Here is a 72,089-nt window from a genome sequence, read left to right on the forward strand (position 1 = left end):
GGTAAAGTATTTGTGCAATGCTTCAAACAGTAATATAGTGAACCACACTACACAAAAAAGAATCTTACGCCAAGTCAATTTTTTTTTTTTTTTATAAATAAACCAAGAACAAAACAACATAAATCTAGTCAATAGTACCAGAGAAATGCAAGTTTAAAGAGTTTAGTGAAAATACCACCAAAACGAAAAAGCGCCTGGTCGAGCTGGACCCGGATAAGAGGCACAGGTATAAAGCTTTGTGATTTGCTGTTAGGAAATTTCAAACAGCTATGTACAACAGTGTGTATTACATTGCCATTTCCCGTTGGTCACAATTGATCTACATCATTAATATTCATGAGATAGGGTGCAATTTGTGATCAATTGGGAATGCTAAAAACATAGGGGTGGTGTCCTGCTCCGCCAGTAGACCACCTTTACTATTTTTGCTTTTAAATAAGCAGCTTTTATAAAATGCAGACCATTTTCCTCAAAGGAAACAGGATATCAAAAAGAAAACAGTGGTCTATGGGACAATTGCCTTCTCTTAAAAAATGTTTTTACAACCATTTACAAAGGGGAAAGGGTCCCTTGGGGAGCCTTTCCCATTTGTGAATTGATTATCACCAAATTGAATATGGTGGTAAAAAGGAAATGTATTTTGACTGGATTCCTGTCAAAATACATTCAGACATACCACTGAGAGTTGATATTAGGAAGAGGCCCTGAACACCCCTTCTTAATACTGAATTGCAAACTCATTTATATCATGGTTCCAGGTGGGTCTGTCAGGATCTGGTAGGGGCACCCCTTGAGTTCACAGAATATCTCCCAAGGAGGTAGTGTACCGAAGCAGAAGAGCATCTAAAGGCATACACGCGGAAAGGACAGCTATGATAAAGCACAGAAAACAGGAAAGTGAAGGCAGAGCAACCTTAGTGTGGACAAACAAGGAACAGATCAGTAATGGACAAACACACTGGGGTTATCACTAAGCGTAGGGCTCAGAACTTCCCACAGCAACAGGAAACGTCAATGCCTCTGTGCAGATTACTCTTATAGATCGTCACTTTGCAAGCCCCATAGAAAGGAGGCAGTAGAAGTGATTCTGTCTCTGGACCCTAAGGGCACAAACAAGGATTGTACTTACATAAACGAGACTAGCCCTTGTGGGTCCACCTGGAAACACAGTGGCAATTCCTGGAAAACAGCAATAGCACACTGTCACTGTTAGGCACTAAAGACTACATACAACACTAGACAAAGGATGGGGGCTGGAATTGCCTCCTGGAAACCAGGAGCCAACCCCAGTACAAAGGAAAACACTTACACACAGGGGAGGACTGATAGTACACGTACCAGGCATGATAACCCAAGAAGAAACAGAAATAAAAGGAACAAACTAGGAAGCAGAAGCAGGAACAGGTAACAGGCTCAGGCTGAAGCAAAGGCAGGAACAGGACTGGAGAAACAGGGAGCAGGTTCTGGCTGGAAAAAGCAGGAACAGGACGGGAAACAGAGAGCAGGGTAAGGCTGGAACAACCAAGAACAGGACTGGAATGCAGGGAGCTGGAACAAGCAGGAACAGGACTAGGAAACAGAGAGCTGGTTCAGGCTGAAACCAGGCAGGAACAGGACTGAAAAACAGGGAGCAGGCTCTGACTGATACAAGCAGGAACAGTACTAGGAATCAGAGAGCAGGTTCACGCTGAAAAAAGGCATGCACAAGACTGGAAAACAGGGAGCAAGCTCTGGCTAAAACAAGCAGGAACAAGGCTGAGAAACAGAGAGCAGACTCTGGTGGAAACAAGCAGTAACACTGCTGAGAAACAGAGATCAGGTTCAGGCTGAAGCAGAACAGGACTGGAACACAATCCAACAAGGGTGTCTGGTACACCAAGGAATTGAACTCCAATGCACGACGAGGAGCTTCAGGTAATGGCAGCTTATAAGCAGTTCCAGGCAGCAGCAAACCCAGGGTGGAGTCACATGACTGGGCTGCACAAGATGGGTCACAGGTGTGTGCAGTTTTAGTCTCTCACAAGTCCTGGAGGAGAGAATCCAGTATAAAGGAATAACCGGACATTTCCTATATGAAGCAATGGACAGAAGATTACAGGTCTTATTACCAGACAGTGCATTATGGGACCTAAAGTCCCGGGGAGCAAATGCAGTTCTTTGATAGTATGCCATATCAAAAAGGGAAGCAAACAGGAGTCAGAAAAGGACTCTGGGTAAGTGTTAACGATGATTCCCAGGCTACAGAGAGTCCATTTACAGCGCCCCCTAGAGATGGGAATGCAGATTTGCAACAATTTAGAGATTCAGTAATAAGTTACTGAATCGCAAAATGTTTTTTTCAGGTCACAAAAGGCCAGATTCTGCAAGTTGAAAAAAGCTACATACATCTGGCCCAAAGTCACAAGTTAAGACCAAGTGTGACAGACCACAGTCAGCTACATGAACCCAGTTTGACCAACTGAATAAACTACCTTAAATCTTGGATCGAAGATGAGTTGTGCTGCCAAATCGAGGTGCTTTTCTAAGATGCTGTGAGGTAGTGATGCATAGGTCTGCGTCATCATCAAGGATCCCATTGACATGGCTTGTGATGCAAAGTCCAGAGTTGAGGATATAGCACCCATTCTGGATGATGTCTTGGTTCTGAGGAGCTGTGAGGCGGTGATGCAGTGGCCTGGAGTCATCATTGAGGCTGACATCAACAAGGGTAGCAAGGGTCCATGCTCAGGATGCATCTTACAGCATTGGATCTGATGGGGCTGTGATAGCACTAGGGGCGATGTGCTGGTTTTAGTCAGGTGAGATTGCACTAGTGGTGATGTGTTGCTTTTGTCAGCTGAGATCACACTAGCAGCACAGCAGCCGCACACTAGTGGTGATGTGTTGGTTTTGGTTGGGTTTGTGCCACACAGCCAAGGGATGCATTGGTTTCCCTGGATCCAGGGAGAATGGCAGAGCTTCTTGAGCCCACTTCCAAGGACCAGGACTAAGAAAGCACCACTTGGCAGGATGGACTCACAGATGGCAGAGTCCAGTTACAGGATTTTGGAAGCCTGTTGTGTCCCTGGGTCTTCAGATAAGGAGAATAGCCAACTAGCCCTTGAAGTCACACTGGGTTTTAGGTTCAACAGATGGAGGTCCAGCCCTTCTCACTCCAGCAAGAGGGCAGCATATCAGCACAGCAGGGTAGCAGTCCTTCAGAGAAGCAGTCCAGCAGAGTGCCAGTTCTTTCAGCAGCACAGCAGTCCTTTATCCTGTCAGAGTACTACAGGACCAGTAGTGTGTTGATGAGGTGGTATCTGAGATCCAGTTTATACAGTATATATACTCATCTGTGATTTGAGGAGAAAAGAAGCTTCTGGAGGCAGGTCTCTGAAGTGAACAGATCCCCTGCCTTCCTGGCTCCAGAATAAATAAAGGAGGTATATATCCCTTTATGTGATGACAAGTCACAGGATGTTCAAGTGTAACTAGGGCTATGCCCACCTCCTCCCTCTCATCGGGCCAGTGATAGCCCATCCAGGCGCACCTAAGCTCTCCACTATACGTGGCTGTCTAGGAGGAATACAAAGCCCAACTGTCAACTACACATAGTCATGTGATCCAGCGACCGGCTAAACATATGAAATGACCATGGCAAGAAGAAAGACCATTTCCAAATATTTCATTTAGAATTTGACTTCACCACAAGTTAGGATTTTTCATTAAAATTCCAAACACATGAACTGGGCACCTGTTCCCAGTTGGACTTTACAGCTTATTAAATGTAATAAGGTCATTCCAATATTATCCTACAGGAAAGGCAGGCATTGCAGTAGTGCAAAAGTAATTTAAGTATTTTTCACTACCAGGACATGTAAAACTTTAAAGTACACATCCAACTTTGATATAATATTCTCCAAATAATGTTTAACGTTGTCTTTTTCCCTGCCCTGAATATTGTAAGAGGCAATACGAAAAAGGACTACGAGAGATTACATTCAGGGAGTGGGCCATGGATGTAATTTTTGCATCATTTTGTCATCATCTTTTCACCTTTCATCTTGTTTCTCTCTATCTCTCCGGGCCAGCAATAAATAATTATACTCATTAGGAAGAACACTGATTAAAAGATATAATATACTTCACGCCCCATGTACCTAATGAGGAGTGGACTCACAGCGTAAGGAAATGAAGGGGAATGTCCGGAAAGATTTTCAAAGGCATTGAAAGTGTACGTTGATTTCTCTCTCAACAGGACAATTTTAATAAATTATAATGGATTTCCAGTGATGGTGAATTGAGAGACCCAATTCAAAAATCAAAGTGAACAGAAGATTATATGCTATATCATAGTGCTAGGTGCACCAAGATTTGAGTTACTAATTTTTCTATTTAGACATACTATTGGACTGCAAACTATGGCTGAGAGAATCTCTAAATGGGAAGAGATCGTGAAAACCCTATTTGAGGAGGGAGGAGAAAGAAACTTGCAAAAACTATCCACCTCAAAAAATTGTGAGTTACCTCCTAATGTATTGATAAAAGAGTTGGAACAAGCAAAAATAATGGAGATCAACAAGTGGTGGGAGAAATCCACATTGCAAAAATATATTGAGTGTGGGACAGTCCCTAGGGCACTAAGGATCTTTGTATTACCAACATTAAATGATATGGACTTGTAGTTACTTAAACAGTGGCAGATAAAACAACAGAATGTTCTTTAAAAATGATACAGACACTTGTAACACAAGCGGAGTGAAAATTAGCGAAGACTTTACACAGAATTAAGGATATTGAAGACCAATTAGTCTGCACACGTTACGGAAGAAATTAAAAATATGACAGGAGAAATGAAGAAGAAATTGGAGAAACGAAAAAAGGGGATACAATTGAAAAAAGCAAAGAAATTCAATGGAGACAAAATAGACTATTCTACAGGGAAGATGTACAGATTTGCAAAACCTTTTGACTCCTTTTATAGCAAACAGCATATGGACAGATCCATTGAAAAGATAAAGTCCACTCAAGTATTGAAAGCTCTGATTTAAGCTCAGCGGAAAAATGACCAAAAGTGTTAGGACCAAAACTTGATTTGTCTGGAGAAATGTGCCTGTATATTGTGGAAACAAGTAGGCGAGGGAGAGTAGTGCAAAACAGAACAGGCACAAGGGCACAAGGAGATCCCAGAGGAAGAGGAAGGGACAAAATATGAGGAGGAGGATAAAAGTTGAAAGCTTAACAGAAGAAAACAATTTGGTGATCAATCTCGCCTCAAAAAAACTTGATAATAAACATTTTAAATCATTGAATAAGTGATTAAGTTTCTGTCCAATGACAAATATAGATCTAGCAACTGCCAGAATTGATTTTTACAAGTTTTCGAGAAAACTTACATTGAAAAAATGTATACACAAAAAATTCAGAGACAAGAAAAGATCAAACCCCAAGAGATCTCTCCCTTGAATACATCTGATCTAGGCCAATTGAGAATTATTTCGGCTCTAGAACAAGATGCAGAAAGAAGCTCAGAGGAACCGAACTATAGAGACTTATCTTAGTTTGAGTTATGTCACACATTAGGATTACCAATGGATGCAACCACTTCCAGTCAATGCAGACTTAAATCACGATTTTGCCCTCAACTCCTGGCTGGTAATAAAATAGATCTATTTCAAGAGGTAATGATAGATGGACTAACAAAGATGGCTCTGCGATCATCAAAAATTTGGACACATGAATATGACACAAGAAGATTGGACACCATTAAAAGAATAAAAAAAAAAAAAAAATTCTTATCAAACCTTCGGACAAAGGGGGGAACATTGTGGTAATGAATTGCATGGATTACATTAAAGAAGCCAGGAAACAACTGGAAGGCAGTGCGAACTATAGTAAATCGGAAAGTAATCCCTTGGAGATAAACATTGCAGATTACCATCAGAAGCTGCAAGTATTGCTGGATAAGGGATTATTAGAAGAGGAAGAATATAGATACCTCTGAACTGAACATCCAATTATCCCTACAATATATGTTTTGCCAAAATTACATAAAAACAAGTCCAACCCACCTGGGCGTTCAATTGTTAGCTCCATTGGATCACTACTTGAAAATACTTCTTTATTTATAGATATCTTCTTGTTTCCATATGTCTCAAGTCTTCCATCATACGTAAGGGATTCCATGGATTTCTTAAATAGGATTAACAACATACCATGGAAAGATAACTACATAATGGCAACAATTAGTGTAGTCTCCCTTTACACTTCGATAAGGAACGAAGATGGTCTGGAAGCATGTTGATTCTTTTTGAGATCTAGATCCATCAGTTTTTTAGAACACACTGAGATTTTATCGGAAATGCAGCAATATTGTTTGACCCACAACATCTTCACATTTGATGGGAAGTATTATTTACAAAAACAAGGAACTGCCATGGGGACTTCCTTTGCGCCAACATATGCAAATCTCACAATGGGATTGTGGGAATCAGAAACAGTACGGCAAGACAAAAAACAAGAAACATTAGGACATGTAATCTTATAGGTACATCATATTAATGCCCTGTAATGGGTTCTGGGTCTACACGTGATGGGTATTGAAATAACTCTATAGCCACCAAGCTTGGTTGATATTTCCTTTATTTGTATTCTTATTCCAGACTCTTTCTTATCTCTTTCTTTGGAAATCTGTTTGTCTTCCTTTTTAGTTCATAAGTGTGATGTGATGTATTTGCTTTCCTTCAGGGCGTTTCCGGTGGATGACTGAACCCCGTCCGTCTGATGGTGGAGTAGGGTCTGGAACTCATCCCAGTAGAGGTGGACCAGTTTCCCCAAAACAAAATAGAAAGAACGGGACAAAAGGTAAGTGTAGATGTTGGCTTTAGGGTTTGTCTATGGTTAGTGCGGTTGTAGGAGGGTAGGGGTGCAGGGTTGTGCGTGGGAACTAGACTTATAGTGGTTTCACTTTCCCGTGTATAGTCTCTCTCTCTATCTCTCTCTTTTAGTAATTTTCTATAGGTGGGTAGTTATTTTCACCACCCTGTCCATGGGTTAAATGTCTTCCTTAAAACACCTCTCCCCCAATCCTCCCTTCACTCCCTCTAGGCTTTTCCCACCCTTCAGCCATTCGGGTAGAAGTTTAAATGTGAGGTACGATCATATCTGAGTGTGCCACGCCCCTCCTGGGACGTGGCAGCTTGCTTCGTTTTTCCTCGGCGTCTCTCTAGGGGATCTTCGGCTCCTCCCAAAGCTTTCCCCCTGTCTCCAGTCTCCGTTGGTCCTTGTTGGCGGTTTTCCTCTCTCCCGTTTCCCTATCTCGCTGTTCTCCTGGGATTCCGGGCGTCTCCTTCTCTCAGGTCTCTGTCCACAAGTCTCCTCCCGGCTTGTCGGACATCCAACAACGTTGTCCTATGTCTCTCTCTATTTCAGTCTCTGCGACTTGGAACTCCTCCTCCGACGTCACTTCTGGTTTAATGGTTTGCTCTCCTGTACCCCTGGGGTATGAGCTTATCGGCTTGGGGTTATGATTCGTAACCGTGGCAATAGACGCCCGGTTACATGCCCTCTTTCTCATATGGAAGGGAGAACAGGAAACTGTCATGCAATTTATAATTTCCCTCAATAACAATCCTCAGCATCTAAAATGTAACTATGAGATCAGCAGTATGGAGATCAATTTGTTAGATATTGGGGTTTATATCAAAGATGAGAAGGTCTGTACAAGAATGCACAGAAAACCAACAAGTGCAAATAGTTTATTACACGCAAACAGTGGATATCCGAAAGCTCTCAAAAAAGGAGTGTTCTATATGGTGAATTTCTAAGAGTGAAACATATTTGGTCAGAAGATGTGGAACTGAAAACCAAAATGGATTAAATTTATGAGAGGTTCTCCCAGAGGGTATCCCATATCAGTTCTAATTGATGCTATGGAAAGGGCAATGAAATGCAAAAGGGATGAATGTTTGATTCCGAAGCAAGGAAACAACCAGGATGGATCAGGAAATAATGAAGTGAGATACATCATGCATTTTGATGCAGCTGGCCAAAAAGATAAAGAAATTGCTGGAAGACAATTGAAAATAGCTATTACTAGATGAGACATTGCATAGGACCGTGTCAGATTAGGTATGGATCACCTATGTTTAGAAAAAACACAACAACATTTAAAGTAATTGATGGTAGAGTTATGCAAATTATGGAAAGAATAAGCTCCATTTTCCCATATGTGATTTATGCATTAGAATGCATCTGTAGCAAAAAAAAAACATCGGCAGTACTGTGAACAAACTGAAACTTTCTGTTATTACAGCATCTCAGAACAATTAACAACAAGTACTTAACATATTAAATGGCCAAGCATATTTGAGAACAACATCAGGGTGATCATAGAGGACTAAAATATTATGGCATCTAACATATAAAGCCTAGTGCCAGAGGAGGAGATCGTGAATTGATGTTACAAAGAATGGAATCCAAATGAATTATCCTAGTTGGTACTTGGGTGCCATGGGGCCTGAATGCAGATGCAGAATTACATAGACACTTACAAAAGCCATATGATGTACTTGCACTTTTTGAAATGCGAACATAGGATTACCTAGACATTTATTAAGGACATCTTATATGTGTGTATTAAATCAGGGAGAGTTCTTAAGAATATATGATGCACCTGCACTTTACAAATGTTAATGTAGAATTACATAGACATTTATAAAGGATATTTAACATGTGTGGATCAAATTAGCTTTTCAGCAAAATACACGTTATGCAGTTGCACTTTATAATATAAGAACAGTACTTCCCTTGAATAACGAATAGTTTTCAAAAATATTTGATGCATTTGAACTTTATATTAATATTAGTTACCCTTTCTCTCCATGGGCACTCTATAAACGTAAGAGGCACTTGCACTTTTGGTAACCACTTGTAGAATTTACAGAAGAATGTGACAAATGTATATTGTTGAGATTGTTTCTCACAATTATTTTTTATGATCAACCAGAATAATGTGCTCCTGATGAATTTTGAAGGGTTAGAAGGTACTGAATATGGGTTGAATTTGAATAGGAGTAGGTACTTTACCAGTTTAAAGATTCTTATTCAGCTATGTTGATGTTAATTGTTGCATACCTTGTTGTTAAAAGTGAGCTTAAAGTACTTTGGGGATCATTATGACCCTGGTGGCCGGAGATAATGTGGCGGTAGCACCGCCAACAGGCTGGCGGTACTTACCGCCACATTATGACATTGGCGGGTTGGCTTCCACCCCGACCGCTATGGCAGTAGCAGCCGGGGGCTGGAGATAAGAATCTCTAGCCCGGCAGCCGCTATTGTATCGCCGGTGGTATCATGACCCTGCCTACCAGCATGGTTTTTGTGATGTTCGTAACGCCATGAAAACCATGGTGGTAGACCCTATCATTGACAGGGAATTCCTTCCCTTTCACTGATAGGAGGCCCCTCCCCCCAACACTCCCCAGACGCCCCCCACATCCCCTTCATCCACGCTCCCCTTCCAACCTCCCCTCATACACACACACACTCATTCACACATACATGCACACATACACGCATGCATCCATTCTTTCACGCACACCTCCATACACACATTCACACTGACACGCAGACATGCATTCACATTTCCATGCATACATGTATTCTCACACAATAACACTACACACACACTCACATTCACCAACACACACACACATACATGCACACACCCTCACACACACACACACACAACCGCCCCCACCCCTGTCAGAAACCCTACTTACCTGAATACAGGGGGTCTTCTAGCAGGGGACGGGACGCTGCTACCGCCAGCAGCGCCCAACAGCAGAACACTGCCAGGCCATATTATTTTTCATAATACGGCTAGCGGCGGTCTACTGGCATAGCGCTGCTGGTGGTAGCAGCACCACCTTACCACCGTCTGCCAGTATGGCCTCAGCCAGATTTCCACCTTTCTTGTGGCGGAAATCTGTCTGGGGTCATATTAAGGTCGGACGGATTGAAGCCATCGCCGTGGTTAGTAGGTGTTTTTTACCACCAAAGACATAGGCGGTCATTCTGACCCTGGCGGTCCAGACCCGGCCGGGGACCGCGGGAGCACCGCCAACAGGCTGGCGGTGCTCCCAAGGGCATTCTGACCGCGGCGGTATGGCCGCGGTCAGAAACGGAAAACCGGCGGTCTCCCGCCGGTTTTCCGCTGCCCTGAGGAATCCTCCATGGCGGCGCAGCTTGCTGCGCCGCCATGGGGATTCCGAACCCCTCACCGCCATCCTGTTCCTGCCGGTTTTGACCGCCAGGAACAGGATGGCAGTGAGGGGTGTCGTGGGGCCCCCGTAAGAGGGCCCCTAAAAGATTTTCAGTGTCTGCCATGCAGACACTGAAAATCGTGACTGGTGCTACTGCACCCGTCGCACCCTTCCCACTCCGCCGGCTCCATTCGGAGGGGTTTCCCGCTGGGCTGGCGGGCGGCCTTCTGGCGGTCGCCCGCCAGCCCAGCGGGAAACACAGAATAACCGCGGCGGTCTTCTGACCGCGTAGCGGTATTTTGTTGGGGGAACTTTGGCGGGCGGCCTCCGCCGCCCGCCAATGTTAGAATCACCCCCATAATGAGGCTCTTTGGGGGTCATTCTGACTCCCACCGCCGCGGTTATTCTGTGTTTCCCGCTGGGCTGGCGGGCGACCGCCAGAAGGCCGCCCGCCAGCCCAGCGGGAAACCCCTTCCCACGAGGAAGCCAGCTCCGAATGGAGCCGGCGGAGTGGGAAGGGTGTGACGGGTGCAGTAGCACCCGTCGTGATTTTCAGTGTCTGCATGGCAGACACTGAAAATCTTTTAGGGGCCCTCTTACGGGGGCCCCTGCAGTGCCCATGCCATTGGCATGGGCACTGCAGGGGCCCCCAAGGGCCCCACGACACCCCTCACCGCCATCCTGTTCCTGGCGGTCGGAACCGCCAGGAACAGGATGGCGGTGAGGGGGTCGGAATCCCCATGGCGGCGCAGCAAGCTGCGCCGCCATGGAGGATTCCTCAGGGCAGCGGAAAACCGGCGGGAGACTGCCGGTTTTCCGTTTCTGACCGCGGCCACACTGCCGCGGTCAGAATGCCCTTGGGAGCACCGCCAGCCTGTTGGCGGTGCTCCCGCGGTCCCCGGCCCTGGCGGTCAGAATGACCGCCTTTATCTTTTTAGTCTAAACTATTGAAACTAGGTGTTAAACATGCACATGAGCAATCACTAATGGCTATGATTGTTTCAAATATTCTCACCACCAGCAGAGAGAAAGAGAGAGGAAAAAAATGAAGGGCACCCACACAGTGGAGCAGTTAACGATCAAATAGTAGCTGGTAGAAGGGGGTGATCACATGGTTTAAATATAGTCTGGTTATGTGTATCTCTATGGCCAGTAGAAGGCTCATGCCGAAAAACGTGTTGCCATTTGTCTTGACTTGCACTCAGCAGTCAGCACTTTATACTTTATGTATTGAAATATTGTTCTGGTTCTGAATTGGTGGTGCCATCATCATTTTTACAAGTGAATCCAGGGAAGACTAGGAGACAGTGGGATGGCTATTTAGCATATATATATATATATATATATATATATATATTTGAAGAACAAAGGGTGTGGGGCAAGCAAAAACGATTTATTGTAGAACGTTGAAACGGTGGTTTAACGGTGGTTTAAACCTGTGCATACACAGGCTCCAATGGCAGGCCTTGCTACTTGAGTGGGTGGCACAACCAGTGCTGTACGTCCAATTGTAGCATCTAATTTGGAGGCCCTGGGCAAAGGTAGTGACTCTTTTCTGGGACTTGCAAGGTAATTAAGTGTGACAATTGAGCATAAGCTAATTCTACCATGTTTTAGGCAGAGAGTACAAGCACTTTATATCTGGTTAGCAGACATAAAGGTTGCTGAGCCATAAAACTAGCAAAAACAAAGTCAGCAAGTAGGAGGCCTGAAGGCAATAATTTACTGGGCAAACAATGCCAAGTGTACCAAGTCTAACATCACCCAAAAAAACAAAATACAGTAAAATAAGAGGGTGAAAGCAGAAAAGGTTGAAGGTGACTCTGCAGAGAGGGCCAGGTCTGACAAGTTACAAATAGGTCTCTTAGAAATAAGGAAGAAGTAGCATTGCACAGTTAGCACTATAAGATGACTATTAGATTGAGTAAAATGTATTAAAGCAGAAAACCGGGAATGAGCCTCTGGCCTTTAGAATTGGTGTCTGGTATATCAAAAAAGGAATATTGGGTGTTCACAATATCATGAACAAAATTTTGAAATACAAAATATTGAGAAGATAAGTGTAGAGAAGAGGTGTATATGTAACTATAAATCTGCTTACCTTTCAAGAGCTATGTGTTGACTAGGAACATCTAGCTATCCGCCATCCCACAGGAATCCCCCCTCTAGTGCAGGTCCTGTCATTACTCCATTTCCTGGCAAGTGGGTCTTTTCAAACAACAGTGGCCATTGCATCAGGGATGTCCCAGCCTATGTTCTCAAACTTGTTGTCTAGAGTGTTGTCTGCCCTGCTGAAACACATGCGCAGCTACATCGTGTTCCCTCAGGTGGAGGATTTCCCTACAGTGAAAGGTGACTTCTATGCCCTGGGACATATCCCCAACATCATAGGTGCCATTGATGGTACACATGTGGCCTTGGTACCCCCCCACAGGAGTGAACTAGTATACAGAAACCGGAAGAGCTACCATTCTATGAATGTGCAGATGGTGTGTTTGGCTGACCAGTACATCTCCCATGTGAACGCCAAGTTTCCTGGCTCAGTGCATGACACTTACATTCTGTGGAATAGCAGCATCCCTTATGTGATGGGGCAACTACAGAGGCACTGTGTGTGGCTATTAGGTAACAACAAGGACCCTATGCTGTGTGAATAGTTTTGTGGGACTGGGGTTGTCATTAAGGGTTAGTGTGTGTCTAACAGTTGTCCCTCAACATTTAAAGGTGACTCTGGGTACCCCAACCTGTCATGGCTACTGACCCCAGTGAGAAATCCCAGGACCAGGGCAGAGGAATGCTACAATGAGGCACATGGGCGAACTAGGAGGATTATTGAAAGAACCTTCAGCATCCTGAAGGCCAGGTTCAAGTGCCTCCATATGACAGGTGGTTCCCTATACTACTCACCAAAGAAGGTGTGCCAGATCATCGTGGCCTGCTGTATGCTGCACAATTTGGATTTGCGACGACAGGTGCCTTTTCTGCAGGAGGATGGTCCAGAAGGAGGTTTTGTGGCAGCTGTGGAACCTGTGGACAGTGAAGAAGAGGAGGCAGAAGAAGAGGACATAGACAACAGAAACACCGTGATCCAGCAATACTTCCAGTGAGACACAGGTAAGAAGACATCACTGCCTCCTACATCTGATAAAATTGTTAGACCTATCATCTGTCTGTCACTTTCACCCAGTGTACGGACCCTGATTTGTCACTTTGCCTTTCAATTTCACAGATGTGGGTCCCACTGTGTGGCCTCTGCTATGTTACCTGATGGACTAGAGCTGTGTGACATAGGTATGTAGACAGCACAGACTGACTCCAGCTTGTTTTGTGATTCAAGGGTGTTTATTTAAGTGCAAAATAGTGGAGGGGATTGCAAAATGGGCAGGGGTGATGGTGGAGGAATGTCTATGGCAGAGTCCAGTTTATTTGTCTCGCAGGTGCATTGTCCAAAGGGGCATAGGAAGTGGAGCTAGGGCAGTTTAAGGATGGACAGGGTGACAAAGTGGGACAGAAGGATGACATTAAGGGTGGTCTCATTTCTTGGTGGGGGTTTTGGCATCGTTCTCTGTCTTTGTCCTGGATCTCAGGGACCGCTTGCGGGGTGGTTCTCCATCTGCAGGGGGTGGGGTGCTGGTGGCGTGGTCCTGTGGCGGTGCCTCCTGTCCACTAGCGCCGGCAGAGGTGGTGGGCAGTTCATCATCCAGGGTAGTGTCAGGGGACCCTTCTTGTGCCACAGTGTCCCTCCTGGTGTTCACAAGGTCATTCAGCACCCCTATAATGGTGCCCAGGGTGGTGTTGATGTACTTGAGTTCCTCCCTGAACACCAAATACTGTTCCTTCTGCAGCCGCTGGGTCTCCTGAAACTTGGCCAGTACCGTTGCCATCGTCTCTTGGGAATGATGGTACGCTCCCATGATGTTGGAGAGGGCCTCGTGGAGAGTGGATTCCCTGGGCCTGTCCTCCCCTTGTCACACAGCAGACCTTCCAGTTCCCCGGTTTTCCTGGGCCTCTGTCCCGTGAACCATGTGCCCACTGCCCCCAGGTCCTTGGTGTTCTTGGGGTGGGGGGTTTGCCTGGGTTCCCTGTAGTGGACACACTGCTGCTTGACATATCCTGGGGACAGAGGAATGGGCCTGCTGGGTGGGTGCTGTGCTGGTGTTTCCTGAGGGGGGAGGCTCTGTGGTGGCCTGTGACTGTGTCAGGGGAACCAACTGTCCCGAGGTCCCAGATGGGCCGGGCTGGTCATCTAGATCCAGTTGGACAGAGCTGCTGTCATCACTGTGGGCCTCTTCTGTGGGTGGAGAGGACATGTCTGGAACCTCCTGTCCTGTGACGTTGGGTAGGGGTCCTACAGGGGTGTAAAAGCATGATTATTGCATCTGTGTGTGCCATGGTGTGCAATCAGTGGGTGACCCTGTACCCCAGTGCTTACATTCTTGTGTAGGACCTTGTGTGATATTTGGTTTGGGGATCTGTGTGGGTATGTGCAATGGACATGCATTGGTGATGGGTGTCCATGCTCTGTTGTTACTTGCAGGACTTGGTGTTAGGATGTGTGGTTTGTGATAGTGGGACATATGTGAGGAGTTGGAGTGATGGGGTAAGGGTGAGGGCGGGGGTATGTGATAGCATGCAGGTAGGGCGGGGTATATGGTAGTTAAAGATTTAACTTACCATAGTCCATTCCTCCAGCTACTCCTTCGAGGCACTCAGGATGCAGTATAGCCAAGACCTGCTCCTCCCATGTTGTTAGTTGTGGGGGAGGAGGTGGGGGTCTGCCGCCAGTCCCCTGAACTGCAATGTGGTGTCTTGAGACCACAGAACGCACCTTCCCCCGTAGGTCGTTGCACCTCTTCCTGATATCATCCCGTGTTCTTGGGTGCTGTCCCACTGTGTTGACCCTGTCCACGATTCTGTGCCATAGCTCCATCTTCCTAGCTATGGAGGTGTGCTGCACCTGTGATCGAAATAGCTGTACCCAGATGATTTCCTCCACCATGACCCTGAGCTCCTCCTCAGAAAACCTGGGGTGTCTTTGCAGTGCCATGGGGTGGTGTGGGTGATGTGTGAGGTGGTGTGTGTTGTGATGTGTGGGGTGATGTTTAGGGGTGTGTGGTGTTTTGTGCGTGGATGTTTACGAGTGATGGTGTTGTGTGCCTCTGTATGCTGGTGTGGTCTTTGCTTTTCTGTCTCTCTGCTTCTTCCAAATTTTTTGTTGTATGGGTTTGTGGGTAATGTGGGTGTGTGTTTTATATTGTATTGGGTGTGTGGGAGTGGTGTGTGTATGTGTATCAGGTGTGTGCATTTCGATTTGTTCAATGTGGTAGTGTTTTGTAAATGTGTGTGTATTTTGAGCGCGGATTCGTGGTCGTGATAGTGTGGGCATATTCCTGTTGGTGTGGCGCTGGAGGTTTTGTTATCGCCAGTTTATCACTGACCTTTGGTGTGGTGGACTTGTGTGGGTGTCTAGATTTTGGCAGATTCCGAGCGGTGGTCGTAATAGCTGTGGCGGAATTCCGCAGCCGCGGCGGTGTCTTCTGGACGGCGGTAAGCGGGATTTACCGCCAACATTGTAATGAGGGCCTTAGTGTCAAAGCTGCAAAAAAGTGTGAAACATCTAAGAAGAACATACATGTAAGTATCAATAATAAAAGTTGTTGCATAATTTTATATGTAAATAACAAACATAAACTTATAACAATTTTACTTATTTATACTATTACATGTATTTCAGATACAATGACAGAAAGAGCAATACATATAAAAGCAATTACCAAAGGTCTCATTATGAGTTTCGTGGTCCCATCCCAGGAATGCCAAACTTGTGTGGAGGGTGCCACTTTCATGGTAGTGAGCACCCCAAGGGTATTAAAATGTTCCAACAAGGGGCGTGGCCAAGATGGCGGCGTCAGCGGATGCATTGGTCCGAGCTCCTTAATTTGCTATGTGGATGCAGGGCTGGCCGGCCGGGGGTGCCCCGCCGTGACGCCTGGGACCCGAGGGGCATCGGGTGCTCTGTGCGAGCCCTTGGAGAGAGAGACCGCTGCGGCCAAGTGCGCAGACTCGGGAGAGCCGGGCCGGCGCCTAAGGCAGAGGGGCGCAGAGGGCTGCGGGCTCTTCTGTGTTGCGATCCCAGGCCCAATAGACTGCTGACTGGGCACAGGGGGTGCGGCGACGCCCCTGGAGGGAGATGTTCCCCCGCGGTGAGGCGCGGCCTGCGTTGGAGACTCGGCGGAGGCCTGGAGCCGGGGCTCTGGTGACGACCGGGCCGTCCATATTGGGCCCTCCTGGGGGGACCCCAAAAAAGAAAGTGAGCGGATCGGTGGGCCCAGCGGTTAATTGGCGGTGGAGCTGGGGTCCCAGAGAGGCGAAGAGGACCGGTGCTGCAGTCCAGTGGTGCAGACGGCACGTGAGGGCCATACCCGGAGCGGAGGTGAGCGGTACTGTGAGGAGGCCCATGGTCTAACTTTAGGTGGAATGTTGATGTCCTTGGCGAGGGTTTGAGGCCTGGAAGATGTGCCCTACAGTGCTACTGCAAAGAGGCCAGAATGAGATATTCATTTACCTGCAGTTAGTGGGCAGAGGGGATGGCGACCTCCAAGCCTAAGTGGGACCGGACGGTTCGAGATATGCTGACCGGAGGGCGCCAGGTGCCAGGAGGGGCTTTGGAGGAGCCGCCGACCACGAGGATCCCAGAGACAGTGAGAGAGGTGACAGAGGACGAGGCAGCTCCAGTTACTAAGGGCTTTGTTCGAATCACTCAGGAGTGACCTCCAGGAACTCTGCAAAGACATATCTCATGAGGTGAAGGAGTTGAGAGTCAAGCTTTAATCCCTGGGTGATCGGCTGATGCAGGTCGAAGATGGCGAAATTGCCCGTGGCGAGGAGGTGGCGGACCTGCAGCAGGAGGTTGTACGCCTGTGGGAACAGCAGGATCACCTACAGATGACGGTGGAGGACCTGGAGAACCGGTCGCGCAGACATAACATCCGCATCAGGGGAGTGCCACGCAGAGCTGAGAAGGAGGACATCGGAGGCTTCGTGGTGGTGCTGTTTCGCTCTGTCTTAGAACATGAGGAGACCCAGGAGATCATCCTCGATAGAGACCACCGCGTGGGCCGACCGGGAGGAGTTGGGGATCGCCCGCCAGACATTCTAGCATGTGTCCATAATTTTGGGCTGAAAGACAGCATATTGCAAAAGGCACGCAATCTTCCATGAGTCCTTTTTAGAGGTCATCAGCTTCAATTATACCAGGACCTTTTGGTTCGGACTTTGCAAAGGCGGCGTGAGTTTAAACCCATCACAGAGCACCTGCATGAGCGGGCGGTGTCCTACTCGTGGGGCCACCCGTTCCACCTTGTTTTTCGCTGGGAGGATCAGCTTCGCCAGGTGAAGTCAATATCGGAGGCTACCCCGATCCTGGGCTTGGAGGAAAGTGCCCCTGCTTCGGGTTCGAAGTTGGGTCCAATCGGCGGCGACCGCCCGCACTGGCAGAGGAAGGAAAGAAGAAAAAAACAGCAACGCCCGACTGCGCTGGAGCAGATCTCAGATTGTCAGTCGGCAGTGAGCAGTGTGGCAGCTGGAACAGGTGCCTAAACGAAAAGTGATGGGGGCCCTCTGGTCGGCTGGGGGCCGCTGCCCATGGTCCGGTGGCTGAGTGAAGGGGGTCTGGTCGGCGGAGCCAGCGGACTTGGTGGAGGAATATGTGTGGTTCTACAGCCCAGTTGAGACTTTTACCTCTTAGGATGTGCAAGAGAGGACTTTTTTGGTATAAGCACCTGTTGTGCATTTTGGTTATCTGTTTATATGCTTCCCTGCAAGCTTGGTCATGGATGGTGTCAGAGGTTTGGGTATGTGAGATGGAGCGGCAGGGGTCCTGCTCTGGATCCTGGCCCCTCCGTAGAGCTCCTCCCCACCTGAGCGACTGCTTTCCTGTGCTGTATGACGGTTAGGTGTCTTAGCTTAAATGTCCGTGGGCTGAATTATCCGACTAAGCGATTAGCGATTCTGTCAGGTCTGGAGAAATCTGGATGTCACATATGTTTATTGCAGGAGACACACTTATTGCATAAGGACACATATTGCATGCGCTCAAGGTGGTTTTCTAGGCAGATTTGGTCCTCAGCAACTACAAAGCATGCGGGGTGGCAATGTTGCTTTCCAGGACCTTCCCTGGGGAGATAGTGGGGAGGATTCATGAAGTACAAGGCAGATTTATGGCCATTAGAATAAGACTTGGGGCCTTCTCTTTCACTATCGCTTCTCTTTATGCTCTGAATGCCCAACAGGAGGCATTCCTGAGACAGGTGATCTCCCCAATCCTTAGCTCACCTGATAGTGCTATTTTAGTAGGAGGAGATTTTAACTTGATGATGGACAACGAGCTTGACCACTCAGGCCAACGCTTGGGACAGGCGGGGGCCTTATCGGAAGTGGGGCATCAGTGGCTGGCTGACTGCGGGTTGGAGGATGTCTGGAGAAAGCTGCATCCTACTCTCCGAGATTACTCCTTTTACTTGGCGGCAACCTAGACTTACGCTCGGCTTGATCTTTTCCTGGCCTCGCCGGAATTTGTCTCCCGGGTCCGGGAGGCCACGATTGGACCAAAAGCCTTGGCTGATCATGCCCCAATTACCGTGGAGATTACTGTGGGGGTGGGCCGGGTGGGTACCCCGAGCTGGCGTCTTAGAGATTCCCTGCGCCAGAGTGAGACAACGGTAGAGTCACTTTGACGCGCAATCGCGTACTACCTTAGTTTTAATGATTATGGTAGCACTTCAACGGAGATAGTATGGGAGGCTATGAAGGCAGTGGTGCGGGGCGAGGTGATAGCACTGTCCGCGAGAGATAACAAGGCAAGGAGGGAGATAAGGGAGGAGCTGGAGCAGAGGGTAGCCGTGCTGGAGCACTCCCATAAGTCTACTGGCGCGCCTCGAATCTGGCGGCAATTAGAGAAGGTGAGGCAACAGCTGAAGAGGCTGGACTGGAATAGAGCAGAGTATGCGATAGCTAGACTTAAGCACAAATTCTATGTTGGGAGCAAAAGGTGCAGGAAGCTATTGGCACACCGGTTGCGAGCACAGCGTGCATCGTCTTCGATAAAATTGATCCATTCCCCTTCTGGGATGGTGGCAGGTACGAGCGCTAAGATTGCAGAGGCTTTTGCAGAGTTTTACCGGGGCTTATACGTGGCTGATGAGGGAGATGCCGCGGCATTGGATTAATTCTTAGAAGGCATAGCAATCACGCCTCTTGGTGAGAAGGATGCTTCTCTCTTGGACCAGCCGATAAGGTTGGAAGAGGTTATCTCGGCAATTTCTCGACTAAAAGTTGGGAAGTCCCCTGGCCCTGATGGGTTTACGGCCTTATTCTATAAGACTTTTTGTGTGGAACTCGCTCCGCTCCTGGTGCATCTTTTTAACTCTTTTTGGACAACGGGAGCTCTGACACCTAGTATGTTGGATGCTACTATTGTAGTTATACATAAACCAGGTAAGGATCCAGAGGAGTGTGCCTCATATAGGACGATCTCGCTCCTGAATGTAGATGCCAAGTTGTACACTGGCATGCTTGCTTCCCGCCTTAATTTCTATATGCCGGGTCTTATTGATCCTGATCAATCAGGTTTTATACTAAGCCAACAATGCAGTGACAATACAAAGCGGCTCCTGCACCTGTTGGATAAAACGGATCGCTCCGGCAGGGAGGCACTTTTTCTCTCTATGGGCGCTGAAAAAGCGTTTGATAGGGTTCATTGTCCCTATCTCTTTAAGGTGTTGGAGCGATTTGGTCTGGGCGCCGTTTTCAGGTCTTGGATCAGTTGCGCTTATCAGTCGCCCAGGGTGGCGGTTCAAGTTAATGGGGAGCTTTCCCTGCCCTTCCTGGTGGGACGCGGGACTAGACAGGGATGCCCGCTTTCCCCCCTTTTACTTGTTCTATATATGGAGCCCCTTGCGCAGAGGTTGTGGGACAGTCCATTGGTCTCAGGTGTGAAGTTTGGCGGAGACCACGATCTTATCACCCTCTATGCAGATGATGGGATCCTTACTCTGGCAGAGCCCGCGAATTCACTGCCGGCGCTTATGGAGATTATAGTTGAGTTTGCTCAGGTCTCGGGATTTCGGGTTAATATGCAGAAGCTAGCTACCCCTTTCTCTGGTCGTCCTTGAGTTTCCCCTATTTAGGAGTTGAGCTAGCAGCCTCGGCCGCTAAGACAGTGAGCCTGAATTATACAACGCTTGTTCGTGAAGTTCAGCCGGACTTGGAATCATGGGAGAGGCATAAACTATCTTGGCTGGGTAGAGTGGCGGCGGTGAAGATAACAATCTTGCCGCGCATTCTTTATGTGTTTCAGGTGCTTCTGCTGAATCCGCCCCCGAGAACGATAGCTACTCTTCAATCAGCAATTCTGAAGTTTATATGGGAGGGGCGGCCGGCGCGGCTATCGCGACGAGTGCTGTACCGTCCTAAGAGTGGGGGAGGTTTAGCGATCCCTTTCCTTCAGCGATACTTTCAGGTGACACAGCTGCGCTTTCTTTTAGAGTGAAATCGCCCGCTCACTGAGAAACAGTGGTGCTTCATGGATCAGGCAGTAGAGGGCTCGCATATATGGAAGGAGCCATGGCATAGGGCAGCCGGACTTTACTACTCCCCAGTCACAGGGTTACGCTGCGCACATGGGACACAGTGGCCACTTGATCCGGCTTGACGTCCTTTCCATCCCCGATGAAACCCATAGGCACAAACCCTGACTTCGAGCCTGGGCTTCGGCTGGAGGCTCTGAGACGCTGGTAGGAGGGGGCTGTAAAAGGGTGGGAAGTCTCTTCGACGAACAAGGAGTCCTGTCTTTTGAACAGATGAGGGAAGCGTATGGCTTGACGGAGGCAGATAGACTGGTGTATTATCAGATACGGCACTGGTCTTTGCAGCCAGCAAACAGAGCGTTAATAGATAGACCTCTTACGCCATTCGAGAAATGGCTCCTGTTAAAGAAAGATGATAAAGGAGTCATCTCAGAACTTTATCGGCTTTTGCAGGGGAAACAGCGCCCGCCTAGGACTAGAGGACAGTTGCGATGGGAGGGGGAGTTGGAGAGGGAGTTCTCGGATGAGGAATGGGACAGTATTTTCTACAGAATACATCACACAGCCTATAACGCAGTGGGGACGGAGACGTCATATAAGGTGGCCTCCTACTGGTACTACACTCCAGCACGTATACACGCATGGGACCCTGTTAAATCCGACCTCTGTTGGAGGAGGTGTGGAGGAACGGGCACACTTTTGCATCTGCTGTGGCACTGTCCGAAACTTCATCACTATTGGGAGGGCATTATTGATGAGATAGACATAGCGTTCCACACTAGGATCCCCAGATTTCCATCATACAACTTGCTGGGGTTGCCTAATCCCCTTACCTTTCCATTGAGGTCGTTGAGAGGGAAACAAATGGCTCTGGCACTTAAGACAGCCCTACAACTGATCCTAACCATGTGGGGTACGGATAGGGTCCCGACGCGCAATGCGTGGCTCCAGAAACTCTGGTTTATCCTTACCATGGAGAAATGCACACTGGCCTCGCAGCAGCAGATGGGGTAATTGAGTGAATTATGGAAGCCATTTCTGCAGATTCTATCTGCAGAATTTACAGAGTTGACATGCCCAGCTTATTTGAGAGTCCTGAGGCTGACTTGAACCCTGACTGGATTGCTTGATTGAGAGATTTCAGAGGGCTGTGATTTGGTGGCAGGAAGGATGGAGTGGTGGAGAGATAGGAGGATGACACGAACGCTGTGGGGGAGCATTGTTAATGTGTTTTACTTTATTTGTATGTTTGTTTGGTTTTTATATACGGGACTCGCAGTCTGGAAGATTTTTAGATGCGCTCCGCATGCTAATTCTATTACCAAGAAGAGACTAGTAGCGAGGATTCTCTGAGCCAGATCTAGAGTTAGCCTAGAAGGTTTTTGTCAGTGGATTTAGAGCCGCTGCAGCGGAGATGTATACCATTTATTGCATTGCGATGTACTGTATTTACATTCCACATTCTGTACTTATATGTTTCAATGCTTTTAAAAATAATAAACAGATTTGATCCATAAAATGTTCCAACAGGCAGTGCTACAATATTGTATTTTTCTCCCATAAGCTTCAGTTCAGCGCCGCCCTGGCTGAGTACAACTTAGGCCACCGTCACCACTATGGAACCATGTTCCTGGCGGGGATGGTGAGTTCACCCGCCAAGGTTGTAATGTGGCGGTTTGACCACCTGTCGACCGGACCATCACCGCACATGTTGTGATCTGCAGATCGCCACACTCATAATGAGGGCCCAAGTCACATGGGCAGCATCTGCAACCAAGAAAGTACATCATTGGAAAGTGTGAATTGAAAATGTACCAGATATTATTCTAATGCCAGTACAAAAGATGATGTTGTAATTAATGTAAGGGAACAGAACTACCCCTCAAAAGTGACAGAAATAGAAGTATTGAAAGTATTGCAGGATGTAAGAGAGGCAAGCACTTGCTCCCAGGAACCCACAACCAAGATGCTTAAAGGTACAGTCCCTAAAGTCCCAAACACAATGCAGGCCAACTACCACCTGTACCCGCTTTAAAACATAAAGGGGCATATTTATACTCCGTTTGCGCCGAATGTGCGTCAAAAATTTTGACGCACAATCAGCGCAAACGTTGCCCCATATTTAAACCCTGACGCCCGAGGCCGCGCAAGCGAAAAATCCGCAGTGTGTGCCATTTTCTGGAAGCGGCAACCCGCCCTGCGTTAATGATATGCAGGGTAGGCGTTCCCGTCCAAAAAACGACGCACACGGCCGCGCGTCGTATTTATGCTTCCGGGCAAAAAGGACCCCCGGCCGGCAGGCGGAGCAAAAAAATGACGCAAAGCCCGATGTGTGTCAAATTTTAACGCCTGGGTCAGGGCAGGCGTTAAAATGGGGCAAACACACCTGCATTTAATCAGAACACACAGAACAAACAACAGAGCAGCAGAGCAGCAGAGCAGCAGAGCAGCAGAGCAGCAAAACAGCAACAGGGAGACATGGAGGTGATTGTTCTTCAGCGTGCACGTAGACGCAGAGCCCTGCAGCAACAACAGCAGCCACAACAACAACAGCAGGGACCCCAAAGACAGCGCAGAAGGCAGGAGAGGATATTCCGCCCAAGAACAACCCTGCATGGCCTCAGGGAACACGACATCATCCAGAGGTACCGGTTGAACTGGCAGGCCATTCAGCAGCTGCTGCGCAACATTGAACCGCAGTTGGCCCCCACTTTGGTGACACCCCGCACCATCCCAACAGAAACAAAGCTGCTTGCCGTACTTCACCTGCTGTCAAGTGGCTCCTTTCAGACAACTGGTGCCCTGGTTGGTGGAATATCACAACCATCATTCTCTGCATTCCTGCCAAAAGTACTGGATGCCATCATTCGCCTGACACCCCGCCACATCTGCTTCCCTAACACACTGCAGAAGCAGCAGGAAACTAAACAGGGGTGCTACGCCATCAGTGGCTTCCCACACGTCCTTGGTGCAATCGACTGCACACATGTACGCCTTGTGCCACCTGCTGCAACAGAACACCTCTACCGCAACAGGAAGCACACACATTCAATCAACGTGCAGGCCATAGTCGATCACCAAGGACTGATCAGCAACATTGTGGCTAAATATCCTGGGAGTGTACATGACGCATTCATCTTCCGTCACAGCACCATCAACCAACACTTCCAGGATGGACGGTATGGCAATGGACTACTTGTTGGTAAGGACAAAAATCTAACTCATATACACACTGCACAGCAACCCTCTAGGACAAACAACACATACACCACATTAGCAACACCTAGCCAGGAACACACTCAGGTGCTCACATCACTAGCCATGTGTCATAAGTCACCATTGAACCTGTCGCACATTGGAATGTACTCCACAGCTTAATGTGAAGACATTAATGAGTGTGGTTGCCTAAATGTCACCTTGCAAATTGGAAGTGTCACAATAACCTGTACCTTAACACATTGCATAAGTCTTAAGGTATGGGATGTCCAGGGTACTTTCATATGAACGTGTTAACTACACTTTCATGTTTAAACTCTGCATGGAACTCTCATCTCACCCCCAGTGAAGACACACGGACACGTGTATCACAAGTCACAATGCAAGGGAGGGCACACTGTTATGAAAATCAAAATACAGACTGCTGACAAACGGTTAGCTAACAAACACTTGCTCAGCCAAGGAAAAAACTCAATGCAAAACTTTTACCCTACAAGTATAGGTTGTCACATTAGTACACAAAAGAGTCACAGACAACACAAGACAACTACTGCCATCAAAGGTCTGTACAAGAGTGCTTTCTACATCTAATTGATCCCATTCTGTGTTTCTATTTCAGCTGATCAGGGGTATGGCATCCAGCCTTGGCTAATGACACCATTTGGGAACCCCACTACTGCTGCAGAGCGGGCATACAACAACGCCCATAAGAGGACACGCAGCATTGTTGAGCGGACCTTTGGGATCCTAAAGTCAAGGTTCCGCTGCCTTGACATCACAGGCGGTAGCCTACTCTATTCCCCAGAGATGGTTTGTAAGATCCTACTCACTTGTGCCATATTGCACAACATTTGTGTAAAAAGGAACATTCCCCTCCTTGAACCAGACCCAGACATGCCTGAAGATGACGAAGAGGAGGATGCTGGCCTGCAACAGGAGGGGGAACAACCAAACACGGCAGCAGGAGTGCGTAGGCGCCAACAGCTTGTAAATATTTTTTTTTCATAATTTCTCATATCAACACTTATTGCACAATTGTAAATAAACACAGATAAAAAACACCACATCATGCTTTGGCCTATTCATTTCTGCGCACCTTTAGTTCGAAATTGCTGAAGAAGAATGTCGTCTCATTGAGCAATAATGAGATAACACTCATCACACAAAAAAAAAAACATCACAAATGTCTGCACAGAGGGTAGGATGTTACATGATACATTACCATCCACAGAGGCCAACAGGAGTACAAATGTGGCAATGACACATGCCTGATCCAGACACCTGAGACAGTCTCTCACTCAGCCCAAAAATGTTGATCATTTGAAAGTCTCATTACACGTGTTCAGTGACAGGGTGGGACCATCCATGTGTACGTGACCATGTCCTCAACGGCTTCTCTCAATTTTTGATATAAACAATACCCAATTGGAACAACATTAGCTGCCACTAACTCATGAGGAGACCTTGAAGTTACAGTGACAACATACACCCAGACAGGTGATAGTGGATCCACATTCGCACACACATATAAACATATGTCATCCAATCAACCAAATATTTTCAAGCAGCCCATCACAGTAGTGTCCCAGTTCAAACCTAGCAGGAAGAATGTAACATGCCACTAAACCAGGTAATGCATAAAGGGCCACATACATCAACAACATATTTGTCATCAGCACATGAGGAACGCTGAGATTTAGCAAACATAGTCAGTGCAAAATGGTATGTCAGATTGCTCATAATAATCAATAGGGCAAACCTCAAATGGGCTAATGAGATGAATGAATGGCTAACAGTGATTCATACCCTATGGCCTTACATTAGCCTGCTGCTGCAGGTTTTGCATAACAGAATAAATGAAAGCCAAGGATAAATTAGCAAATCTGGAAGGGCAAACCCTAGGGTGCTGGGGGCCTAAGTCCACCTCTACCGCCCCCCAAATATACAAGAACCATGTACTTGTGAACTAAACACATGCATAAGGCGCATGTGTGGTCGACATGTCAAAAGTCAAACACAAATCAGATACACAAAATCATAATAGGACATGGTTAGCCCCATAAAAACTGTAAGTGACTATTGCACTCCCTGTTTGGACTATAGATAAATGCATTACCATGATAAATGTGGACACACGTTTGAGAAGGAATACATCATGGTATCCCATTCATCATTTCAAAATAGCCATCAGCAATTACTAAAAATATGTGTACAAATATGGTTAATACATTTTTTGAGGTATCATAAATATTACAGTGTGAATGCCTTCTATACATCCAATAAGGAACATGTGTCATAGCTAACCACAAATGTGTATCACATAGCACCGTTTGGTCATGACAAATTTCCTTCCTCAACTTTAAAAAATGAAGACATAATTTAAAAATGCGTCAAATTTCCACGCATACAGCATGGGCGTCATAATTTTTTCACGTACAGGAGTGCACAGAATGCAGAGTCAAAAAATATGATATGAAAAATAATAAATTAATAAGCTACATGACATGTCCACCATATTGTCCATGTAGCGTCAAATTTCCATGCATACAGCATGGGCGTCATCATTTTTTCACGTACAGGAGTGCACAGAATGCAGAGTCAAAAAATATGATATGAAAAATAATAAATTAATAAGGTACATGACATGTCCACCATATTGTCCATGTAGCGTCAAATTTCCACGCATACAGCATGGGCGTCATAATTGTTTCACGTACAGGAGTGCACAGAATGCAGAGTCAAATATACATTTTCATAAATGTTTCTCATATTTGCCAGGAAATTATAATTCCACACTAGAACTGTAAACTCAGCCTCACAATAATGTAAGGGAACAATGAAGAAATTACTTTTGACTCTGCATTATGTGCAATGTGATGCGTCAAAAAATATGACGCACAATGTGTATGCGTGAAAATATGACGCGTAATGGGAAAATAAAAACGGCGGCCATTTTATGCAGGAAGTGATGTAATAGGATATCCTGTTTACAAAATCTGTACTGGGAGTTAACTTTCACTTTCACTTTGCAGTCTCAGATTTATCTGGACTGTTTGGTTGTGTGAAAAGTGTAGTCCTATGTTTAACTGCTTTCGTGTCCTGTGTACCTTGTATTTTGTGTTTTTGTGATCATAGTCTTGTTGTCTAATATTGTCTTAGTCTGTTTAGTATACTTTTGTCCAATCCTGTTTTTGTTTGTATTGTCTGTGGGAGTCTGTTCTGGGTAGTTTAACTTTGGGGTTAGTTGGGCTATTTTTCTTAAGTTTTATTTTTCCTTCACTACTCTACCTTTCCCCATTTCCCACTTTTACTTGTTTGTCTCATTTTTCACCTTTCAATTTGTTAATATGTCAGGTAGGCCTCGGCTTGGCAGGATGGGTGAGGAGGAATTGGGGGGATTCATTTGGCTTGTTTGCCATTTCCTCCCACTCATGCTGGAGGCTGGGGGCCGTGTGATACAGGGGTATCACACGGAGGCACGTAAAGTCCGGTGGGGGAAAGTGCGCCATCACCTGGTCCGGGTGTACGGGAGCATTAGGAATGAGCATCAACTAAAGCACAGAGGGGCTGATCTCATATCCAGGGAGCAGGACCTGCTGGACCACCTGGGAATCAGGATTGGTGGCCATGTTGGTGAGTACAAATCAATTACATGTGAAGAATTGAAATCTGTGTGGGGACATGTGATGATTGTTACCCAATCTGCTAGATAAGTAGCTGACTGTGTGTAATGCTAGGGAAACCTAATGTGTATTTGTTGCACAATGTGTAGGAAGACCAATGCTAGCAGTCAGATGGCTCATGTTTTCAACACATACCGGATGCCTGTAGCTGTATGTAATGTAGTGTTGCCTTTGTGTCAGACAAGCAACACGTTAATGCCTCTATTTGAACTCTACAGGTCATATTGGCCAGTGAGAAAGTTATGTTGAAACAACATACCTACATATGTCGACGCCATAGCTAGACAGAAAATTGTAAACCCATGATGATGCTATAAATGTGTGGTGCCTTCACGTCACATGAAGTTAGCTATGTTGTCCACACATATGTCACATGTGTGTCTGGTTGCTGTGTGTTGAAAATGTCCACCTAGCCTGTTTGAGTTTGAGGGGTCATGCAGTCCTCAAGTAACCAGCTTTTGGATGTCTCTCTGGGATGCACATGATGAGATGAATGCAAGCCATTACTGTTGGGGCATACTAATGGAGGTGTATCTTTGACAACACATGACTGTCCTGGCCACTGTATGTGTGTAGTAGGGTGTGTAACTGTAGCAGGAGACTCATCCAATGTTAATGTTGATTAAAAATTCATCCATGCAGTATGAGCATGTGGGAAAGTGTATCATTACCATGTCATATTCACACAGTGTCATAGTAACTGCAATTATTTGTCAGTGCACGGAGTCTGAGTATATTCTTCCTTTCATGCTTTACAGGTGGACCAGCACCGTACACCGTGGGAGAGGTGGCACATTTTGAGGACCCCGATACCTACAATGAGTGTGGTCTGAGTGCTATTTTTATTTAGATTTAGGGGCTGTAGGTCATTCCAGTCGGCCCGCTATGGGGAATGGGATGAGTCATGTGGAATACACTGTTAATGTAAGAGTTGCTCTGGGACTTGGCTTGAACTGAGTCTGCATATCAGACTGACATTCTCCCAGATAGCTTTGGCAAATGGCTTGTATGAAATATGCAGCTTCCTAGTTGAGGATGCACTGTGTACACTGTAGGTCGGATCTTCTGGGGGCATGTACTTCCACAAGTTGAACTAGAAGTGTGTGTGACTAGAGTGCAATGGCCTAGGTGTTCAGTCGACTCATGATCATGGGCGTTCTTGCTCCTCTGTGTGTGTTGTAAAACATGCCTCACTGATAGTATGTGATGTTGGCCTGAGTCAGAGCATTTTGACATGTGTGGACCTTGGATATGACAATGTTTGGCTAACTCCAACGTGTTGCTAGCCCTTCATTGGTGTTGTGTGTGGAGGCACATACTTGTTGACCTTTCTATACACTCCTGAGTGTGCATTGAACCTGGGATTGTTGGTTGTTCTTCCCCCCCACCCTCAAAGACTGCCATGTGATTGGGAATAGGGTACCTAGGACTGTAGCAACCAGTATGTTACACGTACTTGTGACCTTTTGCAACTTTGTTTAGAACCTAGGGCCAGATGTAGAAAACAGTTTTCAAGTCGCAAACGGCGAAAATCGCCGTTTGCAAGTCGCAAACGTGTGTTTGCTATGCAGAAATGCATTTTGTGAGTCGGAACTGACTCGCAAAATGCATTTCCGACTCGCAAATAGGAACGGGTGTTCCCTTCCTATTTGCGACTCGCAGTGGTATGCAATTCCATTTGCGACCGAGTACGCGGTCGCAAATGGAGTCGCAGTTACCATCCACTTGAAGTGGATGGTAACCCACTCGCAAACTGGAAGGGGTCCCCATAGGACCCCTTCCCCTTTATGAGTGGACCCAAAAATATTTTTTCAGAGCAGGCAGTGGTCAAAGGGACCACTACCTGCCCTGAAAAATTCCGAAACTAAAGGTTTTGGTTTTTTTTTCTAAGTGCAGCTCGTTTTCCTTTAAGGAAAACGGGCTACACTTGGAAAAAAAAAACCTGTTTTATTTAAAAGCAGTCACGGACATGGAGGTCTGCTGTTCCCAGCAGGCCTCCATCCCCGTGAGTGCCCACCCATAGTCGCTATGGGGGCGCAAATTGGGACCCACCTCATTAATATTAAAGAGGTGGGTCTTTGCAACCCCATAGCGACTCGCAGACGGTGTCTGAGACACCGTTCTGCATAGCAAATTGCAAGTCGCAATTTGCCGTCTTCCTACATCTGGTCCCTAGTGTACACATTCGGTTATGGCCCATGGGTTCAATATTTGCAAACAACAAATTACAAATGGCATTGAGTGAGGGTTGTGATAGTTAGCACATAGAGTGACATATGTAGTGAAGTCAGTATGCGGAAGAGGTTCAGCCATAATGTCAGCTGCATTAGGCATTATTTGGATGAGTAGTCTAGGCTGATGTCATCCATCATGTAGAGACATGGATATGCTAGCTGTGAGATGCCCTTATGTATGCAGGCTTCACATGTACTTCCTCTGAGACTTTAAGTGAACTATGTTGTGACAATTGTTGTAACAAATACAGTACAAGTAATGTACAAATAACCCATTGTGCTATTCCACCCAATGCAATTCCCATGGTAAATATTTGCCATTTCTCTTCACAGCTGCAAATATGAGTGCCGCAGATAGACACCAATTTGAGAGGCGTGCCATGCGATACTGGCACATCCTGCAGGTGCAGTCGGGGTACAGAAGGATGGCCCGAAAATATCAATCAGATCGGGCCTCCGGGGCATGGTGGGCCTCACCACAGGGTGGGCCTACATTGCCCACAACAGCCACCACCACCACATCCACCAGGTCTCCCCAAGTGGCCCCAGCAACGTCGGGCACAGTTGACCCTGGCTCCTCATCAAGACCTGGACCCTGCCATGTTCAACAACCAGGACAGTCCAGTGGGCATTCAACTGCTGGCACAAGGTCCACCTCGGCCGGCACATAGACAGCATCAGCCCCTCCTGTGGACCCAGCCGCATTCCTGGCATTGAGCCGTAAATTGGACAAGGTGTTTAATAAGGTGGACAAGCTAAATCAGGATGTGGCGTATATAAAAAAAAGGGTTTGCTCCATCAGCGGACCCTACGGAGGGCCAACCTCTAGGACATTTGCCTTGTTTAACTTTTACCCCTCCCCTCTCTCCTCTTTCCTATTTTGTACTGATAGTTGGGTTTTGGGGATTAGTAGTAGGTTAGTATAGGTAGTTAGCTTAGTTAGTGTTAGAGAAGAGGGGGGGGGTCCTTATTCTTTCTATCTTTATTTTTTGTGTGGGTGGGTGGGTGTCAATGTTGGGATTCCTGTTTTAAAAAAAAATAAATATATATATATATATATGATTGTTTAGGATAGTATAGTATGTGTGTAGGTTAGTAAGTGTTGTCCTGCATGTGTCCTGTCTCATAATGGTGGGTGGGGGGTTGATGTTTAGATCGTTTCGTTATATGTGTAGAGTAAGTTTAGCTTAGGTTAGTTAGGGACAGTTGTGGGTTAGTAGTAGTCAGGCTAGATTAGTGTAGGTATTACTTTTCCCTTAGTTGCCTCTTGTTTGAATAAATAGTAATAAATATATAGTTAACCCTTTACATGATGCGTTAGGTGCTACTTTATCATGGCCTTGACATCAGTGTAGGTGAATGTTTTGGTATGACATTAGTGTCCTATGCTAGCCATCCCCAGAAAATGGAGGTTTAACAGTCCAGCTACCCGTGTGATAACTTGGGAAGTATCCACCATTTGGGAGACACACCATTGGTAGTTTGCATCGATCACCAAGGTTTTGTGTTGGTGAGTATGTATTCTAATTCACAAAGTGTGCTTCCAGACTTGTTATCGTGGGTAATTTCATAGGTCGGACTGCAGTGTGATGTTCAGGGAAATCTTTGTAGATGAGGTGGTGTTAACACTCTTGTCTTGTTGCCTTCATTGCTGACCTACATCATGTGTGTACTAATTCTGCATGACTTTCCTTCATGGAAGTATACTCAGAAAGGGTGATTGATGCAGTGTTATTTGTTTATGTTTGCTTACATTTTGCAGCATAATTTCATGTTTTAGTATTGCATGGTGCCTACATATCTCAGCCACCATTAGTTGACTAGAATTGCTATATATGGTGCATCATTCTGTCCAACACAGCATGATTGTGTGTGGTTAGTCCCTTCATCAGTTATTCTCGTCAGTATGGTAAGGCTATGATGCAATCCTGGCCACTGCACAGACGTATCATACTACATGATGTCAGGACAGTTGTATTGACAAGCTACATGGTTGCCACACAGGCACTTTGGAGTTATGTACTGCACAGTTGAAGTGTGAAATAACACAGAGACATAATAGGTGTGCAAGTGCTATTTATTTATAGGTGCTGTAGTGCAAAATGTCCATTGTCCATGATTGCTGGGTCCGTTCTGGTGCATTCTTACATGGTGATCCTACAGAAGGGGTGTGGATGATGCTCCTGACATGCTGGGGTGATGTCACAGACAGTGCAGAGGGACAGGAATTGGCAAATAGTAGGAGAGAGACATTCACTGGCAATGCTGACAAGTCATGCAGTGGATTGCAGAACAGTCATTGAGTGTAGTTGTAGTGAGGCTGGCATTTGTCAAAACGTTGGACCTTGGTCAAAGTAGGCCATGGTGCAGGGACTAGTGCTTCCGGGTACTCTTCCGTGAGAATGTGATCTGTTCCATGTCTTATTCTTCTGATGTGTGTGTTGCCTGGTTTGTCCTTGTTGTTGTTGGTTGTGAAGGGGCAACACACACCTCAGTGTTAGAAGAAGTGGAGGCAGACATCCCGGGGGCTGCTCCCTGTGGAGTTATTAAGGGCAGTACTGCAGCAAGGAGGGCCTGCTGGTTTTTGAGAATGGCAGCCACATCACGATGGTAGGCAGCCAGGTCGGCCCTGAGGGGTTCAATGTTGCATTTGTACACACGTTGACTGGATTGCAGTTGTAGGTGCTGTGTTGATTTCCTTCACAGTTTTGGCAAGTTCCTGCAAGACAGATGTTCGGGCTTTCGTAGCAGCTGCCTGATCTGCAAATGACGTCATGCACGAATGCACCCCCTCAAGGCTGGCTGCCATGTTTTGCATCCCCACCCGCACCTCCTTGGCCAGCTCCTGCTGTACCCCAACTACAGTTCTTTCAAAGCTGGTGCCAGTGTCGTCGGAGTCCTCAGCTGTGTTGGAGCTGGCAGGTCTTAGAATTGGGGTGGTGGGTGGTTCTTCTGTGATGGCTGCTTCTTCTGTGCTCCTCCTTGTGACTGAAGGTGGGGTCTGGAGGCTTTCAAGGACCTTTTGAATGGTCCCCTGGGAAATATTAATGGGCTCGTCATCCATGTCATCAGGGAAATCAGGGACAGGCATATCGGCAGGAGATCCATGTTCCTCTGCAATGAAACAGGGTACAATTAGTGTGTCTGTGTTGTGACAATTTTGCCATAAGATGCAAGCCTTTGGATGACTTAACTTTGTGCTCTGGTTTGGTATTGGTATCTGCTGTCCTTCATATGGGCATTGTTATAGGCCTATGGCCAACTGTGTGTCACATGTATCATATAGAGTTATCAGACGTGTCTGCCTAATTGCCTCTAGGTGTTGCTTTGTACCAATTTGGGAATAGCCATCTTTTTGTCCTACTCGTCCCTCCGTGTATATCTATTCTTATGGAGAGACATTTTGTCGCGGGGGCTCTCATTATCCTACATGAGATTACTGGATTTCTAGGCAGCAGGATAGCTAATGGTGTGGGGGACTGAGTCTGACCCACTTGTAAATAACTTTGTCACCCTAATTCTTTCTTTTTGCTCTGGCTAACTAGCAGTGCCTCATGTCTCCCACGGCAAAGAAATGATTAGACAGCCGAGCGCATGACATCTTTGGAACTTCTCAGGAAAGTCGTGGTCACTCAGATCCAAACCAATTCTCTCTTTTCCAGTATGATCTCATATACAAATGACAAAGACAGTATTTGTTTTATAGGATGATTTCATAAAACAACTGACTTTTAGATAATTAGGTGTGAGCCACAATAACCAAAACAATACAACATGGTAGAATTGAATAGTCACCAGGAGTGTAAAACATTTGAACAAAGCTATCATGGTGCCTAACTGTTTCTACTCTCCCTCTGCTTGTTCTATTTAGAGCACAGCATGTTAAGCTTCGAGCTTGCCAGTCTGAATCACTGGGGAGACATCAGCCCTCATATCTGATCAATGGCCTGTGATCTGGTTCAGCATCTGCAGCAAGGCAGGCAGCGTCTAGTTTTGGTTCTCTGTTCGGAAACTCCCTCTTGCGTCTATTGGGACAAGGAAGTGATTTTATAACTAACATGTCATTGTGATGACAAAGTGTCCCTACACAGGATTGCCAAATCTGAACTCATACCACGTCTATCGGCAATGTACCAGACTGTATCCTTGACTGGAGCACAGAGTGAATATGTTCTGGAGAACTGCAGTGCTGAAGTAGGCAAAACAGTGTGATATGACTAAAAAACAACACCGTAGAACTGGCTATTTACAAAATAACTGATACGAAGCCTAATAAAAAGCATTTAGTGCAAAGTGCACAGAGGCTCTAAGCTGTTAGCAAATGAGTAAAAGTACATTCAGGGCAAGGTGCACAAAGGCATAAAGCCTGGAGCTAATGCGCAAAGTATACGTAAAACTTACCACACTACACTTTGACTGGCTGTGGGTGTTGTGAATGCCCTGGCAGCACACTTGCCTCTCAGGACCTGCCCCAAACACTTTTTATTCACATTGACCTAAATGTACATGTTATGTGGCATATCCTATGCATGGCAATGTTAGGATGTGGTATGGATGTAAACATTGTTGATGTTTCGAGATGATGTTGGGTAATGTGTGTTTAATTGCATTGCCCTGTTTATCGTATCAAAGTCCTATTTGGTTCTCAGACTGTGCAGGTGTGTTTCAGTGACCAGTTGCATGTGTCCCCTCCTCAATGTTGTTGTCTGAGCAGTATGACATTAGTAATGTTGCCTTGTTAGCCAGGCACGTGAGGGACCCTGACGTATGCAGCATGTGTGTGTCCTTAGTGCTGTGTGGCTCCTATTGCTGTTTACTTTGGCTGATGTATGTGTCAAGTATGGGCATTGGCATTTGAGTGTACTGGTGCCTTTGTCTTATTTCTATAAATAGTTGCAGATGTCATCCTCACCCCCTAATTTAGGTATGTATGTTCCATGGGGAGGTTCCTGCCATTTGCTACTATAGCTGCACAGAGATCAGAGGTGTTATTGTCAACTGTTGTCGCAGTTACATTGCAGTTGTTGTTTTGGCTACTGGATTACAGATGGGGACCTAGTTTATGTAGGATACATTTTGACTGACGAGTGCCTGGATCTAAGTTTGACGTAGTGGCCTTCCCACCTGTCGCTGCCTTCCCTTGGCTCCATTGTTGTAATTACAGGATGGCCCCATGGGACTGTTGTTGGTGCTGTATTTTGTCATGCCCCAGCTTCAGTCTGTGCTGGCCATGCCCCCCTGCCGTGCCCCTTTACCCATGCCACTTCATATATATGCTGAGTTACATGCATTGTGTAGTAGGTATTCCCCCCCCCCGGTTGCAGTTATCATTATTGTATTATGATTCCCCATGCGACTTACCCTGCATGTGCGTTGTGTCGTGGTAGTCTGCGCTGTCCTGTCCTTGAATCCCTGTGACAATCTCCTCAGGGATGACGGCTGCGACCATCTCCTCCATGTGGTCCAGGGCCTCCTGGTGTGCTGGACTCCCCCCTCCAGTCTGCAGTGCTGCCTTCCTGTTCCTGGCCATTTTTTCTTTTGTCCTACGTTTGCAGTCATGCCAGCTTTTCTTACACTCGGTGACTGTTCGTGCTTCCCATGCCACTGGATTCAAGCTAGCCTGGCTGATGAGGGGTGAAACCCCGAAACCGGTCCTAGGATGCTTGTTTCCGGTCCAGTGAGGACCTGGCTTGGCAGTTCGGTCTGGACTGTTCCCATGAGGAACAGGGTCAAGACTGATTTGCATATGGCTGGGTCCAAACTGGGGTGGCATGGTGAGCAAAAGAATGATGGATTAAACCCAGATCTATGACTGGGGGTGAGTGTTTGACAATGTTCAGCATTCCGTCCATCACTTGTTGTTTTTGCTTTGTCGCCCTAAGTGGGAAGGGTATGCCCAGACGTGGGTCCCGTGCTTCCCATGCCACTGGATTCAAGCTAGCCTGGCTGATGAGGGGTGAAACCCCGAAACCGGTCCTAGGATGCTTGTTTCCGGTCCAGTGAGGACCTGGCTTGGCAGTTCGGTCTGGACTGTTCCCATGAGGAACAGGGTCAAGACTGATTTGCATATGGCTGGGTCCAAACTGGGGTGGCATGGTGAGCAAAAGAATGATGGATTAAACCCAGATCTATGACTGGGGGTGAGTGTTTGACAATGTTCAGCATTCCGTCGTCCATCACTTGTTGTTTTTGCCCTGCGTTCTTCAGCCACACTGTTGATCTTGTCCACGATTTTTTGCCATATGGCCTCTCTCCTACTGATAGGCAATTTAGAGGTGATGAACAATTGGTGCTGGTGTTCCGTCACCTTTTTAACCAGGATTTCCTGCTCCTCTGCACTGACACTTTCTTTTTTTTCTGAAAATGTCCTGGTTCCTGTATGGATCATCCTGGCTGGTTCCTGGTCTGCTGTCATCTTCCTGGGGTCTGTTGTGGCATCTGGGATCCATTTTGGCTCTCCTCTGCTGAAAGGGCAGTTTTCGCGGGTAAATTTGACGCTATTGCGTCAAAATAAACATCGCTTTCCGGGTTGCGCTGTCGTAAATCGACCCACAGTCATTTGTGTCGCGTTAACGTTGGTTTCCTTTACGACTTGACGCCGCTGTGAACGTCACAAAATAATGACTCTCACCTGTTGGTTGCGCCGCTGTGCGTCAAAGTATAAATTTGACGCCCGCACGGTGCATCGAAATGGCGTTAGCCGGCGTTAAAAATGTTGGCGCAAAGCTGCGCCGGCGCAGCTTTGCGTCAAAAAGTATAAATATGGCCCTTAATTGCACAAACTAAAAAAAGTCTCCAGTGATATTCCTCCAGGCCCTAGAAGTTAACTCTAAATGGAATTACCTGGACATTTGAAAATAATATGTAATGAGAAACCTTAACTTTTATGTGGCAACTTCCGCAATAATAAATTACTCCTTTGTTTTTATCAACAGGTAACCTACTAAAAACTAGGCCAATGTCACACCTGGATGATACCTGGGACCTTCAAAATGTGTCCCAAAATATTTACTAAGACATACACCATTCATGTTAAATGTCAAAACACAAATATCCCTTTTATATAAGTCCTACTATGAAATTAAAAAAGCAGTAATTTGTAAGAACTTGTACACCACATTAAACATAAAACAAATGGCTAAGAGCCACAAAATATAATCACAGACTTTGAACATGCCAAGTTTCAAACCATTTCAAAGTTTATCCCCACACAGCTATAAAAAGGATGTTACTACCATTTTAATCAAAGCATATAGAGGCACTGCCAACAACATATATAATATGTTACAGACCGTCATTTTGCCTTTGAAATACAAATGGTAGAATTAATCGATATCCCTGTCACAAGGGTAGCTAGTCACTAGAATTTACACCGAGAAAACCCTTTCTATCAACAAAATAAAAACAAAATAGCGACGTCTGCCAAAAGACCGTCACCGTGGCTAACATCCGTCTGCCAAATTATGATCACAGCCAGATATCTGCCACGAGAAATATTGAAATCCGGCTGTGGCTATACTGGCGGATGGTGTTAAGGTGGTGCTGCTACCACCAGCAGCGCCACACCAGTAGACCGCCGCCAGCCGTATTATGAAAAATAATACAGCCTGGTGGTGTTCTGCTGGTGGGCGCTGCTGGCGGTAGCAGCACCCCAACCCATCCCCAGCCAGAAGACCCCCTAGATGCAGGAAAGTTGGGTTTTCGACAGGGAGTGGGTGGGGGGTGTTGTGTGTGTGGGGGTGTGTGTGCATGAATGTGTAAGTGTGTTCGTGAATGCAAATGTGTGTGTAGTGTTGTTTGCGTGCATGTATGCATGTGTGAGAATGTGTGCATGAATGGAAATGTGAATGTGTGTTTGCGTGTCAGTGTGAATGTGGTACAGATGTTTGCATGAATGAATGGATGCATGCGTGTATGAATGCACGTATGCCTGTGTGAGTAAGTGTGTGTGTATGCATGGTGCATGTCTGTGAGTGTGCATGTATGGGGGGGCGCCTGGGGAGAGTTGGGGGCTGGGCCTTCTATCAGTGACAGAGAAGGAATCCCCTGTCACTGGTAGGGTGTACTGCCATTGCTTAAAACCATAGTGGTAGGCAGGGTCAAAATGCCACCGCTGGCTCATTAGCGGCTACCGGGCTAGAGATTCTTATCACCAGCCCGGTGGCTGCTACCACCACGGCAGTCAGTGTAGTATATTGGCGGGTTGGCTTCAGCCAACCTGCCAATGTCATAATGTGGTAGTATGTACCACCAGCCTGTTGGTACTACTGTCACATGAACGCCAACTGCTGGGGTCATAATGACCCCTATAATGGATTATTTTTAAGACACCTGAATTATCAGACTGCATTGCTCCAGACACAGACGTCATCCCAAATTCCAAATGCCATGGTGAAATGTCTATGACAGGACCTTGGCACAGGAAGCCAAAACAAACTATGCAGTAGACAAATTGCACAATACCTTCCATTCCACAGTAGGCAGACCCCAACTTACACGCTATGAATTTATAGAAATATTACAAAAAGAACAAAACTACCAGCAACTACGAATGGTGCAATCTGTAACCCAAATTGCACCTAAATTTACCAAACAAACCAAAAGAATGTACAAAATGATACAATTTAAAGTAAAATGCTTCATAAGCAACAAAGGAGCAGATTGCTTGGAAATAATATTGAAAAGAATATTATAAAATAAAGTATAACCTAAAAGATTCCCAAAAAACGCTAACAAAATCTCAACCAACATGACAAATAATTTTTCAAAAAGCTAATAAATATAATATTTTTTATATCAATCAAAACAATAAATGAAACACCAACCTTAAGGTAAAACTGATATAATAAAAAAATATATAGAAATTATTCACATGAGAAATCTAAACCGCACCAACCAAAATCTCAAAATCTCAAAAAACAAACTAAAGGTATGATTACAAGTTCGACAGTCACTGGACCGCCATGGTGACAGCAGCTGTCTGGCCGCCGGAGGCTGGAAGTCAGACCACTGCATTACAATGCATACAGTTCCATAAATTAAAGACCCCTGTGGTCCTTCCGGCACTGCCAGGCAGCGTAGACTGCTGCAAGATAGACAAATGAGTGTTTCCACCAGACATATTATGATTTTGTTTTCCGCCGACGTCACTGTGTCAGTTCAACCACCAGATCTCAGCTGGTGGAAACTGAGGCATTTAAGGCATGAACCCACCTGTAGGCAGCTTCACACATCCTGTGCTGCCAAGGAGCTGATCCTCCACATCCTGCAGCTGCTTCTGACAGAAGGATCTCAAAATCAATGCCACTGTGGATGCAATTGATGGTAAGACAAAACACTTACCCGTGTCACCAAACTCAACAGCTAACCAACATGTTGTTATAGAGCAGGTATGGGGGCTGTGCACCATGGACCAAGTATACATTTGTGTGCCCCAGGTCGGAGTAGTACACAATGCATGACTCATTCACAACCCCATGCTGCCCCCTGTAGGAAGGTCACTGACACTGCACCACAACACTCCACAAAAACACACGTCTCCACATCCCAGTTTCGGTGACGTGTACATAACATTATGTCATACAACAGCAAAATGCCACATCATTATCATACCTACTAATTGAACTAACATCCTCACATTGATCCCATGCCATGGCCTACCATGATATTGAAGGAACATATGTATGGATGTGTCATTTAACCCAAACACTCCTTCCATGCAACATCCTAGTAATGGACCCACACATATCAGAATGGAAGGTAAATGGGATGCACAATATTTTGTGGGAAAAAATACCCAAAGCTCACAATGTAAACAATATCTGCAGAATAGGGATGGCAGAATCAAGGTGTCCAGGAAGGATGCTGCCCTGGAACACATTTCACTTTGCACATGCTCCTAAAACACTATTTGCACAGGAACTGGGGCTCGCTCCATTTATCTCAGGGACAACCAATAGTATAGCCAAGTGCCATGCCTATGTGCCAAATGTATAAGTGCAAATCTAGAAAGCCAATGCAATAGCAACACATTGGTCACACATTTAGATGAATCAGCTGGTAGGTATACACATGAAAATGTACACATGGTCAGTCAAATGTATAGGAAGGTAGCACAATTCATTACCCTCAGTGTGTGGACAAACAAAGCTCTAGCTTGCACACATGATATGAATGTCCAGTGGTGTTATCTATGCATCATTTCTGTGAGAATCAAACATTCAAAAGGGTCTTGCCAAATCTAATTCTGGCACCCACTTTGTCGAAATGGGACGTGACATGCAGGTTGCAGAAGGATGGAGTAAGAGTGCTGGATTTAGAGAGGAGGCCAGGCTAGGATAGGCCAGGCCAGTGCTGTGTGCAGCAGGGCAGTGATCAGGGTGCACAGAGCAACTCGAGGAGCAGAGCGGGAAGACCGCAGAAGACCACAGAAGAGGCAGCAGCGAGTGAAGCATGGAGGGGCATGGAGTAGAGTTGAGCAGTTGGCGGTGAAAGATACTGGGAAGCCCCAAGCAAGCAAGCGGGAAGCAAGCGGGAAGCAAGCAGGAAGCTAGGGTAGAGTCAGGGGGGAGCAACCCGAGAACGCAACTGCAGGGACGTGGCCATAGTTGTCCAGTGCTCATAGCTCTGTGCTTGCCTATTTGTAACTAAGCAAACCGAGCAAACTGAGTGAACTAAGCATATTATACTCTGCATCTGCCCTTCACCTGCTTTCAAATGTAAAAGCCCTTTACCTCATACCTTGATCCCTGATCCCTAATCCCTAATCCATGTATCTCACCTTACCGGTTACAACGCTTGAAGCCAACTGAAGCTTGCTCAAGCCAGGAAGCCATCTAAAGAAAAAACATCACAAGATCACTGTAATACACTGCTAAAACACTGCAAACATTGAAAAACATCTGCAGAAGCTGCAGAAACTGGAAAAACCTCTAGGAAAGATTCTGCATTGCAAGCACTGCAATCCACCCGTTTGACTTGTTCTTTCTCTAGTGATCTGAGGATAGGCTCTTCTGAGTACAGGCCTAGAAGAGTCCAAGCAGGCCAACCAGGCCTAAGAGCTGGGAGGAGAGTGCAGTGGTTGTAGTCAATCACTGATGAGTGTGTGCCCCAGTGATACTACTGAGGCGGCCCAGCTGGGTGTGGTTGTGGTTTGTGGTTCCCTGGTGAGCCTGACTCCCCCTCTCATTTGTCCTATTTCCCTCCTTTTGTCAACCATCTCCTGACAGCCTTACCAGGTCCTTACAGCTCAAATCAGCTCTCATCACTGCTAGCTCCAGAGAAAGATCCAGCGATACCTCCAGTCTAGCTCAGCCTCAAGTTTCAAGCTTCAAGTATCAAGACCCAAGTGCTTAGCTCCTAGCCTTTGGATTTAGGTCGCTTTAGCGACTAACCCCTAATAGTAGTAGCAACAGCATTAGTAACAACAAGCAGTGTTTCGATTGATTGTGACTGCCTGCTTCACTGCAATATCAGTTACTGCCTTACTACCTCACAATCTTACCATTCTTCTACCTCTCTACTCCATTACCTGATTGCTTCCCTGGTGTGACCAATGGCTATCCACAAGGGGACTGTGCAATCTACTCCACACAGTCACCAGGCACCAACTGGGGCACTTGTGGGAGGAAATCGGAGATACAATGAGGTCAGGGAGAGAGAGAAACACAGGACCCTTACCAGCAAATAAAAGGAAAAGGAATTGCAAAGGAGTAGCAGAAGGGAGCAACAAAAGATCCACTCTGGCTGGGAGTGCTCTTGCCCAACACACCACACCTCATGTGAGCTGGTAACCATCTAGTCCAGAGCAACCAGTGCCACAGTCCCAGGGTATTAGCTTAAGATATACACAAAGTCTTCATTTGGGAAGGATGCAGAAGCAGTGCTATGCTCCAACAATGAGGAACTCAATGGCTTGCCATCACAAAAGCACCCAGAAGTGACAGATCAGACTAAAGACTTGTACTGTGCACTACCCAATAGTAAAGAAACAATGGCCAAAGCAAAAGAAGTTACAAACACTGATACCTATATCGACATCGAGACAATAACCACACTGGATGACGTAGGTCAAACAAGGGTAAACATGTCTGCTGGCCACTTAAAAACAACTACAATTAAAAGAGAGAAGGTCTTGGGATGTAATGCCACTTATAACCCTTCTGCAGTAGAACGCTGTTCTAGGATACAAGAGCTGAGTAAAGTCTGCAAAGCAATACTTACTCTAGAAAGGGAGAAATCTCTAAGGGTTCCAATTGAACCAACAATTATAATACTACCAAACTAGCCCATGCTCATTCTGGGTACTACCAGCAGGGACAGAGGGCCCCACTGTGAGGGTGAAACAACTTAACACAGGACCTGTAGAATTCCCTTGGAATGATTTGTAACTAACTGCCACAAGAGTACTTAGTTTAGAACTACTCCACAATTGCATCTACAGGAAGCAAGAGAAGGGAAAGCCCTCCAAGACAGGAAAAGCACATGGGAACAAAACCTTGCTGACCAGTAAGTGAGCCTCATCAGAGTCCTGTAAAGCTGGCCTCATTCCCTAGCAGGATTGGCCATGAAAATGTACAAAGTGAGCAATGCCTGGGCAAAAGCCTATCTCCAAAAACACATTCAGAGGATTATCCTGATTCTGACACCTGCCCCTTGTCGAAGGAAATGGAGAAAACACAAAAGAGATTAAACACTGAGAAAACCGACAAAATCTTGACTACATCCTACCTTACAATTCAAAAGTGGAAGGAACTGCTTGCATCATATACACCTGACTTACTACAGGAGAAGAGCATCACATTGCCTGTATGAAATGTCCCTGAGGAGAAGCAGAAGGGAACAGATAATATATGGACATCCTTAATAAATACCTTGAAACATTCAATTAATGTGATGCATTACTAGTCAGACAAAATGGACATACAGCTATCTCTTCCCAGCTCTTTAGCTAAGCATGTCTCAAATACCGATAATAAGCAATCAGATATGAATAACCTGATAAGGAGAGCCCAGGCCGGAACAGATTTAATTCAGTCAATCTGCAATTGTGCGACAGTTATTGACAAGTTGTCAACACTGCCAGCTGTAGTGGAGGAATTTCTGTCCAATAGAAAAAGACAACTCAAAATACAAAGGCCACATTCAAGCCTGTTACCCGGAGGACAGTTATAGCAGTAAGTAAAGATATTCATAAGGACTGTCAGAGGGATGAACCCAAAATAGAAGAAGGCCTGGGTCACAACCACAACCATCAATCTGATTTGCAAAATGAAGTCAAAGCTTGAGGCCAAATAGGGGATACAGTTGTATCAATGTGTATAGAGGGCCGTTAAGGAATCTCCACAGCAAAGGCAGACAGATGATGTGGAGACTGTAGAATCAGCAGAGATGGCTAAAAGGCAATGGTGTAAACAAAGGAGGAAGGGCAGGAAAAGGAAAAACAACTGGCTCTGCTATCCTGGCAGTAACACAGGAGAAAAACTTTAAGATAACAACAATGAATGCTCAAATTAAAACGCACCAGCCTGGCACGAATACTGTAGAGGTAAACTGCCAGCCGGCCAGAAACATGAATGTTAGACTTGGCATCCTTGGTATGGTCTCCCATAAATTTCTGCCTCGGTTTCCCAGGTTGTTGATGTGCTCTGGACTCTGTTTTTGCTGTTTTATGTTACTCTGGGCACTTTATCACTGCTATCCAGTGCACAGTGCAAGAGCTCTAATATAAAATGTGTATGTAATTGGCTTTCCATGATTGGCATATTTGATTTACTGGTAAGTCTGTAGTACAGTCCACTAGCGGTGCCCAGGGCTGTTAATCAAATGCTACTACTAGGCCTGAAGCACTGGTTGTGTCACCCACATGAGTAGCCCTGTAATCATGCCTCAGACCTGCCATTGTAGTGTCTGTGTGTGCAATTTTTAAACTGCCAATTCGACTTGGCCAGTGTACCCACTTGCCAGGCCTGAACCTTCCCTTTTCTTATATGTAGGACACCCCTAAGGAGGGCCCTAGGTAGCCCCATGGGCAGGGTGCAGTGTATGTTTAAGGTAGAACACATACTAATGTGTTTTATATGCCCTGACAGTGAAATACTGCCACATTTGTTTATCACTGTTGCAAGGCCTCTCTCATAGGTTATTATGGGAGCTACTTTTAAATATGATTAAAGTGGAGATTCCCTTTGGGAGCAGATGGATATATGGAGTTTGGGGTCTCTGAACTCACAATTTAAAAAGACATCTTTTAGTAAAGTTGATTTTGAGATTGTGTGTTTAAAAATGCCACTTTTAGAAAGTGAGCATTTTCTTGCTTAAACCATTTCTATGACTGTTTGTGGATTCCCTGTCTGGGTCAGTTTGACAGTTGGGCTGGTTACACCTCTCACTAGACCGTGACGCAAGGGGAGCTGGGGTGTAGTCTGCATATCCTGATGAGCCATCTGTGCTAGGAGGTATGGGAGGAGTGGTCACTCACACCTGAAAGGGCTGTGCCTGTCCTCACACAATGCAGTCTCCAACCCCCTGGTGTGTGTCTGGGGCCTGGCCTTGGTAAGGCAGGATCTCACAAACAAGAGAGACTTTCCTTTGAAGTAGGCCTACTTCAAAGGCCAAAATGGGTATAAGAAGAGTACCCAAACCACTGACAAATTAGATCACTTCTGGAAATCAAGAGGAACCTCTGCCTGGAGAAGAGCTGAAGTGCTGAGAAGTGGTGCCCTGCCTGTGACCGTGTTTTGTGCAGCTATCCTGCAGTTGCTGCTTCTGCCCGTGCAAGGGGACAAAGACTGGACTTTGTTGTGCATTCATTCTTGTGCAGACAAATCCAAGGGCTTGTCCTGAGCTTGCCTCCTATTGTTGAAGTCTCAGCATGTCAAAGACTTCCCCTGGCAGCACCTGTACTCTATGCTGAGACTCCTGCCCTGCCAAGTGGTGCCCTATCCAGTTCCTGGGGCCTTGAAAGGTGAAGCTGGCAAACCAAGAATGAAAATCCATGCACACACTGCAGTGCAGGGAAAATTACGACTCACCTTCCGAGACGCTGCTCAGAAATTACACACCACCAGCTTTGTGGCTGAAATCTACACTCCACCTGCATTGTGGATGGAAGATCGACACACGCGGCTGGACAAACAACATGCAACACCCATTATCAGAGGCAGATAACGTCGCAATCCACATAGCGTGGTTTTTCTGATACCGTGCAGCAGGATTTTCAACGCAAACCTCGCAGGGCGTGGAAAAAACAACGCAAAGCCTGCCCCAACCCGTGGTGCCTTTCTGGATCGATGCATCGCTGTCCTGTGGAGAGGAAGAGTGACGCACACTGACCGGAACGGAGGAGCTACGATGCACGGTCTTGCTTGCAAGTGAAAATCGACGCATCGCAGGCCTTGTCCGATGCACACTTACCCGTGCTGTGTTATTTTGATGTAACCCAGGAACTTTTTTACGCTAACAGCGTTATCACTGTTTTCTAGGGATTTGAAACTCTTTTTGCTTTTTAATTCATAACTTGACTTGTGTATGGGGTCTGGCCGGCTAATTTTGAAACCCCTGAGGAATTCAAAAAATGTGCTTGACATCCATTGGTGTCTGCTGGACAAATTAACCACCCACTGGGAGTGGAAAGTGAAAAATTATAAGTACCAACCTGAACTTTTGCATCTAGCTCTTCCTTAGTGACATTCAGAAAGAATTGCCAATCATTAAACTTTGCCGGTGTGGGGAAACTGGGCATGTTAATTTCTTAATTAGAATGTCTGTTGAATGGTGTCATTTAGAAAGCTAATTTGCACAGGACTCAGGAATGCTCTAAATGAAGCCTCCCTACCCTCTATTTGCCAACCTTGTGCTCCCCATACTATTTTTAAATCAATAGTGTTCTTCCAGTATTTGTAACTCTCAACTGCAAGACGGGAAACAAAGGAATCTGAATAGATCAGCTTTGTATCAGTTAACAAAAAAATTCGAATTTTTGAAGGAGGAAATATGAAATAGTAAAACGCTGAATTTTTGTGTTATTCCCACTAAAATAAGTGAACTTATCTAAATAATGTTTTGGGCTCCCCACAGGTGGTGTCGAACAGTGTTACCACTGTGTGTAGATAAGTACTGGCCTGTGTCTAATCATTCAGTGCAGGTAGTAAGGTGCCCAGTTATCATAACAGAACATCTCCCCATAGCTCATTGTATACCTATATACATCATCACTTTCAAACACTGAATAGTCCTTCATTTCAGTTAACATGGAATCAACTGTCTGGACATCCCAATCATCATCTACGACACCGGTGTCAACATCTGGGCAGTGCGCGCTCTACGGGTGACTGGAATGCAAAAAACTAGCACTTATGAGATGACGTAATTCATGCATTATATTGATATGCTGCTGCTTAACCTTCTGCATTGCAGAGTTTAATCCTGAAGACTTATATTCAAGGTGCTTGTAAATACTGTTCATTTGCAATGTATTGCTGCAGGCTTTTAGAGTGTGTCAGGGTGTGGTCCCTTTCCAGGGCCTTCTAGAAACTGCCTCTGCAGCATGCCTGGGTGTGGTTTGTTGGGTGGGCCAAGACTCTATATAAGGGAGCCAACCCAGCTCCACGTGCTCACTATTCAGAGGTCCTGGTGCAGAGCAGCAGTAACTTCCTGAGCTCCTGTTCTGGAGGCCTACTTTGATCTTCCAGGCCTCGCCCTTTCACTTGGCTGGTTGATTCTTGACCAGGGCAGTAAGACAGAGGTCGGGGTGGGCCCCCGATCCCATTCTCGAAGGATTTTGCTCTTGTGCGTGTGAAAGTGCGCTTGTTATTTAATGGCATTTACATGCTGACATTTGAATCGGCTAGACGTGCAATTCTTTCGTGTACAAATCTAGATATTCATTGTGCACAACCATTTTATGACATTTACAAGGTTGCATTCGAATTGGCAAGACGCGTGATTCTTTACTCACGTACAAATCTAGATATTCATTGTGCGCAACCATTTTCTGACATTTACAAGGTTGCATTCGACTCTGCAAGATGCGCGATTCTTTACTCGCGTACAAATCTATGTATTCATTGTTACAACCATTTTATGCCATTTACAAGGTTGCCTTTGAATAGGCAAGACGCGCAATTCATTTCCTGTACTGAATTCATGATATTCAGTGTGTGCTACCATTTTACGGCATTCACACGGTGCCATTCGACTTTGCAAGATGCGCCATTCATTTATTGTGCTTAATTCATGTTATTCATTGTGTACAACTATTTCATGGCATTTACAAACTCTTGTGGAAATACGCAATGTGCGCATTCCGTGTTCTTGCATTCTAAGAATCTAAAGTGCTAGAATTCTGGACATTACATTCTAAGTCCATGTAAAGTCTTTAGTACAATTCCTAGTGTTTTCCAAAGAATGTTTGGATTGCCTTTATCCTCATGTAATGAGGCCGTGTTTGTTCTGGGACATTGTTCTGGAAGGTTCTTGTATTCCTGGAACAGTATGTTTTCAATTCATGAAAATTCCATATGAGACATTGTACTAACCATTTTTGATTCTTTTCCAGGTACCTAGATTTAGTGAGGCCTAATTAGAGTCTAGTTCTAGGCCATTCATCTTTCCTTAGTTTTAGGTATTATTTCATGTTACGAGTATCACTGAACTCTAGGCTCAACAGAGTGTTATTTCATGTTTCAAGTATCACTGAACTCTAAACTCAACAGAGTGTTATTTCATGTTCCGAGTATCACTGAACTCTAGGCTCAACAGAGTGTTATTTCATGTTTTGAGTGTCACTAAACTCTAGACTCAACAGAGTGTTATTTCATGTTCCGAGTATCACTGAACTCTAGACTCAACAGAGTGTTATTTCATGTTCCGAGTATCACTGAACTCTAGGCTCAACAGAGTGTTATTTCATGTTTTAAGTATCACTAAACTCTAGACTCAACAGAGTGTTATTTCATGTTCCGAGTATCACTGAACTCTAGACTCAACAGAGTGTTATTTCATGTTTCAAGTATCACTGAACTGTGGACTCAACAGAGTGTTATTTCATGTTCCGAGTATCACTGAACTCTAGACTCAACAGACTGGTATTTCATGTTTCAAGTATCACTGAACTCTAGACTCAACAGAGTGTTAGTTCATGTTCCGAGTATCACTGAACTCTAGACTCAACAGAGTGTTATTTCATGTTCCGAGTATCACTGAACTCTAGACTCAACAGAGTGTTATTTCATGTTTCAAGTATCACTGAACTCTAGGCTCAACAGAGTGTTATTTCATGTTCCGAGTGTCATAGAACTCTAGACTCAATAGAGTGTTATTTCATGTTCCAAGTATCATTGAACCCCATATTCAACAGAGAGTTTTTATGAATCTAAATGTGGTTTTGAATCTGATGTTGTGTTGTTTAATCTTTTGCTTCCCACAGGTCTCCATCCCAGCTGTCCCCTTCCTAATCCCCTCTTCCCCTCTTGAACTATCTTAGCCTCTGTGATTCATCTATCAGAGTCTTGAAGCTGTTCAGTGGTGGACGTGTTGGTAGCATGTGCAGACCCAGAGGATCTGGTGACTCTGAAAACCAGGTGTAATTACATCTGTCATAGAAATTTTAAATACATATGGAATTTGAATAACCTCAGTAGTCCCGTATATATCAAATGGAACACTGTCCTACGCAATCCCATCAGGATTTGGTGCAGCTGAAATTTTCACAAGAGACAAGTCTCTTAAGCCCTTATGTGAGGAATGATATGGAGATAAGACTACATCCACAAGCTCACCTGAGGAGCGTTCTGGAAGGAAATGACCATTTATAAGCAAAAAGAAAACAGTCACAAAACCAATCCATAGAACTAATGCCAAAAATGTCAAGCCGAACCATAATTCCATGGATGTATTAAATTGTTATTTTCAATCCATAGGAACAGCTTACGTGTCTTTGATACATTTTCAATCACTGGAGTGGATGAGTCTGAAGAAACGTCATCAATGTTGCTGGAGTAAGCAGAGGCAGTCTCTGCAAACGCTGGATCAGGTGCATTGCTGGTGGATGGATCCACTTCACGTGGAGGCTCATATTAGACGGTGTTATCAGTCTTTGTAGTGTTGGTGTAATAAACAGCCAAATCTTGGACAGGTGCTATCTTTGGAGTGGTAACTGGAATCAGTAAAAGCTAATTTTCTGCCCTCCCCAAAGGAGGTAATTGTAGCATTGTTGGACTTTGTCATATAGTCTGAAGCATTGTTTTTAATTCTACTTTGAAGAGGTATATCCTGTTGGGTAGTGAGAGGGGAACGGGAACTACCCAAGGGACATCTGGGTCTTCTGTGCAGGATCGGCCACATGGTGAACTTTGACGTCATCAATGGAAATTAATCTGTTTGCTTTGGAACCAGGCAGTGGAGGTAAGATGGCGGTTCTGGTACCTTGTACTCCCTGGACTGGAACTGGTGCTCTGTAGGACAGATTCCTTCTTCACAGTGATCATCTCACCAACCAGATCCCCAACCTTATGGATCCAGCCAGTGGAAATTGTTTGTAAATCCTTTATTCCTAAGGTGGCAGCACTGGCAGAACAACGAATCTGCTAAAGCTCCTGTAAGACAGTCAGACGTTCATTTATGTCAAAATGTGTGTCTGCTGCCACCAACCCAAGGCCATCAAGATCTGGGACATACAAAGGTATCCCAAAGAGAACCTCATAAGGAGTGTGTTCCCCCCAAGGACCGTCTTGGCAGATTGTTCAGTGATCTCTGCACACCATATATGTGAGGAAGCCAGCTGTGGCCAGAACCTAGTACTCTAGCTGTTAAGGATTGCTTTATATTATGGTTCCACCTCTCCACGACCGAATTTCCCTCTGGATGGTATGGTGAGGATTAATGGAATCCCCACAGTGTCCCTGAATGCCTTGGAGGGAAATGCAGGGCCCTGGTCCGAATGGAATGCTGCAACCGCATATGTACCGATAAAGATCAGCAAGTCTTTTATAACAGTTTGAGCATCAGCCAACCACTAAGGCCATACCCACAGGAATCTAGAACAAGAATCTACAGCGACTAAGATGTATTTGTATGCATCATCTGGTTCGAGTGGACCGCAATGGTCCAGGTACACACATTGTAGTGGCTTGCGGGACACTAAGAGGGATGACTGTGATGGGTGTTTGACATTAGAGCCCTTTATTTGCTGGCAAATGTCACAACAAATGGAATATCATTTTGTCTTTTTGTATAGACCTGGCCACCCGAAGTGTTTCTGTAAGAGTGTTACTGTGGCCGAGATACCAGCCTGTGCAGAATTGACACCCTCAATCTCTGCTTTTATTAGATCTAATCTCTGGCCTTCGCTGGGGATCGCTCGATCTCCAACTCCAGAAATTGTTGCATAGGCAACATTCTGTGCACTGATGTGGTAATAATATTTTGTAGGGTATGCTTTTGGAAGAGACTTGCCTTCAGCTGAAGCCTTCACAGCAGTCAGAATTTCATTATCCAATCTCGTCTGAGAACAAGTCACTGCAGCCACAGAAGACGTAGCTACTGCGGATTTGGCTGCTTTGTCAGCCAAAGTGTTGCCGATAACGTGTACTTCTACACGTTGGTGGCACAATGTATGTACTACATGGACACATGGTAGCTTATCCTTGAGATCAGCCACCCTCCCCCGCAATGTTTTGTGTTTTATGGTGTTCCCCTTGGAATCTCTAAACCAGTTCAACTTCCAATGATTGAGGTAATCATTATAGGACTGGGCGCAGTAGTATGAGTCACAGACAATTAAAGTCAGCAATCCTGGCTCTGTGTTCTAGCTCTAGAAGAAGGGCTTTAAGTTCAGCCAGCTGAGCTGTGCAGTCTCCTAGGGTCTGTGTGTAGGTATTATGAGGGTGGAAAACTCCATCCTTCATCACTCCACTAACAGCTGTACAAGCGGCTGAATATTGATGTTTGGTACCTACAGCTGGTTGTGCTGAACCATCCGCATAAATGACAGTATGGTATCTGTCAAGTGGCAAAATATCTAGAGGAGCGGGGTACTCCTGTTCGTATTGGAGAAATTCTGAAGTTTTGGATCAAAGATGTAGTCAACATCAGTGGCGGTCAGGGAGGTTGCCCACTGAATCCAACGTGGATGTGTAGAGCTAGGAATGATCTAGGACGTGGATGTAATGCTTTAGCGATAGGAACGCTTGCTTCGGTGATGGTCTCTAAGGCTGGCACTGTGGCAATGACAATGATGCGTTTCCCTTGGGCAAGTGCCCTCTCCTTAATGACAGCCATTTGAACTGCAGTTAGAGTTTTTCTGTGGGAACAAAACGTTGTTCGGCTTTGGAGTATAAATGTGATTTATATGCTATGGGCAGTGTGTCGCCCTTGTTAAATGTGACATAAGTAAACCCAATGGCAGCTGCAATTATTCTGATGACCAAATTTGTTTTGTTGTTTGTTGTTTGTTTTGTTGTTTTGTTTTGTTGTCACATGTGTGCAAGTGTTTGGATTTTAGCACGTCCTGTTGCAATTCCCTAAGGATGCATGTGTGTTCAACTGTCCAGTGTCTGCTAGAAAAATCTGGGCACATTGTCATAAAGTGGCTTGATACGTTATGCATGATCAGGAATGTATTAACCACTTCTGTGCCGCGGACGTAGTGGTTACGTCCTGCGGCACAGTGCTGCTGTGCCGAGGACGTAACCACTATGTACTCGGCACACAGCCCAGAGGGAGCGCTCTCGCTCCCTCTGTGTGCTTCCCCCCACCCCCCCAAAGTCAGGGATGGAAGGGGAAGCCCTTCCCCTCCCACCCCGACCCCCCCAACCCCCCCTGTGACGTCAGCGCGCGCTGATTAGTCACAGGGTCTCCCCCATCGCGCTGGAAGCAGAGCTTCCAGCGCGATTGAAAGAGAAATGCTTTTGCATTTCTCTTTCAATCCCATGGGGGAGGCCCCGAGAGGCTTCAAAGGGAAGGAAATGTATTTCCTTCCCTTTGAAGTCTCTCACAAGGTTTCAAAAGCCGGATTGCTTGCAATCCGGCTTTTGAAACCCCACTAGACACCAGGGATTTTTATTTTTTTGGATGAAACTGTCAAAAGGGAGCGACCCCTTGGGCAAGGGTCGCTCCCAGGGGGGGCATTTTTTTAGGAAGGCCTTTTCTGCCCCCCCTGGGGGGCAGATTGGCCTATTATTAGGCCGATCTGCCCCCAGGGGGTCAGAAACCTCTAGGCACCAGGGAGCTTTTTTTTTTTTTTTTTTTTTTGTGATTTTTTCTTTTTTTTTAGGTGGGGAGCGACCCCTTAGGCAAGGGTCGCTCCCCTAGGGGGCAATATATATTTAGTCCATTTCTGCCCCCCTTGGGGGCAGATTGGCCTATTTTGATGAGGCCAATCTGCCCCCAAGGGGGGCAGAAACCATTAGACACCAGGGAGTTTTTTTTTTCCCGCAAATTTTACGCAACGGGAGCGACCCCTTGGGCAAGGGTCGCTCCCAGGGGGGGCATTTTTTTGGGAAGGCCTTTTCTGCCCCCCCTGGGGACAGATCGGCCTATTATTAGGCCGATCTGCCCCCAGGGGGGGCAGAAACCTCTAGGCACCAGGGATCATTTCTTTTTGTTATGTTTTCTTTTTTTTTTAGGTGGGAAGCGACCCCTTAGGCAAGGGTCGCTCCCTTAGGGGGCAAATTATATTTAGGCCATTTCTGCCCCCATTGGGGGATTTGTTATTTGGCGCCAATGTCACGCAGGGGGAGCGACCCAGTAGGCAAGGGTCGCTCCGAGGGTGGGGGGGTGGGGGTTGGGGGGCCAAATTTATTTTAGGCCATTTCTGCCGCCCCTAGGGGCAGATCGACCTATTATTAGACTGATCTTGTGTTTGTTTTTTTAGAGATGGGGAGCGACCCATCAGACAAGGGTCGCTCCCCTGGGGGGCAAACTGTATTTAGAGCATTTCTATCCCCCTTGAGGGCAGATTGGTAGATTTTAGGTCAATCTGCCCCAAAGGGGGCAGAAACCACTAGGCACCGGGGATTTGTTTGTTGGCGCCAATGTTACGCAGGGGGAGCGCCCCTGTAGGCAAGGGTCGCTCCTGGGGGGGGGGGGGGTGGGGTTGGGGGGGCAAATTTATTTTAGGCCATTTCTGCACCCAGGGGGGGCAGAAACCTCTAGGCGCCAGGGCAATTTTTTTTGTTTTTTTTGTTTTTTGTTTGTTTGTTTTTTTAGAGATGGGGAGCGAACCATCAGACAAGGGTCGCTCCCCCGGGGGGAAAACTGTATTTAGAGCATTTCTGCCCCCCCTTGGGGGCAGATGGGTCGATTTTAGGTCAATCTGCCCCCAAGGGGGCAGAAACCACTAGGCACCGGGGATTTGTTTTTTGGCGCCAATGTCACGCAGGGGGAGCGCCCCCATAGGCAAGGGTCGCTCTGAGGGGGGGGGTGGGGGTTGGGGGGGGCAAATTTATTTTAGGCCATTTCTGCCCCCCCTAGGGGCAGATCGGCCTATTATTAGGCCGATCTGCCCCCAGGGGGGGCAGAAACCTCTAGGCGCCAGGGCAATTTTTTGTTTGTTTTTTGTTTGTTTGTTTTTTTAGAGATGGGGAGCGACCCATCAGACAAGGGTCGCTCCCCTGGGGGGCAAACTGTATTTAGAGCATTTCTGCCCCCCTTGGGGGCAGATGGCTCGATTTTAGGTCAATCTGCCCCCAAAGGGGCAGAAACCACTGGCCACCGGGGATTTTTTTTTTGGCGCCAATGTCACGCAGGGGGAGCGACCCCGTAGGCAAGGGTCGCTCCCGGGGGGGGGGGGGTGGAGGTTCGGGGGGCAAATTTATTTTAGGCCATTTCTGCCCCCCCGGGGGAAGATCGGCCTATTATTAGGCCGACCTGCCCCCAGGGGGGGCAGAAACCTGTAGGCGCCAGGGCAAATTTGTTTTTTGTGTTGTTTTGTTTGTTTGTTTGTTTTTTTAGAGATGGGGAGCGACCCCTTGGACAAGGGTCGCTCCCCTGGAGGGGCAAAATGTATTTAGGCCATTTCTGCCCGCTTTGGGGGCAGATCGGCCGATTTTAGGTCAATCTGCCCCCAAGGGGGGCAGAAACCACTAGGCACCAGGGATCTTTTTTTTGCGCCGTCACGCAAGGGGAGCGACCTTGTAGGCAAGGGTCACTCCCTGGGGGGGGGGGTAGGGGGGACAAAATTATTTTAGGCCATCTCTGCCCCCCCTGGGGGCAGATCGGCCTATTGGTATTAGGCCGATCTACCCCCAGGGGGGGCAGAAACCTCTAGGCGCCAGGGCAATTTTTTTTTTTTGTGTTTTTGTTTTTGTTTGTTTTTTTAGAGATGGGGAGCGACCCATCAGACAAGGGTCGCTCCCCTGGGGGGCAAACTGTATTTAGACCATTTCTGCCCCCCTTGGGGGCAGATTGGTCGATTTTAGGTCAATCTGCCCCAAGGGGGCAGAAACCACTAGGCACCGGGGATTTGTTTTTTGGTGCCAATGTCACGCAGGGGGAGCGACCCCGTAGGCGAGGGCCGCTCCTGGTGGGGGGGTGGGGGTTGTGAATGCAAATTTATTTTAGGCCATTTCTGCCCCCCCTGGGGGCAGATCGGCCTATTATTAGGCCGATCTGCCCCCAGGGGGGGCAGAAACCTCTTGTTGCCAGGGCAAATTTTTTTTTTTTTGTTTTTTTAGAGATGGGGAGCGACCCATCAGACAAGGGTCGCTCCCCTGGGGGGCAAACTGTATTTAGAGCATTTCGGCCCCTGGTCGATTTTAGGTCAATCTGCCCCCAAGGGGGCAGAAACCACTAGGCACCGGGGATTTGTTTTTTGGCGCCAATGTCACGCAGGGGGAGCGACCCAGTAGGCAAGGGTCGCTCCGAGGGTGGGGGGGTGGGGTTTGTTGGGCCAAATTTATTTTAGGCCATTTCTGCCGCCCCTAGGGGCAGATCGACCTATTATTAGACTGATCTGCCCCCAGGGGTGGCAGAAACCTCTAGGGGCCAGGGCAATTTTTTTATTTTTTTTTGTGTTTGTTTTTTTAGAGATGGGGAGCGACCCATCAGACAAGGGTCGCTCCCCTGGGGGGCAAACTGTATTTAGAGCATTTCTATCCCCCTTGAGGGCAGATTGGTCGATTTTAGGTCAATCTGCCCCAAAGGGGGCAGAAACCACTAGGCACCGGGGATTTGTTTTTTGGCGCCAATGTTACGCAGGGGGAGCGCCCCTGTAGGCAAGGGTCGCTCCTGGGGGGGGGGGGGTTGTGGGGGCAAATTTATTTTAGGCCATTTCTGCCCCCCCTAGGGGCAGATCGGCCTATTATTAGGCCGATCTGCCCCCAGGGGGGGCAGAAACCTCTAGGCGCCAGGGCAATTTTTTTTTTGTTTTTTGTTTGTTTGTTTTTTTAGAGATGGGGAGCGACACATCAGACAAGGGTCGCTCCCCTGGGGGGAAAACTGTATTTAGAGCATTTCTGCCCCCCCTTGGGGGCAGATGGGTCGATTTTAGGTCAATCTGCCCCCAAGGGGGCAGAAACCACTAGGCACCGGGGATTTGTTTTTTGGCGCCAATGTCACGCAGGGGGAGCGCCCCCGTAGGCAAGGGTCGCTCTGAGGGGGGGGGTGGGGGTTGGGGGGGCAAATTTATTTTAGGCCATTTCTGCCCCCCCTAGGGGCAGATCGGCCTATTATTAGGCCGATCTGCCCCCAGGGGGGGCAGAAACCTCTAGGCGCCAGGGCAATTTTTTTTTTGTTTTTTGTTTGTTAGTTTTTTTAGAGATGGGGAGCGACCCATCAGACAAGGGTCGCTCCCCTGGGGGGCAAACTGTATTTAGAGCATTTCTGCCCCCCTTGGGGGCAGATGGGTCGATTTTAGGTCAATCTGCCCCCAAAGGGGCAGAAACCACTGGGCACCGGGGATTTTTTTTTTGGCGCCAATGTCACGCAGGGGGAGCGACCCCGTAGGCAAGGGTCGCTCCCGGGGGGGGTGGAGGTTCGGGGGCAAATTTATTTTAGGCCATTTCTGCCCCCCCGGGGGAAGATCGGCCTATTATTAGGCCGACCTTCCCCCAGGGGGGGCAGAAACCTGTAGGCGCCAGGGCAAATTTGTTTTTTGTGTTTTTTTGTTTGTTTGTTTGTTTTTTTAGAGATGGGGAGCAACCCATCAGACAAGGGTCTCTCCCCTCGGGGGCAAACTGTGTTTAGACCATTTCTGCCCCCCTTGGGGGTAGATTGGTCGATTTTAGGGCAATCTGCCCCCAAGGGGGCAGAAACCACTAGGCACCAGGGATTTGTTGTTTGGCGCCAATGTCACGCAGGGGGAGCGACCCCGTAGGCAAGGGTCGCTCCTGGGCAGGGGGGGTTTGGAGGGGTGGGGGGTCAAATTTATTTTAGGGCATTCCCCCCCCCCTGGGGCCGGCTGAGCTAGAGGTCAAAATCCACAGGTAGGCACTTTGCAAAAAACACCTCTGTTTTCTGTGAAAAAATATGTTGTGTCAACGTTGTGTTTTGGGCCATTTCCTTTTGTGGGCGCTAGGCCTACCCACACAAGTGAGGTACCATTTTTATGGAGAGACTTAGGGGAACGCTGGGTGGAAGGAAATTTGTGGCTCCTCTCAGATTCCAGAACTTTCTGTCACCGAAATGAGAGGAAAAAGTGTTTTTGGGCCAAATTTTGATGTTTGCAAAGGATTCTGGGTAACAGAACCTGGTCAGAGCCCCGCAAATCACCCCATCTTGGATTCCCCTAGGTCTCTAGTTTTCAAAAATGCGCTGGTTTGCTAGGTTTCCCCAGGTGCCGGCTGAGCTAGAGGCCAAAATCCACAGGTAAGCACTGTTTTCTATGAAAAAATTTGATGTGTCCACGTTGTGTTTTGGGCCGTTTCCTGTCGCGAGCGCTAGGCCTACCCACACAAGTGAGGTATCATTTTTATCGGGAGACGTGGGGGAACGCTGGGTGGAATGAAATTTGTGGCTCCTCTCAGATTCCAGAACTTTCTGCCACAGAAATGTGAGGAACATGTGTTTTTTTAGCCAAATTTTGAGGTTTGCAAAGGATTCTGGGTAACAGAACCTGGTCCGAGCCACACAAGTCACCCCATCTTGGATTCCCCTAGGTCTCTAGTTTTCAGAAATGCACAGGTTTGGTAGGTTTCCCTAGGTGGCGGCTGAGCTACAGGCCAAACTCTACAGGTAGGCACTTTGCAAAAAACACCTCTGTTTTCCTTCAAAAATTTGGCTGTGTCCACGTTGCACTTTGGGGCGTTTCCTGTCGCGGGCGCTAGGCCTACCCACACAAGTGAGGTATCATTTTTATCGGGAGACGTGGGGGAACGCTGGGTGGAAGGAAATTTGTGGCTCCTCTCAGATTCCAGAACTTTCTGCCACAGAAATGTGAGGAACATGTGTTTTTTTAGCCAAATTTTGAGGTTTGCAAAGGATTCTGGGTAACATAACCTGGTCAGAGACACACAAGTCACCCCATCTTGGATTCCCCTAGGTCTCTAGTTTTCAGAAATGCACAGGTTTGGTAGGTTTCCCTACGTGGCGGCTGAGCTACAGGCCAAAATCTACAGGTAGGTACTTTGCAAAAAACACCTCTGTTTTCCTTCAAAAATTTGGCTGTGTGCACGTTGCGCTTTGGGGCGTTTCCTGTCGCGGGCGCTAGGCCTACCCACACAAGTGAGGTATCATTTTTATCGGGAGACGTGGGGGACCGCTGTGTGGAAGGAAATTTGTGGCTCCTGTCAGATTCCAGAACTTTCTGCCACAGAAATGTGAGGAACATGTGTTTTTTTACCCAAATTTTGAGGTTTGCAAAGGATTCTGGGTAACAGAACCTGGTCCGAGCCACACAAGTCACCCCATCTTGGATTCCCCTATGTCTCTAGTTTTCAGAAATGCACAGGTTTGGTAGGTTTCCCTAGGTGGCGGCTGAGCTACAGGCCAAAATCTACAGGTAGGCACTTTGCAAAAAACACCTCTGTTTTCCTTCAAAACTTTGGCTGTGTCCACGTTGCGCTTTGGGGCGTTTCCTGTCGCGGGCGCTAGGCCTACCCACACAAGTGAGGTATCATTTTTATTGGGAGACGTGGGGGAACGCTGGGTGGAAGGAAATTTGTGGCTCCTCTCAGATTCCAGAACTTTCTGCCACAGAAATGTGAGGAACATGTGTTTTTTTAGCCAAATTTTGAGGTTTGCAAAGGATTCTGGGTAACAGAACCTGGTCCGAGCCACACAAGTCACCCCATCTTGGATTCCCCTAGTTCTCTAGTTTTCAGAAATGCACATGTTTGGTAGGTTTCCCTAGGTGGCGGCTGAGCTACAGGCCAAAATCTACAGGTAGGCACTTTGCAAGAACCACCTCTATTTTCCTTCAAAACTTTGGCTGTGTCCACGTTGCGCTTTGGGGCGTTTCCTGTCGCGGGCGCTAGGCCTACCCACACAAGTGAGGTATCATGTTTATAGGGAGACGTGGGGGAACGCTGGGTGGAAGGAAATTTGTGGCTCCTCTCAGATTCCAGAACTTTCTGCACAGAAATGTGAGGAACATGTGTTTTTTTAGCCAAATTCTGAGGTTTGCAAAGGATTCTGGGTAACAGAACCTGGTCCGAGCCACACAAGTCACCCCATCTTGGATTCCCCTAGGTCTCTAGTTTTCAGAAATGCACAGGTTTGGTAGGTTTCCCTAGGTGGCTGCTGAGCTACAGGCCAAAATCTACAGGTAGGCACTTTGCAAAAAACACCTCTGTTTTCCTTCAAAAATTTGGCTGTGTCCACGTTGCGCTTTGGGGCGTTTCCTGTCGCGGGCGCTAGGCCTACCCACACAAGTGAGGTATCATTTTTATCGGGAGACGTGGGGCAACGCAGGGTGGAAGGAAATTTGTGGCTCCTCTCAGATTCCAGAACTTTCTGCCACAGAAATGTGAGGAACATGTGTTTTTTTAGCCAAATTTTGAGGTTTGCAAAGGATTCTGGGTAACATAACCTGGTCAGAGACACACAAGTCACCCCATCTTGGATTCCCCTAGGTCTCTAGTTTTCAGAAATGCACAGGTTTGGTAGGTTTCCCTAGGTGGCGGCTGAGCTACAGGCCAAAATCTACAGGTAGGCACTTTGCAAGAACCACCTCTATTTTCCTTCAAAACTTTGGCTGTGTCCACGTTGCGCTTTGGGGCGTTTCCTGTCGCGGGCGCTAGGCCTACCCACACAAGTGAGGTATCATGTTTATAGGGAGACGTGGGGGAACGCTGGGTGGAAGGAAATTTGTGGCTCCTCTCAGATTCCAGAACTTTCTGCCACAGAAATGTGAGGAACATGTGTTTTTTTAGCCAAATTTTGAGGTTTGCAAAGGTTTCTGGGTAACAGAACCTGGTCCGAGCCACACAAGTCACCCCATCTTGGATTCCCCTAGGTCTCTAGTTTTCAGAAATGCACAGGTTTGGTAGGTTTCCCTAGGTGGCTGCTGAGCTACAGGCCAAAATCTACAGGTAGGCACTTTGCAAAAAACACCTCTGTTTTCCTTCAAAAATTTGGCTGTGTCCACGTTGCGCTTTGGGGCGTTTCCTTTCGCGGGCGCTAGGCCTACCCACACAAGTGAGGTATCATTTTTATCGGGAGACGTGGGGGAACGCTGGGTGGAAGGAAATTTGTGGCTCCTCTAAGATTCCAGAACTTTCTGCCACAGAAATGTGAGGAACATGTGTTTTTTTAGCCAAATTCTGAGGTTTGCAAAGGATTCTGGGTAACAGAACCTGGTCCGAGCCACACAAGTCACCCCATCTTGGATTCTCCTAGGTCTCTAGTTTTCAGAAATGCACAGGTTTGGTAGGTTTCCCTAGGTGGCGGCTGAGCTACAGGCCAAAATCTACAGGTAGGCACTTTGCAAAAAACACCTCTGTTTTCCTTTAAAAATTTGGCTGTGTCCACATTGCGCTTTGGGGCCTTTCCTGTCACGGGCGCTAGGCCTACCCACACAAGTGAGGTATCATTTTTATCGGGAGATGTGGGGGAACGCTGGGTGGAAGGAAATTTGTGGCTCCTCTCAGATTCCAGAACTTTCTGCCACAGAAATGTGAGGAACATGTGGTTTTTTAGCCAAATTTTGAGGTTTGCAAAGGATTCTGGGTAACAGAACCTGGTCCGTGCCACACAAGTCACCCCATCTTGGATTCCCCTAGGTCTCTAGTTTTCAGAAATGCACAGATTTGGTAGGTTTCCCTAGGTGGCGGCTGAGCTACAGGCCAAAATCTACAGGTAGGCACTTTGCAAAAAACACCTCTGTTTTCCTTCAAAAATTTGGCTGTGTCCACGTTGCGCTATGGGGCATTTCCTGTCGCGGGCGCTAGGCCTACCCACACAAGTGAGGTATCATTTTTATCGGGAGACATGGGGGAACGCTGGGAGGAAGGAAATTTGTGGCTCCTCTCAGATTCCAGAACTTTCTGCCACAGAAATGTGAGGAACATGTGTTTTTTTAGCCAAATTTTGAGGTTTGGAAAGGATTCTGGGTAACAGAACCTGGTCTGAGCCACACAAGTCACCCCATCTTGGATTCCCCTAGGTCTCTAGTTTTCAGAAATGCACAGGTTTGGTAGGTTTCCCTAGGTGGCGGCTGAGCTACAGGCCAAAATCTACAGGTAGGCACTTTGCAAAAAACACCTCTGTTTTCCTTCAAAAATTTGGCTGTGTCCACGTTGCACTTTGGGGCGTTTCCTGTCGCGGGCGCTAGGCATACCCACACAAGTGAGTTATAATTTTTATCGGGAGACGTGGGGGAACGCTGGGTGGAAGGAAATTTGTGGCTCCCCTCAGATTCCAGAACTTTCTGCCACAGAAATGTGAGGAACATGTGTTTTTTTAGCCAAATTTTGAGGTTTACAAAGGATTCTGGGAAACAGAACCTGGTCCGAGCCACACAAGTCACCCCATCTTGGATTCCCCTAGGTCTCTAGTTTTCAGAAATGCACAGGTTTGGTAGGTTTCCCTAGGTGGCGGCTGAGCTACAGGCCAAAATCTACAGGTAGGCACTTTGCAGAAAACACCTCTGTTTTCCTTCAAAAATTTGGCTGTGTCCACGTTGCGCTTTGGGGCGTTTCCTGTCGCAGGCGCTAGGCCTACCCACACAAGTGAGGTATCATTTTTATCGGGAGACGTGGGGGAACGCTGGGTGGAAGGAAATTTGTGGCTCCTCTCAGATTCCAGAACTTTCTGCCACAGAAATGTGAGGAACATGTGGTTTTTTAGCCAAATTTTGAGGTTTGCAAAGGATTCTGGGTAACAGAACCTGGTCCGTGCCACACAAGTCACCCCATCTTGGATTCCCCTAGGTCTCTAGTTTTCAGAAATGCACAGGTTTGGTAGGTTTTCCTAGGTGGCGGCTGAGCTACAGGCCAAAATCTACAGGTAGGCACTTTGCAAAAAACACCTCTGTTTTCCTTCAAAAATTTGGCTGTGTCCACTTTGCGCTATGGGGCGTTTCCTGTCGCGGGCGCTAGGCCTACCCACACAAGTGAGGTATCATTTTTATCGGGAGACATGGGGGAACGCTGGGTGGAAGGAAATTTGTCGCTCCTCTCAGATTACAGAACTTTCTGCCACAGAAATGTGAGGAACATGTGTTTTTTTAACCAAATTTTGAGGTTTGCAAAGGATTCTGGGTAACAGAACCTGGTCCGAGCCACACAAGTCACCCCATCTTGGATTTCCCTAGGTCTCTAGTTTTCAGAAATGCACAGGTTTGGTAGGTTTCCCTAGGTGGCGGCTGAGCTACAGGCCAAAATCTACAGGTAGGCACTTTGCAAAAAACACCTCTGTTTTCCTTCAAAAATTTGGCTGTGTCCACGTTGCACTTTGGGGCGTTTCCTGTCGAGGGCGCTAGGCATACCCACACAAGTGAGGTATCATTTTTATCGGGAGACGTGGGGGAACGCTGGGTGGAAGGAAATTTGTGGCTCCCCTCAGATTCCAGAACTTTCTGCCACAGAAATGTGAGGAACATGTGTTTTTTTAGCCAAATTTTTCATGTTTACAAAGGATTCTGTGTAACAGAACCTGGTCCGAGCCACACAAGTCACCCCATCTTGGATTCCCCTAGGTCTCTAGTTTTCAGAAATGCACAGGTTTGGTAGGTTTCCCTAGGTGGCGGCTGAGCTGCAGGCCAAAATCTACAGGTAGGCACTTTGCAGAAAACACCTCTGTTTTTCTTCAAAAATGTGGCTGTGTCCATGTTGCGCTTTGGGGCGTTTCCTGTCGCAGGCGCTAGGCCTACCCACACAAGTGAGGTATCATTTTTATCGGAAGACTTGGGGAACACTGGATGGAAGGAAATTTGTGGATCCTCTCAGATTTCAGAACTTTCTGTCACCGAAATGAGAGGAAAAAGTGTTTTTTGGGTCAAATGTTAATGTTTGCAAAGGATTCTGGGTAACATAACCTGGTGAGAGCCCCACAAGGCACCCCATCTTGGATTCCCCTAGGTGCCGGCTGAGTTGGAGGCCAAAATCTACAGCTAGGCACTTTGCAAAAAACATGTCAGTTTTCAATGTAAAAATGTGATGTGTCCATGTTGTGTTTTGGGGCATTTCCTGTCGCAGGCGCTAGGCCTACCCACACAAGTGAGGTACCATTTTTATCGGGAGACTTGGGGGAACGCTGGGTGGAAGGAAATGTATGGCTCCTCTCAGATTCCAGAACTTTCTGTCACCGAAATGTGAGGAAAAAGTGTTTTTTTTGGCCAAATTTTGAGGTTTGCAAAGGATTCTGAGAAACAGAACCTGGTGATAGCCCCACAAGTCACCCCATCTTGGATTCCCCTAGGTGTCTAGTTTTAAAAAATGTGCAGGTTTGGTAGGTTTCCCTAGGTGCCAATATTTATACCTGGTGCCATCTTTTGAAGTCGCAGAAGCTTCTCACGTTTTCCCCACACAGATGTGTCTGGAATGTCCTTGCTGCCCTGTCCCTAGATTGTTTGAGGTCAGAACAGAGTAGGGTGAACCTCTCTGTGTTTGAGGAAGGTCAGTGTCATTCAGTGCAAGTGTGGTGGGACACAGATCTGCCCTTCTATCCTCCCAGAAATGGCCCATCCTGCCAGCACTCAGTACTCTGTGAAGTAGTCTGATAGGAATGCACAAAGGCCAACTGTTAATTAAACTAGTAAGTAACCCAGGAAACAGGCTGCAGGCACCAGATAGTTAAGACAGGGAAATGCTAACTTTCTAAAATAAGCATTTTAATAATTGAGACTTAAAATCTGACTTTACCTTTAAATAGGGGTTTAAATTACAATCCCACAGATACCAAACCTGAGTTTTCTACAGGTTCCCAATCAAAAGCTATCACTTATTAATTGGCATAAAGTACTCCAATGTTACCCTATCACTGTTGTAGGCCTTGCAATAGTGAAAAAGTAATTTGAGAGTTGTTCACTACAATACCATGTAAAAATAAAAGTGCATGTCCAACATTTTAAATACAATGTACCTAGCTATGTGGGCTCTTTAGGGCCCCTCTAGAATGAATTATATATATTAAAAACAAAGGTGTAGACCTGAGAAAGGGTTTATTTTGCCAAGTGGATATGGCAGCTTAAAAGTGCACACACAGGCTGAGCTGGCAGGCCTGGGTCATGTTTGCATGGCCACTTAAGTAGACAGAACAATCAGTGCTTCAGGCCCACTAGTAGCATTCAATTTACAGGTCCTGGCTTTCTGTAGCAGCACTTAACTTGAGTGTACCAATTGGGTGTTAGCCAATTTCACTATGTTTAAAAGAGAGAGCACATGAACTTCAGCACTGTTCAGCAGTGATGAAGTGTCCAGAGTCCTAAGGCCAACAAAAATCAATTCAGTACAACAGGAGGAGTGACGACAAGCAGTTAAGGGGAAACTCCCTTAAGCTGACAGGGCTAACAGCCACAATTACCGTAGACAAGTGTACTAGTTTGTACACAAAGTCTGGTATAAATTCCTTCCTTTCTTTTTGGTCAGTTACTTGAATATGCTTTGTTTAATTTAGTAACTGTGTACACACTGCCACGGTGTCCAGGACAATGCAGCAGAAGAACCTAGATATAGCATTATACACTTTATTTTGGTATACATTTGGCTTATTTAAAAGCTTTTATTACAAAGGATTGCAACTCTCTAACTAGTACTGAGCAAACATCCCTATGGGTTAAATATCCAAAAACTTGTTTAGCTTCTATACGCATAGCTTTTACGATTATAGATTGTGGGGTATTTGTTTAACCTGTGGAGGTATTATTCAATATAGGCATGTACGAAAACCCTTCTTTTGTGTGATAAATCACCAGTATTTTCTGACTTGCCCACAAATAGGGTGATGTTGCATAAACCACAATTTTCAGATTTACCTTTCCAGTAAAGCTAGAGTATCATCCACCATCCCCATCCATCCTCAAAGGAAGAAGAATCCCGATATGTGGGATTTTACTAAAAATGGTGCACTTTGATATAGTTTGCAGTACGGCAAAAAAGATATGCTGCAACGTGGGATAGTACTAGTGTATAAAATCCCTGCTCCCTTGTGGAAAGTCTATCAATGCATGTAGGTCCAGGTCAACTGAGAATAGTAGCTTCTGAATGTCTCCTTACTATGTCTTGGCACGTTCTGCCTTAAAACTTAACCTCTTAAATGCGGGCGTCGGCCACTGGCCGACGCCCACACACCCTCCCTGGTGTGGGTCACGACCAGTGGCCGACACCAGGAAGGGCATTAATAAATCCTCGGGTGCGTCGCACCCGAGGATTTTTTTTTAATTTTTTTTCCCCCCCCGGGAGACACGGAAGCTACCGTGTCTTCCCCCGCCCCCCACCCGCCCCTTTGTGACGTCAGCGCGCCGCGAGGCGCGCTGACGTTGCAAAGGTGTTTTCCCCATGAAAGCAGGAAGCAGCCTTGCGGCCGCTTCCTGCTTTCATGGGGAAAACGGCCTTTTTCACGTTCGGGAAGGCCTCGTAAGAAAGGGGAGAGTCTCCCCTTTCTTACGAGGCCTTCCTGAAAGTGTTTCCTGGCCCCCGATCGCAGCACAGCTGCGATCGGGGGGGTCAGGAAACATTTTGAAAAGGCCTCGTAAGAAAGGGGAAACTCTCCCCTTTCTTACGAGGCCTTCTGAAACTGTTTCTGGCCCCCGATCGCAGCTGTGCTGCGATCGGGGGCCAGAAACAGTTTCAGAAGGCCTCATAAGAAAGGGGAGAGTCTCCCCTTTCTTATGAGGCCTTCTGAAACGGTTTCCTGGCTCCCGATCGCAGCACAGCTGCGATCGGGGGCCAGGAAACCCCACTAGACACCAGGGATTTCACTTTTGGGGGGCAGCCCCCCCCCGGAAAACGGGCCGCCCCCCCCCGGATAATTTTCCTAAAAAAATAAAAAGGTAGGTGCCCCCTGGGGAGGGGGGGGGGCGCGATCGCGCCCCCCCCCAGGGGATTTTTTTTTTTTTTCAAAAAAAAAAAATGAAATGACATGGGGTCGCCCGTGGGCAGGGTGACCCCCTGTGGGGGCAATTTTTTTTTTAGATGTTGTAGGGTTTCCCTGGGGGCCATTTTGGCCCCCAAGGAAACCATACAACAACTAAAAAAAAATATATGTATATATCTATATATATATATCTATGTAGATAGATATATCTAGGTACATGGATATATCTATAGATATATCTATGTAGATATATATTTATATATATATATATATATAGGTAGATCTGTATCAAAGAGATTTATAAAGCGCGCTACTCACCTGTGAGGGTCTCAAGGCGCTGGGGGGGGGAGGGAAAGGGGCTAGGAGGTTCACTGTTCAAAAAGCCAGGTTTTGAGGCCCTTCCTGAAAAGAAGTAGGTTTTGGGTCTTGCGAATGTGGGTTGTGAGTGCGTTCCATGTTTTGGGTGCAATGTAGGAGAAGGATCTGCCCCCGGTGGTGGTGTGTTTGATGCGGGGGTCAGAGGCGAGAGAGAGGTCAGCTGAACGGACATTTCGTGTGGGGGTGTGGAAGGTGACTCTCGTTGAGGTAGGCAGGGCCTGTGTTGTGGAGTGATTTGTGTGTGAGGATGAGGATCTTGAAGGTGATCCTTTTGTCAATGGGGAGCCAGTGGAGGGATTTGAGGTGTGGAGAGATGTGTTCGTGTCGGTGGAGGTCGAGGATGAGTCGTGCTGCTGAGTTCTGGATGCGTGTAGTTTGCACTTGAGTTTTAGAGTGGTGCCGGCGTAGAGGGCGTTTCTGTAATCAAGCCTGCTGCTGATGAGTGCGTGAGTGACAGTTTTTCTGGTCTCTGTGGGGATCCATTTTAATGTTTTTCAGTATACGGAGTTTGTTGAAGCATGAGGAGGTAAGAGCGTTGATTTGTTGGGTCATAGAGAGGGAGGAGTCTAGGATGATGCTGAGGTTGCGTGCGTAGTTGGCGGGGGTGGGTGCAGGGCCTAGCGTGGTGGGCCACCATGGGGGGTCCCAGGTTTTTTTGGTGAGGGCCAAAGAGGATTATTTCGGTTTTGCTTGAGTTGAGTTTCAGGTGGTTGGCTGTCATATATACATCACTTTTGTCAATATGTGTGTGGTTTCCCTGGGGGGAAAAGGGTCCGACTTGTCTAGTGGCAGTTTTAGTGCCATAAAGAAGCGCAGAAGGTTTATATGCCTACTGCAAAGAGCACATCTGTATTTTATGTAAATAGCTGAGTACATTAGTAAAGTCTATGGAGAGATGAAGGGCACTTTTGCTGGGTGGTAATGAGGGAATCCGAGGAGGAGGGAGTGGGAGCACCAATAATGATTGTTGGACTGGGCGCAGGAGGTGCTAAAGACTGTGACGAATGGTATGTGACAAGGTGTTTTTTGAGTGTCTTGAAAGTACGTGCTGATTGAGGGAAGAAGCGCAGGTAAGGTGGCCTCTACTGTTGCACGTATCTCACACACACCATCGATTTTGTGACTGTCTACGTAGGCTAGTGTTTTAGAGCAACAGTTTAGCCAATAGCAGAGATGGCATCTTGATGGATGACTGCTGCCTGCACTCGGGTTATAGAGGACCGCTCTGACATAGGATCAGAGACTGAGACATCAGATACTGAGACAGCATCTGAGGGATAGGACAATGGCGCAGACTCTGGGAGTGATTTTTCAGTCAGAGGAGTCCCATTCGAAAACTCCTCTTCCAGTACATTATGAGGGAGGTGATGAGGACAGTCCTGCTGTCCCTTCGCAAGCTGTTCGTGCAACTGGGTAATAGTGGGTTAGGCCAACCCAGAGAGCAGGTGAATGCGGCGGCAAGCAGAGAGAGAGTGCTCTCTTGGGAGCTCACCAATTTAGTTCAGCCCCAAATTCCACCACCCAAATCATATTGTGGAGACATCAAAATTGTCTATGGCAAAACAAACTGGTTTTGTAAGGCAGGCACCTGTGTTTTTGGTCCTGGATTCGGCGGCCATATAGAGAAACACACTAAACCCAAACATTTCTGGAAACTAGACATTCGGGGGAGTCCACAGAGGTGTGACTTGTGTGGATTCCCCAAAGTTTTCTTACCCAGAATACCCTGCAAAGCTGAAATGTTGAGAAAAAACTCTATTTTTCTCGCATTTCTGTCACACAAACTACAGGAATATGCTGGGATCCACAACATTCCTACCACCCAGTGACTCCTCACCTGTCCTGATAAAAACACTACCCCACTTGAGTGCCTACACCTAGTGCCTGTGTCAGGAATGGATCACCCCAGGGTCAACAGCTGCCTCACGTAAGGACCAACATTGACCGTTGTGTGATCTATTCCTGTCGCAGGCACCAGGCCTAACCACACAAGTGAGGTATCATATTTATCGGGAGACTTGGGGGAACGCTGGGTGGAAGGAAATTTGTGGCTCCCCTCAGATTCCAGAACTTTCTGTCACCGAAATGTGTGGAAAACGTGGTATTTTAGCCACATTTTGAGGTTTGCAAAGGATTCTGGGTAACAGAACCTGGTCCGAGCCCCACAAGTCACCTCATCTTGGATTCCCCTGGGTTTCTAGTTTACAAAAATGTGCTGGTTTGCTAGGTTTCCCCAGGTGCCGGCTGAGCTAGAGGCCAAAATCCACAGGTAGGCACTGTTTTCTATGAAAAAATGTGATGTGTCCACGTTCTGTTTTGGGGCATTTCCTGTCGCGGGCGCTAGGCCTACCCACACAAGTGAGGTATCATTTGTATCGGGAGACTTAGGGGAACGCCGGGTGGAAGGAAATTTGTGGCTCCTCTCAGATTCCAGAACTTTCTGTCACCGAAATGTGAGGAAAACTTGTTTTTTTAGCCACTTTTTGAGGTTTGCAAAGGATTGTGGGTAACAGAACCTGGTCCGAGCCCCGCGAGTCACCCCTCCTTGTATTGCCCTAGGTCTCTAGTTTTCAGAAATGCACAGGTTTGGTAGGTTTCCCTAGGTGCCGGCTGAGCTAGAGGCCAAAATCTACAGGTAGGCACTTCTCAAAAAACACCTCTGTTTTCTTCCAAAAATTTTGATGTGTCCACGTTGCGCTTTGGGGCGTTTCCTGTCGCGGGCGCTAGGCCTACCCACACAAGTGAGGTATCATTTTTATCGGGAGACTTGGGGGAACGCCGGGTGGAAGGAAATTTGTGGCTCCTCTCAGATTCCAGAACTTTCTGTCACCGAAATCTGAGGAAAACTTGTTTTTTTAGCCACTTTTTGAGGTTTGCAAAGGATTCTGGGTAACAGAACCTGGTCCGAGCCCCGCGAGTCACCCCTCCTTGGATTGCCCTAGGTCACTAGTTTTCAGAAATGCACAGGTTTGGTAGGTTTCCCTAGGTGCCGGCTGAGCTACAGGCCAAAATCTACAGGTAGGCACTTCTCAAAAAACACCTCTGTTTTCTTCAAAAAATTTTGATGTGTCCACGTTGCGCTTTGGGGCGTTTCCTGTCGCGGGCGCTAGGCCTACCCACACAAGTGAGGTATCATTTTTATCGGGAGACTTGGAGGAACGCCGGGTGGAAGGAAATTTGTGGCTCCTCTCAGATTCCAGAACTTTCTGTCACCGAAATCTGAGGAAAACTTGTTTTTTTAGCCACTTTTTGAGGTTTGCAAAGGATTCTGGGTAACAGAACCTGGTCCGAGCCCCGCGAGTCACCCCTCCTTGGATTGCCCTAGGTCTCTAGTTTTCAGAAATGTACAGGTTTGGTAGGTTTCCCTAGGTGCCGGCTGAGCTAGAAGCCAAAATCTACAGGTAGGCACTTCTCAAAAAACACCTCTGTTTTCTTCCAAAAATTTTGATGTGTCCACGTTGCGCTTTGGGGCGTTTCCTGTCGCTGGCGCTAGGCCTACCCACACAAGTGAGGTATCATTTTTATCGGGAGACTTGGGGGAACGCCGGGTGGAAGGAAATTTGTGGCTCCTCTCAGATTCCAGAACTTTCTGTCACCGAAATCTGAGGAAAACTTGTTTTTTTAGCCACTTTTTGAGGTTTGCAAAGGATTCTGGGTAACAGAACCTGGTCCGAGCCCCGCGAGTCACCCCTCCTTGGATTGCCCTAGGTCTCTAGTTTTCAGAAATGCACAGGTTTGGTAGGTTTCCCTAGGTGCCGGCTGAGCTAGAGGCCAAAATCTACAGGTAGGCACTTCTCAAAAAACACCTCTGTTTTCTTCCAAAAATTTTGATGTGTCCACGTTGCGCTTTGGGGCGTTTCCTGTCGCGGGCGCTAGGCCTACCCACACAAGTGAGGTATCATTTTTATCGGGAGACTTGGGGGAACGCCGGGTGGAAGGAAATTTGTGGCTCCTCTCAGATTCCAGAACTTTCTGTCACCGAAATCTGAGGAAAACTTGTTTTTTTAGCCACTTTTTGAGGTTTGCAAAGGATTCTGGGTAACAGAACCTGGTCCGAGCCCCGCGAGTCACCCCTCCTTGGATTGCCCTAGGTCTCTAGTTTTCAGAAATGCACAGGTTTGGTAGGTTTCCCTAGGTGCCGGCTGAGCTAGAGGCCAAAATCTACAGGTAGGCACTTCTCAAAAAACACCTCTGTTTTCTTCCAAAAATTTTGATGTGTCCACGTTGCGCTTTGGGGCGTTTCCTGTCGCGGGCGCTAGGCCTACCCACACAAGTGAGGTATCATTTTTATCGGGAGACTTGGGGGAACGCCGGGTGGAAGGAAATTTGTGGCTCCTCTCAGATTCCAGAACTTTCTGTCACCGAAATGTGAGGAAAACTTGTTTTTTTAGCCACTTTTTGAGGTTTGCAAAGGATTCTGGGTAACAGAACCTGGTCCGAGCCCCGCAAGTCACCCCTCCTTGGATTCCCCTAGGTCTCTAGTTTTCAGAAATGCACAGGTTTGGTAGGTTTCCCTATGTGCCGGCTGAGCTAGAGGCCAAAATCTACAGGTAGGCACTTTGGAAAAAACAGCTGTGTTTTCTATAAAAAAAATAGGATGTGTCCATGTTGTGTTTTGGGGCATTTCCTGTCGCGGGCACTAGGCCTACCCACACAAGTGAGGTATCATTTTTATCGGGAGACTTGGGGGAACACAGAATAGCAAAACAAGTGTTATTGCCCCTTATCTTTCTCTACATTTTTTCCTTCCAAATATAAGAGAGTGTGTAAAAAAGACGTCTATTTGAGAAATGCCCTGCAATTCACATGCTAGTATGGGCACCTCGGAATTCAGCGATGTGCAAATAACCACTGCTCCTCAAAACCTTATCTTGATCCCATTTTGGAAATGCAAAGGTTTTCTTGATACCTCTTTTTCACTCTTCATATTTCAGCAAATGAATTGCTGTATACCCAGTATAGAATGAAAACCAACTGCAGGGTGCAGCTTATTTATTGGCTCTGGGTACCTAGGGTTCTTGATGAACCTACAAGCCCTTTATATCCCCGCAACCAGAAGAGTCCAGCAGACAAAACGGTATATTGCTTTCAGAAATCTGACATCGCAGGAAAAAGTTACAGAGTAAAACATAAAGAAAAATGGCTGTTGTTTTCAGCTCAATTTCAATATTTTTTTATTTCAGCTGTTATTTTCTGTAGGAAAACCTTGTAGGATCTACACAAATGACCCCTTGCTGAATTCAGAATTTTGTCTAGTTTTCAGAAATGTTTAGCATTCCGGGATCCAGCATTGGTTTCACACCCATTCCTGTCACTAACTGGAAGGAGGCTGAAAGCACCAAATATAGTAGAAATGGGGTATGTCCCAGTAAAATGCCAAATTTGTGTTGAAAAATTCGGTTTTCTGATTCAAGTCTGCCCGTTCCTGAAAGGTGGGAAGATAGTGATTTCAGCACCAGAAACCCTTGGTTGATGGCATTTTCAGGGAAAAAACCACAAGCCTTCTTCGGCAGCCCTTTTTTCCCATTTTTTTGGAAAAAACAAAATTTTCACTGTATTTTGGCTATTTTCTTGGTCTCCTCCAGGGGAAACCACCAACTCTGGGTACCATTAGAATCCCTAGGATGTTGGAAAAAAAGGACGCAAATTTGGCGTGGTTAGCTTATGTGGACAAAAAGTTATGAAGCCCTAAGCGCGAACTACCCCAAATAGCCAAAAAAGGGCTCAGCACTGGGGGGGGAAAGGCCCAGCAGCTAAGAGGTTAAAAAGATCTTACTTTGGTTTCCGTTGCTGGATTTTAGCAACTTGTAGGACTTTCACTGTGTTCTGTTTTGATTTTGTAATTCTTTTGGTACTGCTAAGTACCTAGCACACCTTTTCATGAAATAAAATTGTTATGGACTATGCTACACTAATTCACTTACTTTTAGAATTTTGTGTTACGCTTGTATGCAGAATTGTCAAAATCCCATCATCACCTCACTTCGCATAACTATACACCACTCACTGTAAATGTTTTTCACAAAACTCACCATTCACAGGAAAATGTACTACAAACAAACATGGACAGTTACAAGCAAGTAGATGCCGTTTGAGGTGCTTTCTTTAAATGTATTCTGGCACCAAATAGTAATTTGAGCATGCTGTTTATGCTAAATTATAGCTCAAAATGACAGATTTGTTTTTCTGCATAATTGTATGTCATTTCACAGAAATTTCATATAATTACACCAAAAAGCAAGTTACATTACTTTTTTTGCCCCTATACTTTTCTGCTCCGTGCCATAGCTACCAGTAGAGGAGTCTAGGTTTCGATATAGAACTTGTATCTAGGAC

Source organism: Pleurodeles waltl, chromosome 9 (genome assembly GCF_031143425.1).
Source record: "Pleurodeles waltl isolate 20211129_DDA chromosome 9, aPleWal1.hap1.20221129, whole genome shotgun sequence".
Lineage (NCBI taxonomy): Eukaryota > Metazoa > Chordata > Amphibia > Caudata > Salamandridae > Pleurodeles > Pleurodeles waltl.